The 72,089-nt window shown below is 38.9% G+C and overlaps 2 protein-coding genes across 2 annotated transcripts in view; both read left to right on the top strand.

Moving 5' to 3' along the window:
* Positions 1 to 9,834, top strand: part of LOC131833179 (nephrocan-like) — a 20,003-nt gene extending 10,169 nt beyond the window's left edge. Inside the window, exons 2-3 of the mRNA XM_059176355.1 lie at positions 1 to 43; positions 8,972 to 9,834. The exon at positions 1 to 43 is cut by the window's left edge and continues 859 nt beyond it. Coding sequence (XP_059032338.1) covers positions 1 to 43; positions 8,972 to 9,419 — 491 coding nt within the window. The 3' untranslated portion in view covers positions 9,420 to 9,834. The remainder of the gene's footprint in view (positions 44 to 8,971) is intronic.
* Positions 9,835 to 19,325: 9,491 nt separating this feature from the next.
* Positions 19,326 to 46,594, top strand: NUS1 (NUS1 dehydrodolichyl diphosphate synthase subunit). Its single transcript, XM_059177731.1, has 5 exons — positions 19,326 to 19,873; positions 34,271 to 34,396; positions 35,332 to 35,481; positions 39,966 to 40,065; positions 43,739 to 46,594. The coding sequence occupies exons 1-5, from the start codon at positions 19,459 to 19,461 to the stop codon at positions 43,827 to 43,829; spliced, it is 882 nt and encodes a 293-aa protein (XP_059033714.1). The 5' UTR covers positions 19,326 to 19,458; the 3' UTR covers positions 43,830 to 46,594.
* Positions 46,595 to 72,089: the final 25,495 nt, after the last annotated feature.

Genomic DNA, 72,089 nt, shown 5'->3' with positions numbered 1-72,089 from the left:
ACCTGGCCTTGGAGCAGAACCTGCTGTTGTCTATACCTCTGAGGTGAGTGGGAGTTATTATTTATGGTGACTACTTTAAATGTTTTCTGAAAATCGGGGCAATGGAGCACATTAGACAAGCAAGAAAAAAACGAGAACAAACATAAATGACTTGGTCAAGGGTGCCCGAGAGCTCAAAGGTAGAGACTGTAGACAGAGTTTTGGAATCTTCAGCTCTCTAACTAAATCCTGCACCCACTTAATTTATCTTGCCTGTTGGATAAGACACCAGCAAGTGAGCTCTATGTTGAAAATAGGCAATGCTGCTTTGGCGAAGTATGCTATTACACATAATATGGGGATCTTATAAAAGATCTTGGTTTTTAAATATGTGTTTTTAAGTATGTGGCCTGGGACCAGCAACAGGGTCACTGGGTGCTTAGCCACTAGCAAAACAAGGTTATGAGAAAGAAACGAAGGGGAAATGTAGTAAGATATTTACATTTTTAACAGCATTGAAATAGCAAATATGAAAAAAAAATCACAAGTGAATAATCTAATCTTGTATTTATTTTGAATTATATATTTGGAGGCCTCATATGCTTCTCAGCACTGAGATCTTTAAAGGACTTAAACGTGGCTCTGCTTATTTCTCTGTCTGCCTGTGGGTATGCAAGCCCATTTGTGTTGGTCTCACCTTGCGTTTTTGGTTGTCTCTCTCATAAACACATGTGCACATACACACCCTCATACTCTGACACTTAATTTCTCTTTCCAAATATCCCTCCCTCTGTGCCCAGCCTCCTGTCCTGTTTCCTCACCCAGTCATAACTGATAATTAATGTACATGTTGACATTAACTGATCCTTTTTTAGGTAAACTTTATTCCATGTTCTACATGTATGAAATAGGTAAATTAAAAAATGGTAGAAGGAGAAAGCCCTATTATTCTCCTAGAAAGAGAATATGGTTAATTATACATGCCTATCAGTGGATTCATTTTCCTTTGGGTGCTTTATAGGAAAAAAAAGTCCCCTTGCTCTGTTGATTATCATTATCGAATTGCTCATAAGTAACATACCAACTTTTGGCTTCTTTACAGTCCTGTGGCACTCGATTTACTTATTTTCATTTTGTTATCAATGAGAAAGGGAAAAATTATCTTTGCTATGCACAGATGTTCATTTTTTCTAGTTGAAAAAAAGATATTTTATTATACAGCATGGTAACTGTAACCCAATGCAAAACACCAGAAAGTAATTTTTATAATGGAAATTAGTATTTTAAAATATATATTGAGGGTTATTTGAAATTAATCAATTTTTTAATGCATAATCATGTGCATACAAATAATGTATTTTACCAGGCCCTTGGGATACATCAGTGCAGTAAAAAATAAAACTTCTTGTTCTATACAGCCTAAATTCCAGCAGGGAAGTAGTAATAAGAAACAGAATGTATAAGTATATAACACTGAGATGGTGTTTGGAGCTATAGTTAGCAACAACAAAAAAGGGCAGGCTTACAGGTTCAGGAGCGTGGGCATGGCTGGTTGCAATTTTAAATAGGGTAAGCATGGTAACTCTCATGAAAATGTAAACTTTGAGCAAAAACTGGAAGCAGGTGAGAGATTTAGCTGTGAAGCTGTTTGGCGGGGGAAGTGTTCTAGACAGAACAGCCAATACAAAGACCCTAAGGCAAAAAACATGCAGTGTATTAGGATTCTAATACTTGATATTTCAATAATTTCTCTACTATGTTTCAAGTCTTATTTTCTATCACTATATACCCCTACTCCAAGAAAAAAAAAATCATGTATAGAATAAAAACTCCTAAAACAGGTTGGGAAGTGACTGTTGTCATCAAGGATTCTCAGGGGGCTGTGAGAGCCTTGGCAAAATTGTGAAGGCAGGGGACTGCTCTATTCAGATGGCTTTTAGAAGCATTTGGTTGAGTAATCCTGCTAAGTTTAATGAGTGAAAAGTAGCTTAATTATTTACTCCTGCCAGGGCATTTGTGTGTTTTAATAAGTGACTACAGAAAGCACAATGCTTTTGCCCAATGGACTGTATAATAGAATTGCAAGCCTGAGCTAGCCATGATTCTCAAATCTGACTCCATGTTACAATTATCTGGAGAACTCTGAAAGGAGCATACTTATGCCCAGGCCTCACTTCAAACTAATTAAAGCAGACACTCCAGGATTTGTGCCCAGGCATCAGTATTTTTGAAAAGCTCCCGGATGAATTTAATGCGCAGCCGGTTTAGAGAAGTAATGAGCAAGAACAATGAGCGAGGGACATGAAATGAGTGTGGGCTTTTCCTATGAGGCTTAAATTAAGCAACACAACTGTCTGTTCAGTCAAAGAACTTGGCCAGCTATGAGAGCAATGTGTTCTTTGTAGAAAGTGATTTTTAAATTCCTCATCAACCCCCCCTCCCACGTCCCAGCTTTTCTTTGACTTGGAAAATGGGAATGGCCCAGAAAAGTTTTTCCTTGATTTTCCTCCCAAAGAGCATTAAAACTCAATACTGTTTTTAAATTTTTGATTGGTAGAACTTTTATTTATGAGCTTAAAACAATATACTCTTATTTGCATGGGTCTTATTCATGCACAAAATTGTACTTTAAAATTCAGATTCCTATTAAGAAACTATAAACACAGGCAACCTATCCATTGCCAGTTGCTTACCTAACTTGTTTCTAGTTGCTATCACTATATACCTCTACTCCAAGAAAAAATCCTACCACAAATTACAAATCCCTTCTTTTGCCTACCATCCTCCAGTTTAGATTTCACCAAGGAAATAATAGTAGATGGTTGTAGGTACACATACATTCAAATATCTACTATATTTGCCTCAATATACGAATTGAGATAGAAAATAATACCTAGTGTTAAGTACTGGCTAACCCAACAGTGAATTTATATCTCTGTGTTATTCCCCATTACTTCTTACAACAATCCTGTGAAAGTAGGTACACTTTTTAACTATTATTTTATGGACTAGAACATTTAAGTATCAAGGAGGTATCAAGATACTTCTCAAAATCAGACCATCAGTAAGTGGGAGAGTCTAGATTAAACTGCAGAGCCAGGGAATTTAAAAAAAATTAATTTCTTTTTTTATTAACATAGAATATATTATTTATTTCAAGGGTACAGGTCTGTGATTCATCGGTCTTACACAATTCACAGCACTCCCCATAGCACACACCTTCCCCAATGTCCACCCCATCCCTCCCACACCCATCCACTCCAGCAACACATATATTGTTAAAAGAAACTAATGGGCTGGAGGAGATTATGCTGAGTGAAATAAGTCAAGCAGAGAGAGTCAGTTATCATATGGTTTCACTTACTTGTGGAGCATAAGGAATAACATGGAGGATATTAGGAGAAGGAAAGGAGAAGTGAATTGGGGAAAATCAGAGGGGGAGACCAAGCATGAGAGACTGTGGACTCTGAGGATTTTGGAGGGGACGGAGGTGGGGTTTGGGTGAACCTGGTGGTGGGTATTAAGGAGGGCACATATTGCATGGAGCACTGGGTGTGGTGCCTAAACAATGAATCTTAGAACACTGAAAAAATTAAAAAAAAAAAAAAAAGAAGAAGAAACAAAACTAACAGAGCCAGGGAATTTTAGCCACCACATGATCACCTGCCCCTGAGATGTACTCTGCTATAAACAATACACTAGACCCACTTAAAAACTTAGAACACCCTAAGACCTGGGTCTCACTTTTGCAGTTTCATTCTTATTTTACCAATCTGCAATTCGAAGAACAACGATTAGTTACATCATCTTATCTTTATTCACAATTTGGATAATTCAAATCCAGAATAGCTTTCTACAACCTACCGCAGGCGTAACATTTTATCTTACTTACGCTCCCATGCCATCTACTGGTAACATGGGATACCTCTTTTTACACTAAAAAGCGACAGACTCAAAGAATAAATATCATTTTTAGAAGCTGGTTTGTCTTAAAATCAGGGATACCTTTCTCTATAAATCAGACTCAAAAGACAAATTATGTCAAAGCCATAAGTGACTGCCCTAATTTCACAAAACCAGGATATTAGTGATTTCGCTTACAGTGTCATTTTGGTTATAATGCTCATCAAAACACACACACAAAAAAGGAAGAACAGGTACACATTTTGGCTCTGCAGCCTAGAACTGATCATCATATTTGTTTAAAAGGAAACTTGGCTTTCTCATTTTCATTAGCTAATGTTTATTATGTGATTTCTGTGTACTGGGCACCTTCATCTATAAGGTGGACAATCAGAAGCTTTAAGCTAAATAACTTACCTGAAGTCGCGTGGCCAAAGTTAGATCTTGAGTCTTAATTAGTAGACGACTCTTGGTTTACTTTACCATATCTTTTCTCTGTTGTTCTCCCTTTACTTTCAAGGGTGATGGAAACTTGCTTCTCGCCACATCATCTGTAAACAGTCCATCTTTCCTTGAAAAAAAAAAAAGAAGCTATATGTAAGATTTTTCTGTATAACTTTTAGGGATTTACCTTATATCAGTTGGTATGTGCACAAAATTACATTTTCCTGGGGATTGACTTCAAAATAAATTTAGCAGATTATTAAAATGTATGAAGTGATTTGCCCTGGTAAATTAATCCACTTTTTAAAAAATATTTTTAAAGATTTTATTTATTTATTTATTTGACAGAGATCACAAGTAGGCAGAGAGGCAGGCAGAGAGAGTGAGAGGGAAGCAGGCTCCCTGCCGAGCAGAGAGCCCAATGTGGGACTCGATCCCAGGACCTCGAGATCATGACCTGAGCCGAAGGCAGCGGCTTAAACCACTGAGCCACCCAGGTGCCCCAATTAATCCACTTTTTAAGGTAAATTTTATTCCAACCAAGAAGAAGTCACTTTAAATAAATAAGACTAAAGAATACTCAAAAGCATAGGGGCAACTGGGTGACTCAGTGGGTTAAGCCTCTGCCTTCGGCTCAGGTCATGATCTCAGGGTCCTGGGACTGAGCCCTGCATTGGGCTCTCTGCTCATCAGGGAGCCTGCTTCCTCCTCTCTTTCCCTCTGCCTGCCCCTCTGCCTACTTGTGATCTCTGTCAAGTAAATAAATAAAATCTTTTAAAAAATACTCAAAAGCATAAATACATACATATGTATATGCGGTGTATAGCTTAGGATACACTGTAAAGTATGACTGGGACAACAACCATAAATTTCACTGATTGCCGAAAGGCATCAGTGGATTCACACTCTATGAAAAGAGAGGTTTTTTTTTTTTCCTATAAAACTTTTCCCCTTCTTATCTTCAGAAACAGAATGACCCTTAATATGGGGTTGTTGAGTAGTAGGAAAATGTTCAGGTTCACAATTGTGATTCTTTTTAAATTTTTATCAATAGGGATAAGCATGACATTTTTCAAATTGGTATCCATTTGAGTAGACTCAAAGAAATACATTATGGACTTATGACCTTTTGCTATAATTTGTTTTCATATTCTTGGGATCATTCAGTTTTGTTTTCTATGTTTTCTATTTAACACCATAGAGGATTGTTCTTTCCCTTTTCCACTTTTTCCGAGTATTACAATGGACCCAAGGGATCTTACTTTATTCACTGTGTTACAGTCACTTAGCGTTGCTAGTCTCTTCTATTCTCAAGTTGTTCCAAATTTGTCTAGTGAGATCCCTTCTAAGCTGGTCCCTCTGTTCATGAGACACAAATTTATTAGTTCTCTTTTTAAAAAATTGTCATAAAATATACATAAAATTTACTTAGCTGTTTTTAACTGTACAATGCCATATTGTTAAATCCCTTCATATTGTTGTGCAGTTGTTCTCTGGGACTTTTTTCATTTTGCAAAACTGAAACTCCACATTCATTAAACAACTCCTCATTTCCTCCTCTCACAGCCCCTGACAACCACTATTATACTTTCTGTTTCTATGAATTTGACTATTCTAGATATGTCATGTAAGTGGAATTATAGTAGTTGTCTTTTTTTGTGACGGCTTTTTTCACTTAGCACAATGTCTTCAAGGTTTATTCATGTTGTAGCATGTACCAGAATTTCCTTCCTTTTTAAAGCTAAATATTGCATGGTACATACATATTTTATCTTGCTTATCCATTCACCCATCAATGGACACTCAGATTGCTTCCACATTTCAGCTCTTGTGAATTCAATATGGGTATACAACATGTAAATATTGTATAATATTATTTAATACGTAAATAGCTCTTTGAGACCAATCATGCTTCCAGTTCTTCTATGTATATACTCAGAATGGAATCGCTAGATCATGTGGTAATTCTATATTTAATTTTGGGGGGAAGCACCTCATATTGTTTTCCATAGTGCTGGCGCCATTTTACATTCCCACTGACAGCACACCAGGCTTCCAATTTCTCCACATCATCCTCAACACTTTTTATTTTCTGGATTTTTAATAGCAGCTATCCATCCTGATGGATGTCCCATTAATCTTTGAACATGCTATTGCAGTCTGGTTCAGACGTTCTGGCTTACCTTGCCCCAGACATGGAAACAGTCATTTCTCTAAGAAGCCTTGCTTCTTTTAAGTGGGAACTGGAATTCTGAAATTAAGATCTGGGTGCTCAGTGTGCTTAGGCTATTGGAGTAGCATTGGTATCAGGGTGTAATATTACTTCGAGATCCTTCCAGTATGCACAACTAGAAAATATATTTTTAAAGTGATGAATTCACATTAATACCTCTAGTTCATATTTAACATTAGAGAGTTTTTCTTATTTTATATTTGTATCTTTTCTTTTACAATGAAATCTTGGTTTTTAATGATATGAATATATTTACTTACTTCATTAAAAAAAGGTTTCAAAACTTCATTACTAACAGCAGTATGAATAATAAACGTGGTAAGAGAAATTTCCTTGCAGATCCTTTCGTCCTTAATGTCTAAGGCTTAGATATATCCATGAAGGATATTCAGTCTGAGTACTTTTTCTTTTCTTTTATGTGGTTATATACCAACATCATCATTTGATTGATTAATTAGATATGCTTGTTTCTGTTTGTGTTCAATTTTAGGGCTTGATTCTGTTTTACCGTTTTCATTTTGTGAACATGTAAAACATTAACATGATTCAAAATTAAAACCATATGCATACACTTCCTATAAGTAACCATTTTTATTCACTTCTGGGTTATCGTTCTTTTTTTTAACCCAACATAAGCAAATATGTGTACATATATTCTCATTTCCCTCTTACACAAAAACTGATAGACTATACATCCTATTGCACTTCCTACTTTTTTCCCTTTAACAATACTTTCTGGAAATCATTTTATGATAATTCTTAGGGATGAGTCCCTTTTTTTTTTAGGACTGCATAGTAGTTTTTTAACTTTGTACTGGGTTGTTTCTAGTCTTTTGCTATTATAAATAATACCATAATAATTGCCCACATGCAGTTTTATATTTATTGAGTCATATCTTCAGAGTATAGTCTTCGAAGTGAAATGATTGGGTGGTAGGGTAAATGCACAAGTTATTTCATTAGGCTTTGCTAAATTCTCCTCCATAGGAGTTATGCCATTTTAGTGTCTGACCAAGTGATGTATGAGAATGTCTGTCTCTTCACAGCGTTGTCCACAGAATGTATTGCTAAGAATTTTTTTTTAATTTTTTTACAATTTTTCTTAACCAATCTGGTAGGTGAGAAATGGCATCTCTGTGTGGTTTTATTTTTTCATTTCTCTATTCTGAGTATGTTTGAAGACTTAAAAGCTTTGCTTTCCTGTTTATGTGGACTTCCATTCATGCCTTTTGCCCATTTTTAAGTCTCATTTTAAAACCTTTTCTTCTCACCTTTTTTTTTTAAAGATCTTATTTATTTATTTATTTATTTGAGAGAGAGAATGAGAGATAGAGCATGAGAAGGGGGAGGATCAGAGAGAGAAGCAGATTCCCCATGGAGTTGGGAGCCTGATGTAGGACTTGATTCAGGGACTCCGGGATCATGACCTGAGCTGAAGGCAGTCGCTCAACCAACTGAGCCACCCAGGTGCCCCTTCTTTTCATCTTTTAAGAATCCTTTACATATTAGGGAGATTAGCTTTTTGGGTTATAAGTTGCAGATATTTCCCCCAGTTTATCATTTATCTTTTGACTTTTCTTATGTCTTTTGCCATACACAATTTTTTGTGTGTGAAAAAAGATCATTGGATTCACTGATCTTTTATAGCTTCTGGATTTTCAAGTCATAGTTAGAAAAGCTTTCTCCTAGGATTAGGATTTAAAAATATTTTTAAATACATGATTTTTGTTGTCACATAATAATCTATTATCTCTTAATTTCCAAATTAGTGGGCATTAGTCTTTATCCTTTTTTCTAGTGTAAATATAATTAAATATGTGACAAACATATTTGTAAATAACTTTGTTTGCTTCTACTATTTCCTAGGTTGAAAGACATGATGTTATTTAAATTTGATATGTGTTACTAAATTATTTCCAAGGTGGTACCAAGTTACACTTCCACCAACAGAGTTTAAGTTCTTACCTCCAACACCTTCAGGAGCAATACATTTTAAAATTTAAAACCAAAACCATGTTCTAATTTCATACATAAAACATTGCATCATTTTTTTCGTTGCCTTTTATATTCATGAAGAACCACACCTTTTCATGTTTTTATTCCATACTTTTACTTCTCCTATACATTATGGACTCATGACCTTTGCCACATAAAAATTGGCAATGTTCTTTCTTATCGATTTACCTGATCCTGTTTGACAAGACAAGAAATGAGAGAGTCTTATGGCTAGGAACAAGAACACTCTGAGGGTTAGAAGACAAGACCTATGAGAAAGGTTAAAGGCCTATACAGAAGACTTAATTTTTCAAAACGTAGCTTGTTTTCTAGCTTCCACCAGGACACAACGGTACAGAAAAGGCTGGTGTTGCTTATTCTGAGTTCCTCTCCCCTCCTATTTCCATGCTTTTGCAGGCTTCCGGAGACCTTAGCCAGGCTGGACCTAAAAGGCAATGCCATCCAGGATATTGCTGAGAGGGAGCTCAAGGATCTGAAGAAACTTCAGGTTCTAAACCTTAGGAACAACAGGATTTCTGCCTTAGACCTCAAAGTCTTGGAGGGGTTGCCTCGCCTCAGACACCTGTATCTGGATGGAAATCCATGGAATTGCACCTGCAGTCTCGTAAGAGCGGGGGAGATCCTGAAGGCCAAGGGCACAGATGTGAGGGGAGGACAATGTGCTGCACCAGCTGAACGACAAGGGGAGAGCTGGATGTCCTCCAAGAAGATCATGAGACAGTGTGAGCATCACTTACATCTGACGGAGAAAAACAAAGAGACCAAAAAGAAACCAAAACCAGAAGAGCACTCCAGCATCAGAATCAACATTGATGATGATGATTATGATTATGAAATAGATTAAGTATGAGCTTTGTTTACAGTTTAGAAAAAGGTTTTCTTAAAATAGACTTCATTTTAGAGCAGTTTTAGGTTCACAGCAAAACTGCGAGCAAGATATAAAAATTTCCCATGTCTCCTACTTCCACACATGCATGACCTCCCTGATCTCTGCATTCCCCTTCAGAGCAGGACATTTATTACAATTGAAGAACCCGCATGGACACATCATCACCACCTAAAGTCCATAGTTTGCACCTGGGTTCGCTCTTGGTGGTGTGCATTCTGGGAATTTGGACAAATGTATGATGACATGTATCTATCACTGTATTAGCACACAAAGTAGTTTCACTGCTTTAAAAATGCTCTGCATTCCAGGAAAAGTTTTATAGTGTTCCATCTCTTAAGCAGAAATAGTCAATAAATTTAGATATGTAGGACTCTTTTTGTAAGTTGCTGTTTTGTTTTTTTCTAAAAATGAACTGAGAGTGGGGTGCCTGGGTGGCTCAGTGGGTTAAAGCCTCTGCCTTCAGCTCAGGTCGTGGTCCCAGGGTCCTGGGATCGAGCCCCACATCAGGCTCTCTGCTCAGTGGGGAGCCTGCTTCCTCCTCTCTCTCTCTGCCTGCCTCCCTGCCTACTTGTGATCTCTCTCTCTCTGTAAAATAAATAAATAAAATCTTTTAAAAAAAATGAACTGAGAGTTAAGGTAAGTTGAGGTGGGGGAGGAAAGGGAAAGGGACAGTGGTAAAAAGATGTGAGATTCCTTCCACTTAAAAAGTCATTTGTGTTCTATACTGAAATCTACACAAATAACGATGCCACATAAAATTGCCACCTGGTTAACTTCCTGCAAATAGAGTAGTTTGTTTTATCACGTAAGGTGATGACTTCTGGGTATGAAGCTGGTGCTTGCAGTCCAACACTACAGGCTTTTGACTAAGCAATAGAAACAGACTCCAGGTTAAGCAGGAAAGAAAGTGTTGGAAAGATTGGGTCTAGCTCCTAAAATCAAAGGAAAAGCTGAAGAATCTGGAGAGAATAGGGATAAGAACTGCTCCAGGGCCCTAAGCAGAAGGACATAATGGAGAAGCCCTCAGCTTCCTCCAGGTTCTCTGTGTAGAATGAAGAGGTCCCGCTATCATCAGTGTTGTCTTCTCCACATTCATATCTTCAGAAGGAGAGGCCAGTTGGCCTAACTCCGATCACATATTCACCCTTGGCTGGGAGAGTAGGTCTGGCCTGACAGTCTTAGCAAGACTTAGCAAGGGAAAACCAAAAAAAGGAATTGTAAACTTTCCCCTTATATAAGGTGGATGTTCCTATCTGAGTTACATTTGGGGTTCCCTGCGTGGACCACAATCCCGACACCCCCTTCCCTTTGATGAACTGCATTCTTTTGAGAGTTGCCTGCCTAGGGATAGAGGTGTGACTGTAGAAAATTTTTTTTCTATCCCTCAACTTATAAATATGATCTATTAGGGTATAAATCTAAAACCCCATCTAAATTGGCTCCTTTTCTAAATGGTAAGAGTCATCTGTTTATTTACTTATTTTTAAAGATTTTATTTATTTATTTGACAGACAGAGATCACAAGTAGACAGAGATGCAAGCAGAGAATTGGGGAAGCAGGCTTCCCACTGAGCAGAGCGCTCCATTCCAGGACCCCGGGATCATGACCTGAGATGAAGGCAGAGGCTTAACCCACTGAGCCACCCAGGTGCCCTGTTGTATTTATTTTTGAGAGTTTTTCCACCAAAATGCTCCTAAAGGCAGAGAAAGTACATAGTAGAGATTGAACGGATGAATAATAGGCCTACCAGAAACTTGAACTTTCTCTACAGTGTCATGTTTTCAAATTTTATGCAGAATTTGTATTATTGCTTTATGTCCACGTTTTCTTCTCCCAAAATCTTTATGAAATGGACATTCCTTGAAAAGGAGCTTGATTTTCACTGTGGCTGTTAGTATTCCTTGACACACTGACAGGTATCCCAACTACATAAAGCCCAGAAATACAGAAATAAAGGAACTCATAGATCACTTTTCATGTTATTGTATGGGTTTCAACTCTTGTAATGTGTCAGACCTACCATTCTGAGAAAAACCAATGATTTGTGATATATAATAATTTTTGCCCACTGCCATTGCCTGGGTATTAATAGTCAGAATTCCCAAGGTATGAGGGCCTTGAGAAAGAATCTAGTCTTTTACAGACGTGAGAATGCAGTCTCAGAGGGGTGAAGTCAAGGTCAAGTTCATAAACATAGAAAATGGCAGAACTAGTACTTGACTGCATCTGTTTTTTGTTTTTGTTTTTTTTTTTTTTATTTCATCCAGTACTCCTACTACAGAATTTGATGTTAAGATTCACTTAGGACACTCTCCTCACAAACAATGTCCAGAATACTAGACTGTTCCATTAGATACGTGAATTCATCTGCTTTGGTGACCATAACAAAATACCACAAGCTGGTATTTTCTCACAGTTCTAGAGGCTAGGAAGCCTAAGGTTAAGATGTCATCAGCGTTGGTTTCTGGTGAGGCCCCTCTTCTTGGCTTGTAGACCACTGCCTTCTTGCTCACAAGGTCTTTTCTCATGTGCGTGTGGGCATGTGCACACTGGGAAAAAGTGAGATCTATGGTGTCTCTTCTTCTTCTTTTTAAAGATCTTATTTATTTATTTGACAGACAGAGATCACAAGTAGGCAGAGAGGCAGGCAGAGAGAGAAGGAAGCAGACTCTCTGCTGAGCAGACAGCCCAATGTGGGGCTCAATCTCAGGACCCTGGAATCATGACTGGAGCCCAAGGCAGAGGCTTTAACCCACTGAGCCACCCAGGTGCCCCATTGTGTCTCTTCTTCTTATGAGGATACCAGTCCTATTGGATTAAGATCCCACCCTTATGACCTCATTTAATGTTAATTGCTTCCCTAAAAGTCTTATCTCCAAATACAATCACACTGGGGGTTAGGGCTTAACATAAGAAATGTGGGGGACACAATTCCGTCCATAACAGTATGTATATGTACATATAATGCATGTATGTATCTACCCACCTACTTACGCTATCTCAGTTTTGGGCTCTTGATTAAGTTGATTGATAAACTTACAAAAAAAGAAATAAGAAAAAGGTAAAGGCGGGGAGGACAAAGTAGAGAAGGATTAGGAAACTTTAAAGCCTCGCTATCACACATTTACACTTACCTAGAGTTTTTTAAAGATCAGGTATTTAGCTACTACTCTGAGAAGGCCGCTAGAGGGCAACATTGAGCTACAGGGCAGGTAAAACTCAGAGGAACGATGAACTATAGACTGAGATGGTGCTTCGTGATCCCAGAAGGCCGGTGTAGGTTGAGTGTCACCGGAGTAGGAGAAGGGGCCGTCATCTTGGGCACAAGGGTCCATTTAATGCCTGAAAAGGGGGATTCGTTGGTGGTAGATAAGAAAAAGAGGAGATAAACTTCCTGAGACTAGATTTTCCTGTGCTACCTTTTAGTGCCACTATGCCCTTAGTGGGGGACTGTAATACTAGTTCCTTGTGCCAATTCTTTCAAATTGAACCCATCTGAAAGAAAAACATTTTCTTAATTGCCCCCATAATTTGCAAATCTTCCTCCCTCTCCAAATGGAGACATTCATTGTTCTATACCCCAGATGCCAATCATGCAGTGGCGTATGTAAATGACGCTTCCTGGGATTACACAGTGGATAGCATGTGTCTCTTCTGAAAGTGTTTTTATTCTCTCACTGCTTTCCTTCTCTGGTTTCCAAGAATGTCTGCTTAGACCTGCCAAAAGTCAGAACCGAACCACTGCCTGGTCAAACCCTCCCAGTGGCTGCTCCCTTGGTGATACAAATCCTGGTTGAAGTCTTTAAACTGCCCACTGTAAGGGCTTGATTTTTCTTAGATGAAAGACTAGTCTTCCACTCTGCCTTGGGAAAGGGAGTGAGAATAGCCAAAATGAATGAGTAAATGAAACGAATGATCTGAATAGAAGGCACAGATGCTCCTTTCTGGCATACACAGGGTCAAACATAAAAGTACTACTTTTATCAGGGTGGAGAGTCTCATTCAGGAGAATTCTTAGTTTCTACTTGGAAATGCTCAGAATGTATATAAACTTTAAATAGAGTTTTTCCCTCACAGACTTTATAACTTTCTGTTATCCCTTTAAAAAAAAAAAAGATTTTATTTATTTATTTGACAGAGAGAGAGGGATCACAAGTAGACTGAGAGGCAGGCAGAGAGACAGAAGGGGAAGCAGGCTCCCTGCTGAGCAAAGAGCCCAATGCAGGGCTCAATCCCAGGACCCTGAGCCAAAGGCAGAGGCTTAACCCACTGAGCCACCCAGGAGCCCCACTTTCTGTTATCCAATATATGCAATAGCAGGAACTCTGGACTTGCCTTCTTGAGATGTGTAGGCTTTCTGCTAATGCCTTTGCAAAGGGGCTCACAAGTCTCAAATTCCCTGCTTTGTTGCATCTCTGAGTCTCCTCCCTGACTTCATGTGGTTCAAGGACACCCTGGTTTTAGATGGAAAAGTTGTCTCTAAGGCTAATGCTCAAGAACACTCCTTTCTCTAAAAAAGTCCTTAAAAAAAATTAGAAGAAGTCCTTTTTCTCCAGTTGATCATTATGTCCCCTCATCAAATAATGTGCTGGTATTGAGGCTGTAACCAAAAATGCTGGTCTCCTCATTATAAAACAGCCATGTTGGGGGAGGGGGAGGTCAGTTGATACTTAATGCTTTCATGCCTTTTAAATACAGGCTGTATGGGTTTCACCAGGCCTTAATATCATTATTCTTTTAAAGCCCTACTGTACCAGAGGTCACTGCTCAGTTCTATCACCATTATTTAGTCAATTAGATATTTTGCTCTTAGCCCAGAGTGCTTAAACAAATGTCGTCATAAATGAGAAACTACCATCTTTACAAGTCAACCAGAAATTCAATGGTTTTCCATCGTATAATGGTGTAGTGAATGTTAAAAATTTGATTCTTACCAGCTTATCAGTCTGTAACTTCAGGGAATGGTAAAAGTGTCCCAAAGCACCGTTTTTAAAGAATGAACTTTGTGGAACTGGTATCATTCTGGTAATAATAATGGATTATCTTAACAGTGTGATTTAGTAACATTACTAAGATTGTCTCTGAATTCTAAGATTGCCTTTATTCTATATGGTATCTGTTTTTGACAGGGAAAAGCTAGTATGATGGATTTCCCTATCTTTTTCTAAGGTAGAATATTGTTCTCATATTCCCATAGGCTTTCATAAAACACTGTTTTTAAGAATCCAATGCAGAGGATTTTATTTAATAGCCACTATTCAACTTTTAAAACAGTCACTGACAGTTGCCCCTAGAGTGTTCTTATTCTAATTTATCTTGGTTTTGGAAGGATACCTAGGATATAGTTATTCCTTCCCACTTACTCTCTTTCCACAACACAAACCACCCACAAACTGCTATCCTGTGGTGGGTCATTCTTATTGAGATTTACAGTACTCATTTCTGTTTTAGTATTAATTTACCAACCCCCCTTTCTAAAAAAGATTTCACAAATGCCACTGAAAACAACACTGTCTGATAGACAATAAATGTCCATGTATTATATGAAAAGTAGCTCATGATAATTGTTCACTTGGAAATGTAATGAAATTTCAAAATGGATCCCTGTGTTACAGGCTATGTGTATTAATTATAATCTATTCCACCAGATCATTTTACAAAGATTACCTCCTCCAAAGGTATCAAGTCAGCAGCAATGTTTGTAGAGACCCGTTTCTACATGGTCATCAGAATTTACCCTTGGTCTTTACTTTTTGCCAGTCTGGTGAGTGAAAAAACAGTATCTCGTTGTTTTGGTCTTCACTCTACAGACTACTTGGGAGGTCGAGCACGTTTTTATATGTTTGTTAGCCTTTGCGCTTCCTCTTCTGTTAATGACCTATTCATCCACTTTACCCATTTAAAAAAAAATTCAGGTCTTTGTCTTTTCAAAAAAGCAATTTGTAGGATTTCTTCATTTAGTAAGGGATATTACCTCTATTTTGCTGGTTATATTATTAACATTTTCTCCAGGATCATTGCTTTTGTTTTGACTTGCTTTATGATGTTTTTTGTCTTATAAAAAATTTAACCTTTAGATAGTCAAATCAGCTCATCTTCTTTTTTAAAAGATTTTATTTATTTGTTTATTTATTTGAGAGGGAGAGCGAGATTTCAGCTCAGGTTGCTCTGGAGAGCGAGAGCACAAGGGGGATGAGGGGCCGAGGGAGAAGCAGACTCCCTGCCAAGCAGGTGGGAGTTTGATCCTGAGATCATGACTTGAGCCAAAGGCACTATATATACATATATATATATACATATATATGTATATACACTAAGATACATTTTAGTGTATATATGTGTGTTTATATAATATCTGTATATGTGCATATATATAGCATACACATAAGATATGTATCTACTCTGTGGATAGTTATATAACCTGGTGACATATGTGACATATGTTTCAGTATTCTATGTTACTTAGAAGTTTTCTGTGTAACTCATAACAATTAATCAAGTAACCTGATCTAATATTATTTCCAACTGTAAAAGTTAACAAAGGATCTTGGAAATTCTGTTTAAAATGACATACTACAGATCATAGTTAGTGTTGACATACAAAGTTCATCAGAATTTATATAGTGCTAAATTGTTGAACATATAATTTTGCATTTTTCTTAATTTTAAACATTACGTAGGAGTAAATGTATCTGATCAATAACACAGAGCAAGAACTCAGCAAGTTCATGTTAACCAGCCTCTTTATGAGAAGACAAGTCTAGGGAATAATCTTACAGACTTTTTAAAAACCCGTACTATCAGACAAGTATGATTTACCTAAACATTTTGGGTACTTTTTTTGGATTTTGGACCTAGCAGTTTCTGTGAGAGAGGGATTTTTTTCCCTTTAAGAACCTAGTACATAGTGTTGTGTTTTGTTTGTTTTGTTTTGTTTTCTGGGAATTCAAGGAAGGTTAGACTTATGTATTTTATAGCCTCCAGAGACCAATCAGAATGAGGTTCCTTTTCTTTAAGTAATTTTGTAATCTAAGCCAAATCGGCTAATTTCTAATTTAAATGACCTAAGAGTACATATATGAGACGTCATGGGACTTAAATCTCTGTTGTAACTACTCAACTCTGCCATAGACAAGTCATAAAAAAAAAAAAGGGGGGGTATGGTTGTGTTCTAATAAAACGTTTTAAAACCTGCTAGCGGGTGTTTGGTTTATGACCCATCATGTAAGGAGCTTGGAAGTTGTCAGTCTGTTGTAACAGCAAATAAAAAACCTGAACAAACTAAAAAATCAACGTTTTCTGATCTGTAAGAGGAGTGAGGTCACAAGGCAGACTGCTGCTCCCCACATTAGAGAGACGGGTGAACGAGAGAATCGCAGTTCACTGGAGCCAAAAGTCTGGAGCAGACACCTCAGCAGGAGCCAGTGTTATGGCAGAAAAACCCACACTGTAATTGATAAATTGCTAGAGGCTCAAAATGGACAAGTCTGAGAATTAGAAACTCTGGAGAGTGGGGTTGAGAAGGGCAGGGACGGGAGGTCTCCCACACTTATGTACCTTTTACCTTCAGGAAGTCAAGTTTCAACAAGTCAACAAGGAAGGGACAAGGTTCTCAAGTAAATAGTAGAGGCAAAAATCACCTTGTGCTTCTGGCAACAGATGGCAGATAGGAACTTTTGAAATATGCCACAACATTTTGTTCTTCTTAACAAGGTGTGCTCCGAAGAGAAACTATTTCACCACAGTCTAAATTATTGGGATTTGTATCTGGTCTAGGGGAAGGGAAATACCCAACTCCAGCCCTGTCTAGCCATCCTGGCCCACAGAAGAGGGAGTGAGTTAGGGAACTGAAAACATTGGTGGGTTCACAGATGACAGACACAGCCTCACTAAGAGTTTGAGTCCTGATCATAGGATTACAGAACTCTTCCTGCTTCCCGTCCTCTGCAACTCATTCACCACATTACTAAAGGACCGTTCACAGAAGTTGCTTTTCCCCAGTATATCATGTCCTATCCTCAAATAAAAATTACAGTGCATTCTAAAAGGCAAAAACAATGAACAGAACAAAACAAAACCAGTTTGAAGACAGAGAGAGGAGGCATCAGAACCAGACTGATATACAAGGAATGTTGATAAATGACATATCAAGAATGTCATACACTTGGAATCACGCAGTATGTATGTCCCCATAATGTTGGGGACTTACTATCTTTCTGAGGCTGTGAAATTCTTCCAGCATTTTTCTGTCCCTGGTAGGACTTGGGGGTTGGGAATTATGCTTAAGAAGTCCAAAATGTGTATTATATTTATATAAACCCCTAACATTCCTAGAAGTTTCACATTTACTACTTTTTTGGAAAATGACAAAATAAGAAATTCTTTAGAAAAGAGAGAAGTGCATAAACTTTGGATTGAATGGATATTCAATACCTAACAGGATATTATGTTTTCCTGTTATCCCAGAATTGTGGCAGAAAACAAAAGGCATCAAACCTAACTCCTTTTTAAAAATTTTTATTTTATTTAAATTCAATTAATTAACATAGAGTGTATTATTAGTTTCAGAGATAGAGTTCAGGGATTCATCAGTTGCATATTACACCTAGTACTCATTACATCACATACTCTCCTTAATGTCCATCACCCAGTTACCCCAACCCCCACCAACCTCAGCTTGTTTCCTACAGTTAAATGTTCCTACTGTTATTTCATTTTTCTGGGCTGAATAATATTCCGTGGTATGTATATACCACATCTGCCTTATCCATTCGTCTGTCGGTACACATCTGGGCTCTTTCCATAGTTTGGCTATTGTGGACATCGCTGTTAGAAACATTGGGGTACAGGAAAACTACCTCCTTCTAAGCACAGAGAAGTAGCCAAAATTTGAGAACCACCACCAGACACTTCCATCCCCACCTCACTGAAAGATGCCAAAGAAGAAGAGTGGGAGCCCCCTCCCTACTCCCTTGTAGAGGATGAACATTTATTTATTTATTTGAGAGAGAGTATGGGGCTCAACGTGGGGCTCCATGCAGAGCTTGATTCCATGACCCTGAGATCATGACCTGAGCTGAAATCAAGAGTTTAACCAACTGAGCCACCCAAGCACCCGGGGAGGCTGGTCATTTTTAAGCCAGGAGACCTGTTAACCTACCTCTGGTTACTCTTGGAGGAAAAAAACCAAACACTTGAGGAGAGGAACCAGGATCTGCATGTTGGGGGCCGTGGTGGGTACTATCAGATAGAGATGGGGCCAGAACCCCTTTGCTTAAGTTTGCAACTCAAGGAAGTACAAAAGTTGTAGCCCACATATGCCTGCAGACCTGGGAGCTGGCCATGGGGAGATGAAATTGATGGCTTTAATCTTGTCTGAAGTGGCAAACACTAGGGCTAGAGTAAGTCAGAGAAATGTAGCAGTGATGACAGCGGGCTTCCTTCTATTCCTAGATTGTTTCTGGCGTTTGTAATTTCTAATCCCTGGGTCACTTCTACTCCTTAGAAACCGTTTCTGGCCGGGCCATGAAAGTAGGCAGTATAAGACTCCTAATTCCCCCAGACACGCTGAATCCCTGAAACCACCGGATCCAACCTCTAAGATGTGTACCTTTCTGGGATCCTGCCAGCAAGAGTTGGCGGCGTCTGCAGCTCGCCCTCCACACACTAGGGGGTGTGCTTTGGTCCGGAGCCACTTAGTTCGCAGGTGCTCGCCCTTCCTTGCCGCGCGGGGTTAGGCCACATCCTCGGACCCAGAGGCCGCGTCACAGTTTCGCACCAGCCAATCAGCACTGTCCATGTACTAGCGGGGGCGGGGCTGCCGAGGCAGGAGGAAGATGGCGGCGGGGGCGAGGTGAGGTGTTGGCAGCAGAAAGGGGTTCGGGCGTGGGGGGCGGGGGAACGTGGAGCGATGGCCCGCGCCGGCCGCAGGGCTGGATAAAAGCCGTCGCGCCGCGGGTGTAGGAGGGAGGGAGGTGAGGGCGCCACGAGAGTATGACGGGGCTGTACGAGTTGGTGTGGCGGGTGCTGCACGCTCTGCTCTGTCTGCACCGCACGCTCACCTCCTGGCTCCGCGTTCGGTTCGGCACCTGGAACTGGATCTGGCGGCGCTGCTGCCGCGCCGCCTCCGCCGCGGTCCTAGCGCCGCTCGGCTTCACGCTCCGCAAGCCCCCGGCTGCCGGCAGGAACCGCCGTCACCACCAGCACCCGCGCGGGAGGCCGGGCCTGACCGCCTCCCACCTCCGGCTCCGCTGGCGCGCGGACGGCCGTTCCCTGGAGAAGCTGCCAGTGCATATGGGCTTGGTGGTCACCGAAGAGGAGCAGGAGCCCAGCTTCTCGGACATCGCGAGCCTCGTGGTGTGGTGTATGGCTGTGGGCATCTCCTACATTAGCGTCTACGACCACCAAGGTGAGGTCCGGCGCGGGGAGGGGGACCGGGGCATCTTCGACCGCCGGGACCGCACATCCGGCAGATGTATCCGGGGCGTGCCGCTCACCGCGGTGTTCCAGGCTCCTCCACTTGCCAAGTCCCGAGGTCCTTGAGTGCCTATTAGGGTGCCAGCGCTTTCGAGGAAGGGAGAGAGGATTTACTAACACCTCCTAAGTCCCTCTATTCGATTCAGTCGTTTTCTATGCGTCTAAAAACATTTCTTGTTCTTTACAATGCCCCGGTAAGGTAGATGGTATCTGTATCCCCTTGTTTCACCAAAGAGGAGACCTGAGGATCGCCAGCATCTGTGCTTCTCCACGTACTTGCCCTTTTGTTGCACCGCAGTGTTTCTTCAGATTCCAGGAACCGCTCCTAAGTCAGTGTCAGGCTGTGAAGGGTAAGAGGCGTAAGGTGAGGGGTTGGGGCCAGGTAGCAGTTGAACTGGGCCTGCGAGAAGTCTGAGGCTGGATAGGCAAAAATGAAACTAACCACTTAGTCTTCAGAGTTCTGGGGTGGTGTGCAGATCCTTAGTGGTTAACTAAGTGGTTAACTTAGTGGTTGATCCTTAGTGGTTAACACCATCCTTGAGAGAATAGTTCCCTTCGTTAAGTTCTGATGAAGGGAATGCATTTCACGGTGGGGGATTTTGTTAAGTCCGAGAATTTAACACTTACTGGGTAGCGACAAACCTTCAGCACTGTGCTGAGCACATTCCTTGTGATTTTGCATTTGACTCCGTGGACTGTCAGGCTTATGGGGAGTAGACAAATACCTAAGTGACCGAGTTAATAACAAGAAGTGTTGAGAGTTAGTAAACACTGTGAGATTGGGGGAGAGAAATTTCGAATGGAGGAACTTGAGATGTTCAGGCAGAGGAAATGGGCTTTCAGTGGGACATTATGAGTTGGAGATAAGGTTGATGAAGGCTCTAAATGTCAGGCCTGAGTTCAGTTAGATCTTGAAAGCAGTGGAATATTTTTTTAGAGACACAGGTGTCGTAACAATGATTTAGATGTGCTGGTATGAAGGAAAGGAAACTAATATTTTATTCTCTGTTCAGTACTGTAGATTACTTGTATGCGCCATGGAAGCTACAGTTTGATTTTTTTCCTTAGAATCTTTCTCAGGTAGGTGGGTGTCATTTGTGGGGTTTTGTCAGAAAGATAGCGTGAGGTCAGACGTAACTCTTAGAGGGTATTAATCTTTAACCTGGCATCTTCCTTGCAGTCAGCAAGGAATAGAGTGACTCAGCCTGTCATCATCAAATGATTTAACCTGTAGGATAAAGTTTAATGGAGACTGACATTTTATGGAACTTCCCAAAGTAGTCAGCAGACCAATAGAAATCACAAGACTGTTAGGAAGGGACACCATCGTTGCTTAAACCAGGGCAACACAAATACTGCCTGGGGAAAGAAGTGAAGCAGAAATGGAAATTAGTTGAAGCCATTAAACAATGTGGTGAATTAACTTATAAGTGAATCCCATACGTACAGTTGATTCTTTTCAAGCAAGTACCTTTATATTCCAGAAGGGAAGGCAGATGTATAGCTAACAGCTTAACTTGGTTATTGTACCTACAAAGATTGTAATATTGCCACACTTCCTTGTTCCAGCAGTTCCTGTTAACGAATTGCTGATGTGGTTCAGAAATATCTTGTGTTACATTTGCTAAAAGAAAAATGATTGTTAATGAAAAGGAAGAAGTCAAGCTAACCAGGTATTGACAAAAAAAAAAACAGGAGGTTTGGTTTTTAGATTTTATTTGTATGAGAGAGAGAATGAGCCAGAGAGCATTGGCAGGGGGAGGAGCAGAGGGAGAAGGAAAGGCAGACTCCCCATTGAGCAGGGAGCTCAAGGAACAGGACCTGAGTAAAGAGATTTGTCTCCATGATTATAACTAAAGAAATGACCATAATTGGAGTGGCAAAAAAACTGGAGTTTAGGGGCTTTTGGGTGCTATGCTTGCCTGGGTCTCACTTGAAGTATGCTTAACTCCACGTTACCTGGGTATGTATTGTTATCTTCAGTGATGGGACCTGTTCTTACTGCCCAGCTCTATTGTTGCCATGCGGAGACCTTGCTGTAGGGCAGTATTTTTCAAAATGTGGCCAAGGGACCATCTGAGAATGAGTCATTGGGGATGCTTATAAGAAACAGAGATTCAGGGACCCCTGGGCGACTCATTTGGTTAAGTGGCTGCCTTCAGCTCAGGTCATGCTGGAATGGAGCCCCACATCAGGCTCCCTGTTCGGTGGGGAAGTCTGCTTCTTTCTCTCCCTCTGCCTGCCCTTCCCTCTATACTTGTGCTGTTTCTGTCAAATAAATAAAATCTTAAAAAATAGAGATTGAACAGTTAGATCAGACTGAATTAGGGGAGTGGGACCTGAGCATCTTTGTTTTTATCAGACTGTCTATACATTGCCTCTGTGCACTGAAATTTGAGGCTAGCACAAATTGAGGGATACTCTGCAACTTAACCTTACTTCAGATTATTCATTCTTCATGTTCCTTTCCATGAGGGAGGCAATCTGGGTGGGGGCTTAATATTAGCCCCTAAAATACTAGCATAAATTAGCCCCTAAACTATTAGCATAAATTGGAGTGTTCCAGAATTGTCTTCTCTGTGAAGATTCAGCAACAGGAGAACAGATTTCTTTTGTGTTGCTCTCTCTGGTGTTAACTTCCATAGTTGTAAAGTTGTAAATCTGGACTAGGTATCTTCTGAAATTGTTTTTGGGTACAGATTTCTCACACTGGCATTAAAAATGCCTGCCCAGTGTACTCCCAGCCTCCCCAACCTACTTCTCACTATCTTACATACCTTTTGCTGCATCCATGTTTAGGTTACTTGATGTTCCCTCTCACTGTCTATTGGCTGTCTACTAGTCAGAAGCTCTCATTTATCCTTGTAAATCCATCCTTACTCACTATGACCTCTTACGTAGCCTGTCTTGACTCTTCCATTCTTTTATCTTGCTTTATCCTTGGATATCTTCAGAACTTTGTACTTTTCTAAAGTAGTAGTCATGTCTGTGGGCCTGAATCATCTTACTAGATTGTAAGCTCCACAGATTTATCTATCCTTTTCATTTTTGCTTCTCCTACAATGTGTAGTTTGGTGTTGTTCATGTAATTTGTTTCCCAGCATGAATACCCAGGACCCCTAAAATAATGGAGGGAAATGAACATAGTTTGTCCGAGTTGTATTTGGCACAGTGACACAGATGCTGTTGGGTGGTATGGTTTTACTAAGTACTTCTTGTTCTCCTCATATTGAAATACAGAGTTGGAAGAAGTGGTGAAAATCCAGTTGTATTGTGATTATATCATGTTATAATGAGCAATACAAACTGGGGTGCTTGTCTTCCTTCATGGGGAAACTCATGTATGGGAGCATCTGTTCCCAGTCTTCACCTTTGTGTACTTTTTGTCCTGTACAGAATTTCACATGTACCTTAGCATCCTGGAATGTCCTCTCTGTGCCACAAAGTTAGGTACCCAGCAAAAGGTTACCATCAATCCTTATAACGTCCACTCTGTAACTTTTAGTTAAGGTCTTGGTTATTCAATCCCCAATTTTGCTGACTTTGAAAAGCCTTACTCTGCTTTTGTTAACTTTTGAAATGACCTCATTCTCTTGAGTACCCTTCTGTTTAGCCACAGTACTGCCCGTGTATGAAAATAAACTTTGGGGTGCCTGGGTGGCTCAGTGGGTTATAGCCTCTGCCTTTGGCTCAGGTCAGAGTCTCAGGGCCCTGGGATTGAGCCCTGCATTGAGCCTGCTTCCTCTCCTCTCACTGCCTGCCTTTCTACCTACTTGTGATCTCTGTCAAATAAATAAATAAATAAAATTTTAAAAAAATAAACCTTTACGTAATAGGAATAATTAGTCTCTGTTGAATTCTTACTATGTACTAGATACTATGCAAAGAAGTTAGCAGTAAATCCTTAGCAGTTTTACACATAAAGAAACTGACACTTAGAAAGCCAAGCACCCGTATCTAGTAAGGAGCAGCTCTAGAATTTGAACTAGATTTTCTTGTACGGGTTTTGTACTTAATTGTTTCGCTATACTGACCTCCACTGGTAAGAGAATAGGACTATAATATAGTCACTTTTAGTATTATTCCTAATTATGTTGGGTCATCTTAAAGCCTTGATTAAAGTGGTACTTATCTACAGGTAATAGAAATAATTTGTAACGTATTTGAAGGCAAATAGAATTTTTTTCATACCACTAATACAGAGGTTAATCCTATAAATTATAGGACATACTTTCTTAATCAACCAAATTTAATTTTATGGGACTTCTGCTCTGTGTTGAATTATGTCTTTGTCAGGTAAGCAGAGTATGTGAAGACATTCTTCTCATTTTTAAGATGTGCACCCAGAGGCTGAGAAATCCTGTGCGGTTTGTTAATCACGCACGTCTCTCCTGCTGAAGAGCTGGGTTGGGAAGCACAGCACTTGTCACATTTGCTGTGTCCCAGTCACAGGTCTCTTCCCTTGCTACAGTGTGCTCATTCCAATGAAGTATCCTGGGGCTCTCCCTTAAAGTAAAATTGTTTAATGGCATATAAGATTTATTTTGTTATGACTACTTTAGTCATGTAAAATTTTAATGGTAGTTTTTAAAAATTTTAAATAATTGCTTCATAAGTATATGTTTTTTTCTCTGAAGATTGCTTCTGATAGGGTAATTGGGTTGTTAGAGAAATTAAATGAGGGTAACCACTAGGTCACTTACGTGTCTAGTTTAAAAGGATAAAAGGCCACTTTGAAGGACGGACACTTATTAATTCCATAGCCGGTTATGCTTTATAATTAGGAGAGATTATTTTAGTGTTTATCCCACTTTTCTCTCTTCCCTTCCCTTGTCTTTTTTTTTTTTTTTTTTTAAGATTTTATTTATTGGGACGCCTGGGTGGCTCAGTTGGTTAAGCAGCTGCCTTCAGCTCAGGTCATGATCCCAGCGCCCTGGGATCGAGTCCCACATCAGGCTCCTTGCTCAGCAGGGAGCCTGCTTCTCCCTCTGCCTCTGCTTGCCATTCTGTCTGCCTGTGCTTGCTCTCTCCCCCTCTCTCTCTCTGATAAATAAATAGAATCTTTAAAAAAAAAAAAAAAAGATTTTATTTATTTATTTGACAGAGCACAAGCAGAGGGAGCCAAGCAGGGAGCCCCATGTGGGACTTGATCCCAGGACCCTGCCTTGTAAATACCTGCTGTAGATGTTTCTTGAAATCTGTTTCTATAGAAGGGAGGGGATAACCATGATAAAAATTTCTAATTTCAGATTTAAAAGAAGATACATTAAATAGGTGCTTTAAAAGTCTCATTTTATGGAATTGATTATTCATTTCATATAAATTTTAAAAAAGAAGCAGTGTTTAAGGAATACAGATAAGATTTGCTGAGTGAATACTTGTCTAATGAAATTCCTTCTTAGGGGCGCCTGGATGGCTCAGTGGGTTAAAGCCTCTGCCTTCAGCTCAGGTCATGATCCCAGGGATCTGGGATTGAGCCCCACATCGGGCTCTCTGCCCTGTGGAGAGCCTGCTTCCTCTTCTCTCTCTGCCTGCTTATCTGCCTACTTGTGATCTCTGTCTGTCAAATAAATAAATAAAATCTTAAAAAAAAAAACAAACCTCCTTTTTGGTTACCTTAATTTGAAAAAAAGTACGTATGTCATGGTTGTATTACCCAGTTAATGTATGCATGCTTGAGTGAAAGCGTAGACTAAACATTGAACTCTATAATTCTAAAATGTCATTTTAATTAATATAGTAGATATTTCAGGAAAGCTACAGGAAGGGTCCTGAATACAGTATATACTCTAATAGGTAGTTAAGAGCATGTAGAGCATACTTAATTCTACTCTCTTTGAAATATTTCTGTCTTGGCTTTGATGCTATCATATATGCTTAGATTTCTTCCTGTCTTGCTCTGTTCCTTCTGAGCCTTCTGGCTTCTCTTCATTTGTTCCACTTCTGAATGTTGGGGTATCCTAGAGTTTTGTGCTGCTTATATGTATATATGCCTTGTCTTTCTCTCATTCATGCCATCTTCTAGGTCAACCAGCTTTTTCTTGAAGGGTCAGCTAGTAAATATTTTAGGCTTAGTGGGTTAGAGGTCTCTGTTACAACTACTCAGTTCTGCAAGTGAGTCCAAAACTCAGTCATAAGTGAGTGGTGGAGGCTGTGTTCCCAATAGCAGTAGTTTGTTGACCCCTATACCAAATGATTTCTCCATTCTTATCACTTTAGATAGCCTTTAAATGCTCATACCCAGATTTGTATCTCCAGTCTTGATCTCTCCCATAATTCTAGCTCCTATATCCAACTCACTGCCTAACAGTTTCACTTTTATTTGACATCTCAGATACATAACATTTCCAAAACAGTACTCTTGAATTCACCCCCTACCCCAGACCTGTCTCTCTCACAGTTTTTCTTATCTTAAAAGATACTAGCACCTTCCAACTAATTGCTCAACTAAAAACTTAGATGTCTTCTGTGAATCTCTTACATTATATTCCACCTGTAATTCATCAACAGGCCTCCTTGGCCTTACTTCTAGAATATGTTTCAAATTGGACACTACTTTTGGTTGTCCATTACAGCCACCCACTTTGAGTTATTATTTTTCACCTGGATTATTGCTGTAGCCACCTGTTAGATCGTCATTGATATTCAGGCCCCTATATAATCCATTCTTCACTCACCAGCAAGGTGATCTTTTTTGTTAACATCATTCGAAACCTGAATAAAACCTTCCAGCAGTTTCCTTTTGTACCTGGAATGTTTTCTCAGCTCATTACTAAGGCCCACAGATCCTTTTGTATGACCCTTTTGCCTACATCTGTCTGACCTCATATAATTTTTTTTTTCCACTTAATTTCTATGTTCACCAGTTATAGTGGCATTTTTCTTTCCCTTGAATATGATGAAAACCTAAATGCTGGGAGAATATGCCGTAGCTATAATGGTAACGATCTCAGTTTTGAAAGTATTGATTTTTGTATTTTGAGAGCTGAATAAAATCAGCAAAGACTTTTTTGTTAAATAATGCAATTGTTACAATAATCACGAGATTAGCACCGAGGAAGAATACATGTTACACAAGTGAAAAAAAAATTGTATGATCCTATAAACCAGGATTACACATGCATGGGAACAAAGACTAAGAAATAGTAAAAACTGGAAGTGTTATGATGTGAGGTTGGGGGCATTCAGTTCAGGGTGGATGGTTAGGGGACATTACTTTACCTTGTTGTCTATACTTTGAGCATTGTAAGTAGATTTGAATACTAGAATTTAAAATAGATATTTCTTAAGACTAAAAAGTTTACATTTGGCCCCCAAAGTGCACAGCTAATGTTTATCAAGAAATACCAAAAACAGTGTAGCCTTTCTGAGGTCCAGTTTTCTTAGCATAATATTTTATTTCTTATTGAAATTATAAATGTTCATGGGTGTGTGTACATGTGAATCTGTGTATTTTTAAAAATAGTTCTTCCATATATCTTTTCTGTCTATTTACAGGTATTTTACACTTAGGAAGTTGAGAGTACATGAGATATACTTGTAGAGCAACAAAACATAATACAAAATTCTTTAAATAACTGTTAGCCCTGGCAAGCCTTCTTAAAAACCTTTTAAAAAGGAGCTCTAGTCCTAGTTTTTTTCAAAAGATGTGACTTATTTGTGAAAACGCTAATTGTATATATTTTAATAGAGTTCAACTTTGGGGGAGAGGAATTCAGAATGTAATGGGTCTTTAGTAAAGTGGGTTTAACATTGTGTGTTTATCAGTGTTAAAAATAGTTACTGAACTGAGTAAGTAGAATCTGAGAGACCTGGATTTCAGGCCATCGTTTTAAAGACTTAACCAACAAGGACAATTGCTTAACCTTTTTAGGTCTATTTCCTCATCTGTAAAAAGATGGGTGTGATTTTTCTCAAAAATGTATTTGCAGTTGTTTTTCCCTTAGGTAATCCCTTAGGTAAGTTATTTCTGAGTGATTATGGTCCCAACTTCCTTTTACATAAAATGACTTTTGTGATAGTTTCTTTTATTACATTTTTGCTTTCTTTTCTTTTCTTTTTTAAATTATGTTGTTAGTCACCATACAGTACATCAGTAGTTTTTGATGTAGTGTTCCATGATTCATTGTTTGCGTGTAATACCCAGCGCTCCATGCAATACATACCCTCTTAATACCCATCACGGGACCAACCCATCCTCCCACCCCCTTCTCCTCTAAAACCCTCAGTTTGATTATCAGAGTCCATGGTCTCTCATGGTTTCTCTCCCCCTCCAATTCCCCCCCTTCATTTTTCCCTTCCTTTTCCCAATGTCCTCCATGCTATATCCTATGTTCCACAAATAAGTGAAACCATATGATAAGTGACTTTCTCTGCTTGACTTATTTCACAACATTTTGGCTTCCATTGAGAGCCTATGAAGGCAAAAAAGATGAATTATGATATGAGAAAAAGAACTCTATAAGTATAAATACTTGCATAATATCATACTATGCTATTACCAGAGGAATTGCCTGTCTTAGTCAAAGGCAGTCTTAATCTTGTTGCATTTCTTGTGTATCATGTGAAATATGTGTGGGTACACATTGAATCCTGAAGTAAATTTTAAGTTGATAGTATTGCTTATAGGAAAGTGAGATGGGTGTGGTATATAATCAGGATTTCTGGAGGAGGCAAGCTATGAGGTATCAGGAATCATTTTGCTGATACTGTGCTTTGTCTGTATTTAGCACTTCTCAGAAGCAATACCTATATATTTAATTTCTCCATCCAAATCAGCCAAGACAAAGGTTGTGTTTAAAATAACTTTATGAGCATCCTTATAAAAGATACTTTGTAACTGTGCCTCTGTATTCTTCCCTTTTAACAGAATTTCTGCCTGTGTGCATTAAGGAAGTGCCTGCTTTTATTGTGAGAGGTTCCTGGAAACTTCTTAAAAATTCCATTCAGAGACCTGTCCAGTTAGGTTTTGTTGTTGGTGGCACTTTGTGCACTGATAATTCAGTTTTTTAAACAAACATTGAACTCCTGCTATGTGGAAGGTGCCTTGGGGAAAAGAGATGAAGTAAGACTGCAATTCAGTAGGGGGATTAAGCTATAATTAGAATAAAAAGTAGAATATTTTCTATTACGGAGTTTGAACAAAGTGTGTATTTGGTGAGGGTGAGTCCAAGGAGGAATGGGGCATATCTGGCTGGGGAGTTGGAAAGGGCTTCTTGAGGGTAAGTGATATTTTAGCTGGCTTATGTAGAGTTTTAGTAGGCGTGGGGCTGGGAAGGTCACAAAGGATGGACGTTGGACTTACATCATATGTTTGGGGGGGGCATAAGGCAATTCTAATTTGCTGGGAGTAGCATACTACAGAGAAATAGTCATTTGTTTCATAAACATTATTTCTCCCTACCATGTGTAGTAACATTGGCTGCAATCTTTTTTTTTTTTTTAAGATTTTATTTATTTGTCAGAGCGAGAGGGCAAGCACAATACCAGGGTGAGCAGCAGGCGGTAGGAGCAGCAGGCGGGCAAGGAGCCGGACGCAGGACTTGATCCCAGGACATCAGGATCATGACCTGAGCTGAAGGCAGATGCTTAACTGACTGAGCCACCCAGGCGTCCCTAGGCACAACTTAATGCTGATCTGAGCAGTATGTTCTTAATACATTAAGCATTTGGGGGGGCCTTCAGAGATAATAAAATTGGAATATGTCAGAGTTGAAGATGAATCCAACAATTAGTCTAGTTGCCAATCTAGTAATACATGTTAGAAGGGGCAGGAAAACCCATTGATTATAATATTTTAAAGAAGAGAATTGCTTGAAATAATTGGGGAAAAGGAACAAATGGAAATGGATATAGGAAATATTGCTGTAGGAGAGATAATGGGTTTAGCATATTAGTAGGGCATTGGAGGTGATAGTGAAAATACTAGAGAGTAGAGAAGATGCCTGGGTAACTGCGTAGGTAGTGATGCCTTTATTAGAAATAGACCAACAAAAAGGGCTATGGCTTTTTTTTTTTAATCTTAATTATATAAATAGTTTAACTACAGTGACAATTTTAAATCACCTGTTGTCCTATCATCCTTATACATTCTCTATTCTTACATTGCCTATTCCCTTCAGGCCGTGTCCTAAGTGCATGTAAGTTTTACATTTATGGTACTGTTCCATTAAAACAAAGAAACAAACAAACTTGATATACGTATTTGAGAACTAGCTTTAAAAGATAAGCTGCCAGGTTTTAGGTTTGTTCATTTTCAGATGTTTACAGGACTTCTAGATAGAATTAGATATTTGAAAGAACTGGAATTGTTAACCAAATGCTAATCCTGTTTTTACTTAAAATTTTAATGTTTTGTTCATCGTGGATGTTTTTGCATTAAGTTGTTAAAGATACTGCATTAAGTTATTATTTATCGTAATAACTGAATTTTTTGGTGCCCCCTTAAGTCTTGCCTCACTCATCTTACCCTTGTCCTGGTCCTGAGGGGTTGTAAAGTCCTGTGGGTGACTAGACTTAGAGAGCAAGAAGCACATGGACAGAAAGAGAAAGTGGAGATAGGAATTCTAGGAGTAATCTCCAGTTACAGGTGGGAAGAGGGAACGGATGCAGTGAAAAGGGAGAAGGTGCCATTCAAGAAACAGGTTGGGAGTAGAGCTAAGAAAGGGCATTCAGACAAGCTGGGGTAAGGATAGAATTTTGAGAAGGAAGCAGGGTAGTCATTAATGGTAACACTTTAGAAAGATTGAGAAGGAAAGGTATAGATTGAGAAGAGATGGTGATATTTTGGTAATAAAGAACATCACCCATTGATTTGGAGAGAGCAGGAGTTCCTGTAGCGTGTTACCACTCTCCTCTGGAAGCTAAGGAAATTGAATTGGATTGGCAAATTGAATTGGTGAGAACTGAAGCATAGATCTTCAGAGTATCAAAGGAAGGGACCAGCGTGGTGTAAATAGACAAAAGCAAGGGTTCCTAGTGGTAGGTTACTGTTGAAATGAATAATCTTAGCTCATGTGAGAAATAGATTTAACATTTTAATAAGTTCCATATGTCCTGGCAGGAGTGTTGTGGAGATTTTGAATTGTTTTTAACATTCATATGTCTTCCATAATTTATACCTATGATATAGACCAAAGTGTGGTCTAAATTATCTTTTATTTGCATAAATAATTGGAAATCTTATAACATTACTAAATCTGTATTATATAGTTGTTTTGAAGTATATGCCTTTGTGTCATACATGTGAATTATGTGATTTACTCAAAGATGTTCATATCCTGCACATCTCTGTTGTTGCAGAAGTAGTATAATACTAAACATTGTTTTTCAAATAGTTTCTGATATTAATCACCTGCCTTTAAAAATTTTGGTTGTACTTGGGACTATATTTTTTTGTTTACTTTCACTCTGGGTATGGGTACTACTACACAATGTTTGCATTTATATTTCTTGGCTTTTGATCTTGTGATTGTGGGCTTTCATAAAGGAGCCACAACCTTAGCCCCTGCTCTCCCCCATGTATGTTTCCTTACCTTTGGAAATCTTATTTCTCACTTCTTGTGTGTACCCCTGAAGAATTCTCCTAATTCTTCATGGGCCAGTTGAAACGTCATTTACCCTAAAGAGGTTTTTTGAAGTCCCCCGGCCAGTCTCTAACCTGTTGTCTTCTTTCAGCAGACGTTTATTTGTTGTCTTCTCAAGATCTAGATCTACCCACATGGTACTTAGAGGACCTGTTTTGAATGTCATTTCCTCATGTATCTTAATCACTTTTTTGGTATCCCCTGCCTAAATATTCGTCATCAGCTCTCTAAAACTAAGCTTATTCTCCTTCAAACCACTTTTCTGCTAGAATTTCTCCACTTTAAAAAAAAAGTTACTGGGCGCCTGGGTGGCTCAGTGGGTTAAGCCGCTGCCTTCGGCTCAGGTCATGATCTCAGGGTCCTGGGATCGAGTCCCGCATCAGGCTCTCTGCTCAGCAGGGAGCCTGCTTCCTCCTCTCTCTCTCTCTGCCTGCCTCTCTGCCTACTTGTAATCTCTCTTTGTCAAATAAATAAATAAATAAATCTTTTTAAAAAAAAGTTACTATTATCTGTTTGCTAGGATTAAAGTCATGGAATTTTCTGTGTTCACCTCTAATGAAGTCACGCTCTTCATTGTGTCAGTTCTTTTATAATGAACTCCTTCCATTGCTTCATCAGGTTATGAGTGGGCTATTACAGTACTCTCCTGCCTCCCTTTCTCTGTAGTGTTGTCAGGTTAATTTTCCTGAAGTTCTAAATTTCCACCATTACCACATTGCTTTGGAATTTAATTGTTGGTTACCTGTTCGGTAGACACCATGAAGTGAAAATTAGTTCTGTCTCCTTTTCTCAGATCCTTTGCTCCAGCAACATTTGTCTGTCTTTTGAATTCAGGCTTTGGGTTTTTTTTTTTTTTTTTCTCCTGAAAAACAGTATTCTCATTTTTTTAAGTTTCTCAAGTCAGCGTAGCTCAAGTCTTGCTTATTTTACAAACCCTTTCTTTTAAAATAAAGGAGACTGCTTTTTTATCTTTGAATTGCTGTAACACATACACCACCAAGTTGACATGTGTATACAGCAGATTCTGTGTAATTTTATTTATATTTACAGTGTTCTCTCTCCCAGTTAATCTTTGAAGTGCATTAAAGTCAAATCTGACTGAGAGTACAGAGTAGGAACACTTTAGATATAAAGTAAAAAACCCACTGGCCATTGGAGAAATGCCCCCTCTGAAAACAGCTAAAAACTTGTCACTTGTTTTTAGAGCTATCTTTATTAGTTTTATATTAAACATACGTCACATAGTTCTTCATCCCTTTCAATGACCTAATAGTAATTAAAAGTTTTAACTTTTCTGTGCATGGCTGAAGGATCAAACACACTTTTGTTTTTAAAAATTTTATTTATTTTTTTGTTGGAGAGAGATCACAAGTAGGCAGAGAGGCAGACAGAGAGAGAGGAGGAAACAGACTCCCTGCTCAGCAGAGAGCCCGATGGGGGACTTGATCCCAGGACCCTGGGATCATGACCTGAGCTGAAGGCAGAGGCTTTAACCCACTGAGCCACCCAGGTGCCTCAAACACAGTTTTATGTAGTACATTTTCCATGCTTTGTTTGAATTTACTAAATTCTGGTTCTGTTACTTTGTGTATTCTCTCTGCTTTTTACATAATTCATTCTAGTTCATCTTATCATTAAAAAAACAAATAAAGGGGTGCCTGTGTGGCTTAGTTGATTAAGCATCTGCCTTTGGCTCAGGTCATGATCTCAGGGTCCTGGAATCGAGCCCTGCATTGGGCTCTCTGCTCAGCAGGGATCCTGCTTCTCCCTCTCCCCCTGCCTGCCACTGTGCCTACTTGGATCTTTCTCTCTGTCAGATAAATAAATAAAATCTTTATTTAAAAAAAAAACAAAAAACAAAACGAATCAAGGGGCTCCTGGGTGGCGCAGTTGGTTGGGCGACTGACTCTTGGTTTCAGCTCAGTTTGCGGATCTCGGGTGTGGGATCAGGCCCACTGGAGCTCCATGCTCCGCCCAAAGCCTGCTTGAGACTCTTTTTCTTTCTTCTCCCTCTGCCCCTCCCCCTGAGTGGGCTCATGCTCTCTCTCTCAAATAAATAAATAAAAATCTTTTAAATTAAGGTAATAGTACTGAATGTACATAGTAAATCTGACTGGGAATCAGGAAGACAAGGGCTCTCTCCAGATCACTGCTATAGTTTTTAAATTCTAGGACAAGTCTCTAAAGGATTTTGTGCCTCAGTTTCTTAATCTGTAAGTAAAGGTTTCAAGTAAATGATCTCTTAAAATGTCTTTCTCGGGGGTGCCTGGGTGGCTCAGTGGGTTAAGTCTCTGCCTTTGGCTCAGGTCATGATCTCAGGGTCCTGCATTGGGCTCTCTGCTCAGCTGGGAACAGTCGGCTCAGTCAGCTTCCCCCTCCCCTCTCTGCTTGCTTCTCTGCCTACTTGTGATCTCTCTCTCTCTCTCTCTAATAAATAAATAAAAAATAAAATATTTTTTAAAAAAGTAAAATGCTTTTCTCAGTCTAATTTTATCATAGTCATACTGACTCTTAAGTAATCACCCTTTTTTTTTTTTTTTTTTTTGTAAATTAGCCTGACTCTAGACTCTTATATTAACAAAATCTTGTTGTGTTTTTCTTTTAGATTCTAGTTAGGTTCAGTCAGTCACTTGTTTCATTTGGGATTTGTCCAATTCTGGGAGCATGTTGTTTTCACAACAAACATCCATTAATTGTTGATAAATTAACCTAGTTGGGGTTTACTTGCTTTTTTTCTTTTTAAGGTATTTTCAAAAGAAATAATTCCAGATTGATGGATGAAATTTTAAAACAACAGCAGGAACTTCTGGGCTTAGATTGTTCAAAATACTCACCAGAGTTTGCAAATAGTAATGACAAAGATGATCAAGGTAAGCATGAGTATAAAATTGAGTATCTAATTTACGCAGATATGTTTTGTGTTTCAAGGTAAATTCTGTCACTTTATTGTCACCATCTTTAATCATCAGATTTAGACTTTTCTTTCTTCACCTTGTTCAAAGATAATTTTCAGAAAAGGATAAAATTATGATTTTCGTAGATACTAAAAAATAAATACATGTTAAAGATTTCATTTAATTCATAGACCAGGAACCAGGCAGATTTTGTAACCAGTTCAAAAGAGAGTCCAGAGAATGGACACACAGGTCAGAAATACTGAAATGAATATGTAAATGGAGGCAAAACTGGTTTGTTTGTTGGGTTACAGAGAAGATAATTGATCCTCTACTGGACAAGAAAGAATTTGCATGTCAATAGATAAGAATTTGGCATTGCTAGACTTTACTGGATAAAAAAGAATTTTGCATATCAGAAAGAATTACATATCAATAGATAAGATAGAATCCTATCAATTATAAAATAGGTCCAATAGAATCAGAGTCTGATAAAGTAGACAATACCTATTCCATTGAAACACATTTTTTTCCTTACAGTCTTCATTTTGATCTTCTCTCATGTTTATTGCTAACTGTACTGTGATTGTAGATGACATTTTAGGTGAATGAAGATTGTAAGCTAGCCTATAATTCCTGTTTTCTAGAGGACTCATTCAGAGATACAAGGTCTCTGAGCACTCTAAAAGGAAGGCGATATATAAATACATACACAAAAATGTGATGTGTGAGTCTTTTTAGAGGAGAGTAAATAGGTATGTTTTGATATTGAATTTGAAGGACCTAAATGATTCTTGTTTACTAGAACAACTGTACTTTTATTTTAGTCTGAACTTAATATTTCTTGAAACAGATTTTGAAATATGTCTAGAACAGGATGTTTTATTTAATAACTTTGGTTTTTCCTCCAGTTTTAAATTGCCGATCAGCAGTGAAGGTGCTCTCCCCAGAAGATGGAAAAGCAGATATTGTGAGAGCTGCTCAGGACTTTTGCCAATTAGTAGCCCAGCAGCAAAAGAGATCCACAGATTTGGATGTAGACATGTTCGACCGTTTACTTAGTAAGTCATACATATATATATATATACACATATATATATGTTTATTTTTAGTTTTGTCCCACAAGTGTACAGTATGAAGGAGAACATCTAGGTTCCACTTGCATGATAACGCCTGATTTTGTTGTTTTTACACTTGCAATGTTTCTGAAATTTTAAAGACCCACATGTGAAAATGGTTTTGAGATATGAAATTTGTAGTCAACTCACTTGCATGAGGACTAACTGGTAAGGAGAGGATATGAGAGGATTTTGGGGGGCAGTAATGAATATTCTTGAATACGTTGTCACCAGCCTTCTTCTGGGATATTTTCCCATACCGACAGTGAGTTCTCCAGTTCTTCAGACACCACAGGAGTGTCTAGCAATTCAGTTCACTTCTGATGCTAACCACCTGTAGTCAGTGTTTGATTCTCCAGGTTTAAAGGCTCAGTCACACAAGACTGTCCCCACTTCAGATGCCAGTTGCAGTTCTCAGCCACCTGGACTGGCTACCTGATCAACTGCTTATAAATGGAAGCAAACCTTCTGAATACGGTCACCCCCAAAAGTTCTCTTGTGACTGCAGTTAATCACCGTTCCTACTCCCACACAAGGCAACTGCATATCTGCTTTTTGACTATACTTTTGTCTTTTCTATAAGTTATATATAAATGGAATCATTTATATATAACTTTAATGTCTTGCTTTGTTTCCTCGGCATATTATTAAGGTTCATCCATGTTGCATATATTAATACCTCATTACTTTTTGTTGAACAGTATTCAGTTGTATGGATGTATATTTTGTTGATTCATTCATCAGTTGATGAGCATTAGGTTTGTTTGCATGCTGCTGCGGTGACCATTCACATACAGTCTCTGTGCAGACATGTTGTCCTTTCCTTGGTACATAGCTAATAGTGGAATTGCCAGATTGCGTGGTGAGTGAATGTTTAAGAAACTGCCAAACTATTTTCCAAAGAGGCTATACTGATTTTTATATTCCACCAGCAATGTAGAGGAGTCTAGATTCTTCACAGCCTTGCCAAGGCTTAGTATTGTGTGTGTGTGTGTGTGTGTGTGTGTGTGTGTGTTTAATTTTCGCTGTTCTGGTGGGTGTGTAGTATCTTATTATGGTTTTAGTTCACATTTTCCTAATGACTACTGACTTGAGCTTTTTTCATGTGCTTATTTGTCATCTGTATCTTCTTGGTGAAGAATCTAGTCAAAACATTCTGCCTGTCTTTAATGGGTAGTTTGTCTTGTTACTTTCAGAAGTCTGTATTTTGGGTGTACATCTTTTTTCAGTAGTAAGGTATGATTTATGAATGAATACTTTCTCACAATCCATGGCTTTTTTTTTCTTAACAGTTTCTTTTAAAGTGTTTACTCTTTAAGAAGTACAGTTAATCATTTTTTTCCTTCTGTGGATCACACATTTGGTGTCATATTTGAGAAATCTTTGCCTCTTAATCTTAGGAAGCAAACTGAGGGTTGCTGGAGTGGAGGAGGGTGGGAAGGATGGGGATGGACATTGGGGAGGGTATGTGTTGTGGTGAGCACCGTGTATTGTGTAAGACTGATGAATCACAGACCTGTACCCCTGAAACAAATAATACATTATATGTTAATAATAATAAAAAATTTTTAAAAAGAGAAATCTTGGGCGCCTGGGTGGCTCAGCGGTTAAGTGACTGCCTTCAGCTCAGGTCATGATCCTGGAGTCCTGGGATCGAGTCCCACATCCGGCTCCCTGCTCCATGGAGAGTCTGCTTCTCCCTCTGACCCTCCCACCTCTTGTGCTCTCTCTCATTCTCTCTCTTTCTAATAAATAAAATCTTTTAAAAATAATAAATAAATAAATAAATAATAAAAAGAGAAATCTTTGCCTAACCCAGAGTCACAGTTCTTGTTTTCTAGATTTTTATCACTCTGGCTATTACATTTAAATCTGTAATCCATTTCGACCTAATTTTTGTGAATAATGTGGGATAAACAAAATCAGTTGTTCTTTTACCACCATTTTACCGCCATTTTTTTCTCCTTGAATTACTGTGACTCCTCTGTTGAAACTCTGTTTACCATAAATCCTTGAATTTATTTCTGTACTTCTTATTCTGTTCCATTGTTCTATATTGTCTGTCCTTCAAATACCACACTGTCTTGATTACGTCAGCATCTGCTGTGGTAAACTGTGAAATCATGTAGGGTATGTCTTTCAACTTTGATTTTCTTTTTCAAAGTTAAACAACTTTGGCTACACTCAGGGCCCTTTCATTTTCATGTAAGTTTTAGAATAGGTTTGTCAGTTTCACAGAGACACCCTGTTTTGATAGGGATTGAGTTGAATCTTGCTCAGTTAGGGGAAAATTGCCATCTTAACAATATTGAACGTTCCAATCCATGAACATGGCATATCTCTCCACTTATTTGGGTCCTAATTTTTCTTTTAACAATGTTTTTTAATTTCGGGATTTGGGTTTGTACTTTGTTAATTTTATTCCCAAGTATTTTATTCTTTTGGTTGCCATTATTAATGGGATTGTTTTCTCGATTTGTTTTTGGATTGTTTGTTGGTAATATGCGGAAATATAGTTGCTTTTTAAATATTGATTTTATATCTTGCCACCTTACTAAAATTCATTTAATAGTTCTGGTAGTTCATTTTTCAGAGTCTTAAGATTTTTTAAGCACAAGATGATGTTGTGTATATATAAAGATGCCAACTGCTATCTGTGCTCAAATTTTCTATTTTTTATTTTATTTTTTAGTCTGACTGCCTGTGTCTGTCTAGTTTTATGTGTCAGACTATGATATGCACAATGGTTGTGCTCAAACACCTTAAGTTTGTAAGGCTTCCCCGATCTCTGTGTGATGTAAGAGTGCATTCAGAGTTGCCACAGTTCTCAAGTCTTCTTGGCTGTTTGTTTTCACTGGCTCTCTTGATGCCCTCTTCCCCTGCCCTCTTTCCTCCTTTGCATGTATGCAGTTTCCTGGTCAGCTGTGGGTGTGTGGAGAGCTTATCTGAGCCCTTGTTTTGGGGATCTTCCTGGTAAATTTCTGACCATTATACTGCTTGCCCCCATTGGGGCTACAACATCAGGCCAGCAGGCTGTGGCTTTTCCTCATTTGTTCACTTCTGAGTTTTCCACTTATAGCTGGCAAAACCCTAGGTTTTCATCATCATCATCCCCCCTCCCCCGCCAATCTCCAGTTCCGAACTGAGTGTATACCTTTTGTCTACAAGCACCAAATCTGCTAGTTTTACTCTGAGCCCCATGCTGGTAAAAATGGGGTGCTCACCATTTGACTGAGGGTAGAGGCATGGGGAGTTAGGACCATTTCCAGGCAGGAGACAAAGACCCTTACCACTGCTCTTACCTGACGCTCTGGCTAGTGTTTTGTTCTGTTTCGTTTTCTTGTTATTAAAAGAATAATTGTCTGCTTCTGGACAGTGCCTAGTCCCCTTAAATGTTTGGCTTTGTCCAGTTTTATATGTGTTTTTTATGGGGGAGGATTCATCACCTTTACACTACCATTCGTGAGAAGTTCCTTCTTGCCATTTTTTATTTAATTTGGTTTTTTTTTTAAACTAAAGAGAATTTGCTTTTTACCAGGTCGAGGAATAGATATTCTTCTTAGTCCACTTACTTTACTAATATGGACTTTAAAGAAACTTCCTTACGGAAATAATTCTTTATTTACTGCCGGATGAGCCTGTTTCATCTAGTCTTCTCACTTAACAGATGAAACAGCTAAGCTCTGGGGTGGTTATGGGACCAAAAGTTAGTGGCAAAACTGAAGCTATTCGAAACTGTTAGAGCCTGGGTCTCTTGGATTATAGCATCTTTTCTGTTCTACCAGTGACTACTTTAAATTTTTGCCTTGTGCTATCCTTATCCCCTCTTTTTCTCAAACCGGGTCTTATATGGAAACCGGGTTGTGAGACCAAGTGGCCATGCCTTTGTTGAGGCAGGTGTATAGTGTTTTCCCGCCCCAGGGCAGGGGCTCTGGAAAGAACATTTATGCTGGATATCTGGGAGCTGATCTTTGTGGGTCCTTAGCTATAAAATGGGTATTGGGGAAGGAAGGATAGTAGTTACTTTTATAGTTCCTTTTCATATCTGAAGTTATATGAGGCTATGAACTTACATGATTCTATAAGCATTTGTGCCCCCAAAGCAGTGTGGTTCCCAGAATGCCCAGAGAACTCTTATGTTGAAAGATGGATGGGATTTGGGGGATACCTGTAGGGTTTAGAATGGGAGTGGGGTTACCCCTTCTTATCAGGTAATCAGTTCAGTTAAATGGTCTTTAGAGAAAACTTTGACATATGAAAAAAGCATAGATATTAAAGTAAATGTTGGGCAGTGTGGTGGGGATTGGATAAAACCTCTAAAGGAAACACCCTCAGAGCATAAAAAGCCAAATTGATTAACAGATTTTGCCTTCGGTCATTTTATTTGTAAGCAATGCATGTTAAATTCCTGTTTATTTCTTTTTAAGGTTCAACTGGCTTTCCTGATCCTGATTTAGTATTGAAGTTTGGTCCTGTGGACAGCACGTTAGGCTTTCTTCCCTGGCACATCAGATTGACTGAGATTATGTAAGTAATTAAAATGTGCTGACTTTGGTTCAATCCAGCAAGTGTTTCTTGAGCCTAGCACTGTACTAGGTATCTTGATGATTCCCAGAGACAGTACTGTTCCTTTCCCTCAGGTATCTCACAGTATCAGTGGTAAGATAAAGACATATGTAGAGGACTCAGACACAAGAGAGTATGTTTGTGCAAGTATTTGGTTCTGATACACATTGTCATAAGAGACCAGGAGGGAGAGATACCTCTGTGGGCCAGAGTTGTTGGTTTTACAAAAAAAAAGATGTAACTTGCTCTGGGGTATGTATGTAAAATGGATAGCATTTCTATAATTAGAAAAAAAGGTGAGAAGTGTAGCGGATGATGGTAGGAAAAGGTAGAAAAACCTGGGAGGTGAGCAATGAACATCTCATTTTCAAGAAGTAGGGAACTGGCTGTACCAGAATGGAGACTTAGCACTATAGCATTAGATGGTAGAATAATTGATCCTTGAACAATGTGAGTGTTATGGGGGCCCCCGTATGCAGTCAAAAATCTGCATGTAACTTGACCCCCTAAAAACTTAACTATTAATAGCCTACTTTTGACTGGAAGCCCAACTGAATAACACCAATTAACACAATTATTATATTCTTACAATAAAGTTAGCTAGAGAAAAGAAAATGTTTTTTAAATTATAGGGAAGAGAAAATAAATTAATAGTACTGTACTGCATTTATCAAAAAATACCTTTGTGTAATTGGACTTGTGCAGTTTAAACCCATGTTGGTCAGGGGTCACCTCTGTAAGGTGTAAACGCATAATTTGGGTATCGATGCTAGGAAGGCTTTAAATACCAGCACAAAGAATATGTATAACAGTTTTGACAGGAAGTAGGAAGCCACTGAACCTGCGGATAGCATAAAGTGTCTGATTTTAAAAGATTTGTTTGGCGCTGTGTACTAGAGTAGATTCAATCTGGGAAAGGATGAGGTAGAGAAATGAGTGGAAGTCCATAACTATGATTTAGGAGATCATACAGTGATGAGTATGAAATTGCCTGTTTAGAAGAGAGTTGGCCAAACTTTCTGTATAAAGGACTAGGTGGAAAATATTTCAGGTAAGTATGTGGGCCATACAGTCTCGAGCTATTCCTCTCTGTTGCAGCTGCTCAACATTCGTAGTATAGCTAAGCAGCCATGGATAGTACATAAACAAATATGTGTGACTCTCGAAGCAAAACAGTATTCACAAAAACAGGTGGCAGGCTCTTGGGCTGCATTTGCTCACCCCTGATTTGATTTATTTTGTTTTAAAGATTTTATTTATTTATTTGACAGAGAATGCCAGTGCACAACAGAGGGAGCAGCACAGGGAGAGGGAGAAGCAGACTCCCCACTTATAGACTAGAAAGTCAAGGGAACATTGATTTTTGAAGAGAAAATGTTGAATTCAAGGATAAGTTGATTTTGAGGCCATAGACTATTTAGTGGAAACACTTAGGAGAGCATATGAAGATGTAGAATTGGTCCATGGATGAGAACTCAAGGCAAAAAAAAGGGTATTTGAAGACTGACAGTACCTAGGAAGTAGTAGTAGTTGAACCAGTGAGAATAAAGGAACTTTCTCAGGTGTATATAGAAGAGCACAGTACGGAGGGATCTTTTGGTCTTTTAAGAAGTGCTTCAAGTTCAGGGGCAGGACAGGGAAATGGTTTGTGGAATCAGAAGGCAGAAAAGAACGCATAGCATGCCAGGCAGAAAGATCTATAGACCATGTGGTCCTACCTCCTTATTTTATAGGTGAGGAGAAGGGGGAAGAGACATTGCTCTTATTATTGCTTGTAATAAAGTGAAATTAGAACCTACATCTCCAAACTCTGGGTTTTCTTGTGATAGGTGTCTATTTCTCATTTCTTTTTCTGAGTTTGGGTTTTCTGAGTTTGATTTCAGGTTCCTTTGGGTTGGGCTCCAAGAAAGCTAGCAGTGATTTCTTGTGAAGTTGAGCATGGTTTGGAGGGAAGCGTGTGTTGTAGAACAGATGTATCTCCTTTCTAATCTTAGCAATGCAATTCAGTAACATGACTTTGGATAGTTGTGTAAGCTTCTCTGTATTTGTCAAATGGGTATGTTAATAAGAAGTTGAGGATTTAAGTCTGATAATGGATATCAGATACCTAACACGTAACAAACTTTCTCATGGATTTTTGTACATATTTCTGTCCTAGCTCTGTGTCACATTATATTGAAGTCTGCTGCCCATCCGACTGGAAGCACGGTTAGGTCTTAATGTCTTAATTATAATATGGAGAAGGAGATGGAAGAGAATGGCAAGACCACTTCGGAGGCACTGAGGAGTAGTGGCGCTGAGAGCTTTTTGAGGAATGAAAGGAGAGGAAGCCATTGATAGGATAAAAGAGAAAGACTGAGGAAAGTGGGTTGTTTAAAGAGGATGTCTGAAGGATGCTTCAGCAAGAGGAGGGTCGCTGACTTTGTCCTTTGAGGAAATCTTGTGAGCTTATTTCTGAAGTACAGTGAATGAGATAAAAGTTTGAGGGCAGAGATTATTAAGAGATAAGGAAATGGAGGGAAAGGAGACATCTCTCAGAATTTTGGGCAGTTAAAGGAAGGGACAAGATTGTAAGTGAATTGTATTTCAGTAAAGCTAGGGAAGGGAAAAGGAAGGATGAAGAAGGCATAGCTATGAGCACCACACGGTCAGGCCAGCAGTTCGTTCATGGTAGTTTGCCCAGTGGTGCATGTGACTGGAACTCTGTGGCTTGTACTCTGACCTGGTGTTTGGCTCTGGTACAGTTTGGAATTTCCAAAGCCTCACAATAAAGCTGTATAAATTAGAGAATTGTTTATGTTAATTATTGAAAATTATATTAAGTATTTAAAATACTTAAAGGGGAACCCTCTGGCTGTATGTTCAGTCTGCCTTTAAAGTGTTTGCCTTTTCAGTACACTCTAATTGCCTCCTTGAGCAATTAGAAATGGTAGAGATAAAAACTTACTGGTTGCTCACCGCATGGTTTTAACATACAGTCATAGAAGGATCTGTGCTATTCTGCCAGGGTTAATCCTGGCTTTCATAAACTTTTCAAGTAGTACTGGCTATACTCTTAACAGAAAGGAGTTCTTTTTCTTTTTTTTTTTTTTTTTTTTTTAAGATTTTATTTATATATTTGTTTATTTGAGAGAGAGAAAGAGCGCGTGCAAGTTCACATGAGCACGGGGAGGGGCAGAGAGAGAAGCAGACTCCCTGCTGAGCTCAGTGTGGGGCTCAGTGCTGGGCTCAGTGCGAGGCTCAGTGTGGGGCTTGATCCCAGTACCCCAGGATCATGACTGAGCCACTACCCTGGTTGCTTCAGGAAGGAGTTCTTAAAGTGAATTTGAATGAGATTCTTTATAAATAGGTCTCCAGTTTTACATTAATTTAGACTTAGGCTTTACTATATGTTCTGAATCACTATCTCAAAATACAAGTTCCTCTTCTTATGGAAAGAAGGAGAGAAAGTTTTTTACTTGGACTGTTTCACAGTGAGTTTAGCAGTCATTTAGTAGAAAAGGTTTGACATACCCTACACTTAGAATTTACTTTCTTCTGTCCTTAACTTCCTTTGGGTCATTATCCTTCTGGATCCCCCTTCAAATTACAGTGTATCATTTAATTGCTTTTTTTCCCTGTGCTTTCTTTTCAGCTCTTTGCCTTCCCATCTGAACATCAGTTATGAGGACTTTTTCTCTGCCCTTCGTCAATATGCAGCCTGTGAACAGCGTCTGGGAAAGTAGTGATCCCTGGCTGCGTAATTTGATTTCAGGCTTTTAGAGAAAAGGACCCAAGTGACTCTGATGTTTACAAAGCACCTATGAAACCCTGTACACACCTAGTTCATAATCCTCATAATTTATCAACAAACACAAAAAAGTGTCTTACTTGAGAGTAAGAGTATGTGTGTGAGTGTGAGTGCGTGTGCGTGTGTGTGTGTGTGTGTAAATAAATTTATAAATGGGGAAGTATTGGAGAAGGAAGACGTAGACCTGCAGTTTGAGCAAATAGCCTCAGTGTTTTAGGAGCTGGAATTTCAGATTTAAAGGTTTCAACCTCCACTACTTCCCCATTTTTGTGGGGAGCAGAGGGGGTGACTAAAGCTATTTGGTTGTTGTGTTGAGGGGAGGGGAATAATTTTTGTTCAGTCTTTCCTAGTGACCAAACTTAATTTTTAAGAATAATATATTGACTTATTAAATGGAACTGTTTTGAGCTTGAGGAATCTCCAGAAGAGTGGAGTTCTGTGTTGGTCACATGTTAAAAGCGCTTGCTCAGCTTTGGAGCAGAGGGCATACGTACTTCAGATATCCGTCCATTTTCATCTCATTGTAGTTGAACAGTGTGACTTCTGAGGGTTGCTCTGGTGTCTGTGTTCTGGGTTGTGAAGATCATCTGAAAAAGAACCCTCACTACATTGAAATGCAAAATTTTAAAAATCTATATACTGTATTAGAAAGTAAAAAATTGAAAAAGTTATAATCTTAAAAGTAAAGTTGGAAAATTTCCTAAAATAGGGAAGAAAGTAATTTCCTTTTTCATTTGGTGGGCAGTGTGTGCCCAAAGTTGGTTTAAAAAATATTTCCATTAACTATTTTTATTTAAAATAAGCATTTGAAGGTGCTCGCTTCGGCAGCACATATACTAAAATAAGCATTTGAGGGAAGTTATCAGGGCAGCTCTTTTCTTTAAAAGTAGTAACCTGTTCCTCTTTGGAATAGCACATTTCGGGCTGTGTTAGTACCCAGGATTTTTACTCATTTTACTCTAAATCCTGATGGTGACTTTGCCTAAAAGAACTTTAAGTAAGATTGAGGTCTGTGTGGGTAATAAAAGATTACCAAAGTCCACAAAAGTAATTTAAATTAATTTTACATGTTCTCTTTCATGACAGAGAATAGCACTGATTCTGTTATTTTTTAAATGAATAAGTGATTTTTTGATAGGTGTTTAATATTTCTTCCCTCACTACTGATCCTTGGATAGAAACCAGTCTTTATATTTGATGGACTGCTTTCAGTAAAATCTTAAGTGTACAATAGTTGTCTAAAACTGTACATTTGGAATGGAGCAGCTTAAATACTAGGTCTCAGAAGTCTGAAAAATAGCAAAGAAGACTGGGTTTGGAAAGCAAGATCTGAAGTTGCTTGTCATATTCTGAAGCTATGAAGAATAATTGTTTCCACTTTGGATTACAAAACCCCATTTATGATTTTAAAAATTACACTTGAAATAAAATGATTAAACTAAATTTTGGTCCAGTGACATTACTTTGCACTTCATAGTCCTTTGTACATTTTAAGACTTTTTTTTTAAGTCTTAATTTATTGCTGAAAGTTTTTATGTGAAACTGTAGCCTATCTCTGAACTTTACTAGACAATATCTGATTTCTGTCCCACTGTACTGTGATCCATGTTCTATTGAGGCTTTTTTGCCTTAGTTTGAGACTGAATTTATGTCCTTTATAAACACGATATGTGTCTTTTGTAAACATTCTGGAAAATGTATGGCTTTAATGGATTAAATTTAATGGGCCTGATTGAAGGGAAGAGATTTATTTGTTAAAATGAAGTTAGTTAAAAAAAAAAAAAAAAAAAAAATTACCCACTGGGATATAGCCAAAGCTGCTAAAAGTTTAATGGTTGAGTCTTTGTACTTTCCTCTTTCCATTTCATAACAGTGTAGTATTTAGTATTACACATCACAATAAACCTATAACCTGTTACCTGAGTCTATTCTAGTCCTAGGAAGAGACCCTTAAAATAAGTTGCTAAAGATTCTGAATTCAGATAACAGGCATTCCAGATCCTTCTCCTCAGGAGTTTAATATTCCACAACTTGAATGGCATTGGTCATTCTGTAATTCCTGCCAAGATCATCACAAGTTATGTATCATCAGGGCTCCCTTTCCGCTCCCAAGAAGAATTGATAACCTTAAAGAAAACTGTTGTTTGTCTTTGTGTGTACTCAAGGTTTTTGTCTTTACATTGTTTCTTCTTGACACTCCCCACAATGGAAAAATCACATTAAACCGACTTTAAGGATGGCAGCTTAGAGCATAGCAAAAACTTGGAGTGTTTGAATTCCATTCCCAATTCTGGTTGTATTTTGTTTCTTAAACCTGATTACTGTTATAACAAAGTTTGAAAGCTGCTTTTGATGTGAATAGCAAAATTCTGGCATATTGGGGCTAAGGCTTAAGAATACCTATCTCTGAGAGGAAGGTGTTACAATGTTAATGAACAGTGCCAAATACACTGTGCGTATCTACAATTTAATCTTTGAATGTATGTTACTTGATTAGCTCCCTCCTCCTGTGTGATGGTACCATGCATAGAGTCAAATCCTTGTGGTGTTTTGTATGACTGTAGACTTCGGCAACATGTAAATAATGTGTAAAGCAAGTTTTTATGATCGAGGAATCAAATTTATTGAATTTTATTATTGAAAGTTGAAACTTAACATGTATGAACAAAAACAATAAAAGAATATACTCTTTTCATGGACTATAGTAGTATGTGAATGCTACATTTATTCTAAACATTTAGGGCCTGCAGAAATTTACTGAGAAACTCATGACTAGATAGCAATACCTTTTTTTTTTTTGGATGGTCAGTTCTTGATTGAAATGTATTCTCAGGTTAAACATTTTTTACCAGATTAAACATTTGCAGCCTTAATGGTATTTGCTTCTTGCTAGATAACAGCAAGATAAAATTCGCTTTGCCATTGTTAGAGTTCTCAAAATTCCAGAATAATTAAAATCTAAATTGATTTTTATTGAGTAGGGAATGCCAAATTAAAAACATATATGTGTATTCTTTTAAGAAATTTGACAGTCCTTGTTAAGCTAGAAAATAGAACGGTAAGAACTCTGATTTGTCTTGCTTTGCATAGAATATTCACTTGACTTCTAATGCATAATTTTTATCTGAAATCAGGATTTTCAAAGGGTACATTTTAACTTTGGTTAATAGGAAATGCATTTAACAAAAATTAGGAGGTCAGTATAGTTTGAAATAAAACCCAGGAAACAAGATTAATGTCCAGTTGTCCAAGAATCCTACTCAATAGGCCATAAACTGGTAAAATTGATGAGAAAAGGGAGTACAAAAAGAATTTTCATACGGTTTTAGAAATACACATTAATTGTAGAAAAATAGAAAATTCAGAAAAGCAAAAATAAAGGAAAATAATCTCTAGTGCCATCACTCATTGGTTACATTTTTGGTGACAATCCTAGAAATTTTTTGTACTTACATTTGAAAAAAAATGAATTCTACTCTAAGAGGCTTAATAAAGAGATTCTTTTTAAGCCACAAACTATAAACTGAGAGTCTTGCCTTCTGTTTTGTATTTCATTATTGTGTCTGGAAATAAACAGTCACATGAGCACATGAAAAATGTTTGGAAGAAATTAAAGTCCATGTTCAGTTACCCTTAATTAGTATTTAGCCTTGGTCTAAGTTCTTGTTAACACTACTCTTTTTTATCCTCCATTTGTCTTCTAGAGATTCGGGACCTAAAAATAAATTTTAGCATCCAGATTCATACATCCTGATGAATGCAAAAAATAAAAATGAGATATACTCCCAGATCAGACTATTTGGGTTATCTGCCACTGACCATGTTTATACTTTCCCATCAGTAATAGTAACAATTTAAGTTGATTTACTGAGGACAAGGAAAAAAAGACATTTGGCTCAAAGAATTTGGAAAGCCTGAGCTAATGAAGAGATCTGAATGTAGGTTAGTCATTAACAACATAGTTACACTTGTATAGAGTATCTGATATTTCCATTTTGAAGTTAACTTCAACTGCTACATCCTATGGATTTGGATTGATGACCCCCCTCCTTTTTTAATGGGTATTTTGCAGTATCATTCCTCAGTAACTGTTACGCATAACTGCCTTAGATTTCTTATTTTTACAAAATGAAGTGGAGAAATAAATAGGGGTAATAGTAATCAACTGTTTTCACCAGAGAGGGACCAATATTTTAATTAGATTTCAGATAATTAGAAAATGGGATGTAAGAAAAACCTGGAAGTTACCTAACTGGAGATTTTTGACAGCATTGTCTAGTGCTGAGTTCTCAACTGGAGTGATTACACCCCCCCCCCCCCCCCCCGGGAAACATCTGACAACACCTGGAGATATTTTTGTTTGTCACAAGTCAGGGAATACTACTGGTATCAAGTGGAAGGAGGCCAAGCTAGGGGTGGTGATGGATGGTGTCCAAAATATGCCATAGCACAATTTTAAATAATTTGAGTTTGTTTAGATTTGAATATATAGATGAAATAAATGCTCACTTTTATATACATAGTTTCATTATGTGAAATATATAAACTTTTTTCTACTCAATGAGTTCTAGTCATTATTTTCACATTTTCCCTTGACGTTTTGAGACACCAGTTTTCTAAAGCATGTCAGCTTGTTGTCTAAGCTTAATTGAAAGAAAGCAGTGTTTTCTGAAAATGTTAAAAGTTTTACCCACATATGATGTTCTAAGAAATCCCATGCTTCAGATCACCCACTGTATAAACAGCAAGGTAGCAATTTCTTCCCTTCATTCTGCAGGTAGTTGATTTCCACATTACAACCACTTATACTGTTCCAAAAAATGCTTGTACTATATCCTATGCTTGTTTTTGAGGTCACATTTCCAAGAATAATGACTAAACATTGTTAATTTTTTTAAAATTTTTCACCCTTTTAAGTATTCTGAAAGTAATAGTGAAGTGGCTTCAGTCTAATGTGATTTTCTTAAATATTACCTGTGATTCAAATACATAATTAGAGTGCTTCTCACAAAGAGATTTTGGTTGGCCTGGAGAAAGATGTCTTTTCTGAGGGTTAATTACAGAGAAATAAACCTGCTGACATGGGATAGATATGTGTCTGTGAAACAGTCCTGACAAGTCTGTCACTTACTTCGGAGTTTGAGATGCAACACCAAATATAAAGCATTCAGGAGAGTAACAGGAATGCACAAAACATCCCCAGGCAAATGATTTCATTAAATATTAATTTATGAGTTCCTTGGAAGCAGAAACTCATCTATCCATAAATATGCAGAATATCTAATTGCTTGCAAAATCAGACCCTATCAGCTGTACTCTGAGGTCCTCAGCTTATCAGATGGGTAAGGCCAGCCACGATGCTCACAGCATATCAACTGGTGATGCTTCTAATTAATTTAAAAGAAAATCCTGACTTTTCTGATGCTACTCCTGGGAACCCAGGAAAAGAAAAGCGCAGTTAACCAAAGGAGCATGTGTGTTTTGGAATGTGAGTTTTGTCACTAGAAGAAGAAACAGGTAACGCACATAAACTGGCACTACTACTCGATTTCCGAGCTGATGATTATATCCAAGAATTCTCTGTATTTTTGTGACCTAGAAGGTTGTCACAAAAGATGGACCTAAAATTTTGTAGGTAGGCCTAGCATGGGGAGGGCTTCTGCAATCTAGGTGTCAACATCACTCCTTTTTCCCTCAAAATCTCCTTCTTCACCCCATGTGAAGAAAAGACATTTCTTGTCAAGTTCACAACTAATACCCACGCTGTGTCTCTGATACCATCTCTTCCTCTCTTTGGGACTGTTACTTTTCCTTCTCATTTCCAGTCTGCTAAACACAGGGAATTCTCATCCTGAGTTCCAAATGCGCTGAGCTTTTCCAATCCTTCAAGTTATGGCCACTCTCCAACCTCTACTGCTTACCCTCTTGAAAGCCGGTAACTGCGCATCTCCTTATTTCCTTGGAATTCCTCATCCCTTTACCCCACTCACATTCCACTTAAGAGCATCCGACTCACTTTATGATTTACTTAACGTTTATTTTTCGTAGACTGCCTCCCTGGAGAGTGTAAATTCAATCCAGGCAGGAATTTTTGTTAGATTTTTATTCACGTACCAAGTGCTCAACAAATATTTATTGAATGAATGAATACCTACTTTTTAAAATATTAACATATAATGTATTATTTTCCCCCGGGGGTACAGGTCTGTGAATCATCAGGTTTATACATTTCACAGCACTCACCATAACACATACCCTCCCCAGTGTCCATAACCCAGCCACCCTATCCCTCCCCCACTCCCCTCCAGCAACCCTCAGTTTGTTTCATGAGATTAAGTCTCTTACGGTTTGTCTCCTACCCTGGTCCCATTCTTGTTTCATTTCTCCCTCCCTTCCCCCTATAAACCCTTTGTCCTGCCTCTCAAATTCCCCATATCAGAGAGATCATACGATAATTGTCTTTCTCTGGTTGACTTATTTCACTTAGCACAATACACTCTAGTTCCATCCACATCGTTGCAAGCTGCAATATTTTGGGATTTGGATGGCTGCATAGTATTTCATTGTATATATATATACTACATCTTCTTTATCCATTCATCGTTGATGGACATCTGGACTTTTTCCATAGTTTGGCTATTGTGGACATTGCTGCTATAAACATTTGGGTGCATGTGCCCCTTCGGATCGCTACATTTGTATCTTTAGGGCAATGCAATTGCTGGATTGTAGGGTAGCTCTATTTTCAACTTTTTGAGGAACCTCCACACTGTTTTCCAGAGTGGTTGCCCCAGTCTGCATTCCCACCAACAGTGTAGGAGGCTTCCCCTTTCTCCAAATCCTTGTCAACATCCGTCGTTTCCTGATTTGTTAATTTTAGCCATTCTGATTCATGTGAGGTATATCTCACTTTGGTTTTGATTTGTATTTCCCTGATGCCGAGTGATATTGAGCACTTTTCATGTGTCTATTGGCCATCTGGATGTCTACTTTACAGACATGTCTGTTCATGTTTTCTGTCCATTTCTTGATTGGATTATTTGTTCTTTGGGTGTTGAGTTTGATAAGTTCCTTATAGATTTTGGATACTAGCCTTTTTTCTGATATGTCGTTTGTGAATATCCTCTCCCATTCTGTCAGTTGTCTTTGGTTTTGTTGACTGTTTCCTTTGCTGTGCAAAAGCTTTTGATCCTGATGAAATTCCAATAGTTCATTTTTTCCTTTGCTTCCCTTGCCTTTGGTGATGTTTCTAGGAAGAACTTGCGGCAGCTGAGATTGAAGAGGTTGCTGCCTGTGTTCTCCTCAAGGATTGGATGGATTCCTGTCTCACACTGATGTCTTTCATCCATTTTGAGTCTATTTTTGTGTGTGGTATAAGGAAATGGTCTCATTTCATTCTTCTGCATGTGACTGTCCAATTTTCCCAACACCATTTGTTGAAGAGACTGTCTTTTCTTCATTGGATATTCTTTCCTGCTTTGTAGAAGATTAGTTGACCATAGAGTTGAGCATCCATTTCTGGGTTCTCTATTCTGTTCCATTGATCTATGTGTCTGTTTTTGTTCCTGTACCATACTGTCTTTATGATTACAGCTTTGTGATAGAGCTTGAAGTCTAGAATTGTGATGCCACCAACTTCTTTTTCAACATTCCTCTGGCTCTTTGAGGTCTTTTCTGGTTCCATATAAATTTTAGGATTATTTGTTCCTTTTCTTTGAAAAAGATTGATGGTACTTTGATAAGGATTGCATTATATCTATGGATTGCTTTTAGGTAGCAAATACATTTTCACAATATTTGTTCTTCCAGTCCATGAGCATGGAACATTTGTCCATTCCTTTGTGTCCTCTTCAATTTCTTTCACAAGTACTTTATAGTTTTCTGAGTACAGATTATTCACCTCTTTGGTTAGGTTTATTCCTAGGTATCTTACAGTTTTGGGTGCAATTGTAAATCGAATTGACTCCTTAATTTCTCTTTCTTCTGTCTTGCTGTTGGTATTTAGAAATGCAACTTATTTCTGTACATTGATTTTATATCCTGACACTTTACTGAAATCCTGGATGAGTTCTAGCAGTTTTAGAGTGGAGGCTTTTGGGCTTTCCACATAAAGTATCAAATCATCTGCAAAGAGTGAGAGTTTAACTTCTTTGCCGATTCAGATGCCTTTTATTTCTTTTTGTTGTCTGTTTGCTGAGGCTAGGACTTCTAGTACTATGTTTTTGTTGTTGTTGTTGTTGCTGTTGTTTTTTAAGATTTTATTTATTTATTTGACAGAGATCACAAGTAGGCAGAGAGGCAGGCAGAGTGGGAGGGAAGCAGGCTCCCTGCTGAGCAGATCTAATCAGGGCTCTATCTCAAGACACTGAGATCATGACCTGAGCCGAAGGCAGAGGCTTAACCCACTGAGCCACCCAGGTACCCCTTCTAGTACTACGTTGAATAACAGTGGTGATAGTGGATATCCCTGTTGTGTTCCCGACCTTAGAGGGAAAACTCTCAGCTTTTCTTTTCTTTCTTTCTTTCTTTCTTTGTTTCTTTCTTTCTTTCTTTCTTTCTTTTTCTTTCTTTCTTTCTTTCTTTCTTTCTTTCTTTCTTTCTTTCTTTCTTTGAGAATGATATTCACTGTGAATTTTTCATAGATGGCTTTGATAACATTGAGGTATGTACCCTCTATCCCTACACTTTGAAGAGTTTTGGTGGATAAAGATGCTGTACTTTGTCAAATGCTTTTTCAGCATCTATTGAGAGTATCATATGGTTCTTGTTCTTTCTTTTATTAATGTATTGTATAATATTGATTGACTTGCGGATGTTGAACCGACCTTGCAGTCCAGGAATAAATGCCACTTGGTAGTGGTGGATAATCTTTTTAATGTACTGTTGGATCATATTGGCTAGTATTTTGGTGAGAATTTTTGCATCCATGTTCATCAAGGATATTCATCTGTAATTCTTCTTTTTGATGGGTCTTTATCTTGTTTTAGGATCAAGGAAATGTTGGCCTCATATAATGCGTTTGGAAGTTTTCCTTCCATTTCTATTTTTTGGAACAGTTTGAAGAGAATAGGTATTAATTCTTCTTTAAATGCTTGGTAGAATTCCCCTGGGAAGCCATTTGGTCATGGACTCTTGTTTGCTGGGAGATTTTTGATGACTGCTTCAGTTTCCTTACTGGTTTTGGGTCTGTTCAGGTTTTCTATTTCTTTTGGTTCAGTTTTGGTAGTTTATACGTCTCTAGGAATGCATCCATTTCTTCCAGATTATCAAATTTGCTGGCATATAGTTGCTCATAATTGTTTGTATTTCTTTGGTGTTGGTAGTGATCCCTCCTCTTTCATTCTTGTTTTTATTAATTTGGGTCCTTTCTCTTTTCTTTTTGATAAGTCCAGTCAGGGGTTTATCAATCTTATTAATTCTTTCAAAGAACTGGCTCCTAGTTTCATTGATTTGTTCTACTGTTGTTTTGGTTTCTATTTCATTGATTTCTGCTCTGATCTTTATTATTTTTCTTCTGCTGGGTTTAGACTTTCTTTGCTATTCTTTCTTCAGGTCCTTTAGGTGTACGGTTACATTGTATATTTAAGACCTTTCTTGTTTCTTGAGAAAGGCTTTTATTGCTATATACTTTCCTCTCAGGACCACCTTTTCTGTGTCCCAAAGATTTTGAATAGTTGTGTTTTCATTTTCATTTGTTTCCATGAATTTTTAAAATTATTCTTTAATTTTCTGGTTGACCCATTCGTTCTTTAGTAGGATGCTCTTTACCTTCATGTATTTGAGTTCTTTCCAACTTTCCTCTTGTGATTGTGTTCTAGTTTCAAAGCACTGTTTTCTGAAAATATGCAGGAAATTATCCCTATCTTTTGGTACCAGTTGAGACCTGATTTGTGACCCAGGATGTGATCTATTCTGCAGAATGTCCCATGTGGACTAGAGAAGAATGTGTATTCTGTTGTTTTGGGATGGAATCTTCTGAATATATCTGTGATGTCCACCTGTTCCAGTGTGTCATTTAAGGCCTTTATTTTCTTGTTGATCTTTTGCTTGGATGATCTGTCCATTTCAGTGAGGGGGTTGTTAAAGTCCCCTACTATTATTATATTGCCGATGTGTTTCTTTGGTTTTGTTATTAATTGGTTTCTATAATTGGCGGCTCCCATGTTAGGGACATAAATATTTTAAAATGTTAGATCTTGTTGGACAGACCCTATAAGTATGATATGGTGTCCTTCCTCACCTCTTATTAGAATCTTTGGCTTAAAATCTAATTTATCTGATATAAGGATTGCCACCCCAGCTTTCTTTTGATGTCCATTAGCATGGTAAATGGTTTTCCACCCCCTCACTTTAAATCTGGAGGTGTCTTTGAGTCTAAAATGAGTTTCTTGTAGACAGCGTATCAATGGGTCTTGTTTTTTTTTAATCCATTCTGATACCCTGTGTCTTTTGATTGAGTCATTTAGCCCATTTACATTCAGGGTAACTATTGAAAGATAGGAATTTAGTGCCATTGTATTGCCTGTAAGGTGACTATTATTGTATATTGTCTCTGTTCCTTTCTGGTCTGTTACTTTTAGACTCTCTCTTTGCTTAAAGGACCTTTTCAATATTTCCTGCAGGGCTGGTTTGGTGTTTGCAAATTCTTTAAGTTTTGTTTGTCCTGGAAGTTTTTTTTTAAATCTTTCCTCCTATTTTCAATGACAGCCTAGCTGAATATAGTATTCTTGGCTGCATATTTTTCTTGTTTAGTGCTCTGAATATATCATACCAGTCCTTTCTGGCCTGCCAGGTCTCTGTGGATAGGTCTGTTGCCAATCTAATATTTCTACTGTTATAGGTTACAGAACTCTTGTCCCAAAGTGTTTTCAGGATTTTCTCTTTGTCACTGAGACTCGTAAGATTTACTATTAGATGGGAAGGTGTGGACCTATTTTTATTGATTTTGAGGGGTATGCTGAACCTCCTGGCTTTTGATGGTTATTCCCTTTGCCAAATTAGGGACATTCTCTGCTATAATTTACTCCAATACAACTTCTGCCTCTTTCTCTCTTTCTTCTTTTTCTGGGATCCCAATTATTCTAATATTGTTTGTCTTATGGTATCACTTATCTCTCAAATTCTCCTTTTGCGGTCCAGTAGTTGTTTGCCTCTCTTTTTCTAAGCTCCTTTAGTCTTCATCATTTGGTCTTCTATATCACTAGTTTTCTCTTCTGCCTCATTTATCCTAGAAGTAAGAGCCTCCATTTTTTTATTGCACCTCATTAGTAGCTCTTTTGATTTCAACTTGGTTAGATTTTAGTTCTTTTATTTCTCTAGAAAGAGATTTTATTTCTCCAAAATGGTATTCTCTAACATCTCCCATGCTTTTTTTGAGCCCAGCTAGCATGTTTATAATCAAGTTCCGAACTCTAGTTCTGACATATGATTAATGTCCATATTGATTAGGTCCCTAGCCATTGATACTGCCACTTGTTCTTTTTATTGTGTTGAGTTTTTCCACCTTGTTATTTTATTCAGATAAGAATAGATGAATGAGAGAACAAAATTCTAAAAGGGTAGCAAAATCAGAAGAAACCCCAAACCTGGGGGAGATGAAAGGGGAAAAGAAGAAAGAAAAAATAAATATGTATATATATTAGACTGGTGAATTGAAGAGAGCCACACACTTGATTTTGTGTGTATTTTGTTCTGTTAGAGGAAACTACCTCACAAAATTTTAAAGAAAGAAAACCATATATATATATATATATATATATATATATATATATATATATGTAAACACGATGAAGGGATGGAATATGACTGTAAAGATGAAAATTAAGAAACATGCTAAAAAAGGAATTGATAAAATAACTTGGTTAAATTAAGAAGAGGAAAGAATGTGATCAGGCTGAAGACTAGAACAAAGGCATGTACTAGATTTAGGGTATATTTTGATCTATTAGAAATTGTATCACAAAATTTTAAAGAAAAAAGAAACCATATATATATATACATATATATATATATATATACACACATGTATGTATATATATGTGTATATATATGTGTGTATATATGTATAAATATATATAGGTTATATATAAATATATATATATAGGTTAAATACATGAAGGGATAAAATATGACTATAACAATGAAAATTTAAAAAGATTTTTTAAAGGTATTAATAAGCTAAAGTAGTTTTAAAAAGTTAAAATAAGAAAGAGGAAATTTTTTTTTTAAATAGAATAAGAAAAAAAAATTAAATTTAACTTTGAAAGAATAAAGGATCATGGGGAAAAAGCCATGAATTCTATGTGTTGCTTTCCCCTAGCTCTGGAGTTCTGCCATTTTCATTAATTAGTGCATTTGGTCTTGGCTCGATGTTCTTGCTGATCTTCTGGGAGAGGGGCCTGTTGCACTGATTCTCAAATCCATTTGCCCAAGGTGGACTTGCACCACCCTTGCCAGGGGCTGGGCTAAGTAATTTGCTTGGATTTGCTCTTAGGCGCTATTGTTCCCTGGCCACTTTCTGTAGAGCTTTGGAGGATGAAAATAAAAATGGTGGCCTCCCAGTCTCTGGCCTGGAGGAGGCAAGAGCTCAGGGCCCACTTCTCAGTGTGCCCTCAGAGAAAATCAGTCAATCCCTCCCATCTCTCTGGTCTCCGGCTGCACTCTGTGCTTACCCAGCTTGTGACTGAGTCTTTCTATCTCTGGTGCCTGATCCCACTGGAGTCTCCAAACCCAGCTGATTCCCGCAGTGTGCTCCTGCACCACTCCTCTTGGAGGAGGAAGGATCTGCCACTTTTTGGGTCCCTGCCTGAAGAGCAGTGGTCCAACTGTACCTTGGATCACAGTTTAAGGTAACCTCGAGCTGAGAGCCCAGTCCACAGCTCTGTCTCTGTAGCTGGCTTCCCTGCTCTGATACCTAGAAGGTCTGCCACACTCAAACACCCCTGGTCTTTCTGTGACCCTGTGGGTCCTGACATCACACTGTCCCCATGAGGGCTTCACCTCCACCACTCTTCACCCCCCTTTCCCCACTTAGCCTCTGGAGTGACATCCCTCAGTGGAGCAGACTTCTAAAACTTCTGATTCTGTGCTCTGCTGCTCTCTCACTTGCTGGGAGCTGGCCTGTCCCCCCTGCAGTCTATCTTCCCATCGCTTTGGATCCACTTCTCCACATGTCCTACCTTCCAGAAAGTGGTCAATTTTCTGTTCCTAGAATTGCTGCTCTTCTTCTCTTTTTCCTCCTGCTGAGTTTGTAGCTGTTCAGAATAGTTTGATAACCATCCAGCTGAACTCCTGGAACCTGATGATATTTAGGCCTCCTACTCCTCCACCATCATGCTCCTTTCCTCATGAATATCTACTTAAAAAAAAAAAAATGTTTTAAGTAGGCTCCCCACCCAGCAAGGGGCTTGAACACATGACACTAAGATTAAGAGTCACTTGCTATACTGACTTAGCCTCTCTTCTATTTTTTAAATCTAACTTTTGCCAACCTGTTCTGTTAAACCAATTATCCTGAAAGGTAACTAATGCCAAATCTTATAACTTACTGTTGTATTTTATAATTTTACATTTAGGCTTTTTTGTTTTGTTTTTTTTTTTGTTCTTTACATTTCTAGTTTCTAAGATTCTGTATTCTCCCACTTACTTGGGGCTTACTTGTTGAATGAATACCACTTTAAGATTCATTTGTTTAACTAAGTTTTGTGCGGTGGCAAGAATGTGGTCAGTAAGGTTTATCCAAGGCACAATTATTAAATGAAAACTTCTCATTTTTTTTCTTAAAAAGGAATCCTAGAAAGATTTAGTATTACTTCCTCAACCTGTTTCTGCTGTTCAGTTAAAAAATCTGCAAACCATCATGGCCATCTCTTCTATTCCGGGCACTATGCTAGATAACTGGGGTGTCAGGATGAACAACAAAAGGCCCCACCTTAACACATACAATGTGAGATTAGTCTTGACAAGGAGAACATTTTTATCCCAGAGACAGGTCAAGATATGCTGAGGTTTAGGTAAATGGATACCTAGATGGATCATCAGGCTGCAGTGTGATAAGCAAAATCATGGTTGCTGGGGCGCCTGGGTGGCTCAGTGGGTTAAGCCGCTGCCTTCGGCTCAGGTCATGATCTCAGGGTTCTGGGATCGAGTCCCACATCAGGCTCTCTGCTCAGCAGGGAGCCTGCTTCCTCCTCTCTCTCTCTCTGCCTGCCTCTCTGCCTACTTGTGATCTCTCTCTGTCAAATAAATAAATAAAATCGTTTAAAAAAAAATCACGGTTGCTGTACTATTTTGGAGTAAGGCTACCTACTCCAGTGGGTGGTTGGAAGGACAGGAAAGGATTCCAAAAGGTGGTGTCTGAGTTGCATTAAGAATTCCTTATTGAAGATGAAGGCAGCTGGGGCAAGTACAATGTCTCAAGAAGAACAAAAAGAAGTAAGCATGGGAACTTACAGTTGATACTGGAATAGAAAGCATGAGGTAGAAGGTAATAATAGGAAGGCTCCAGATGGACCCAATCCTGAATGCCGAGTTTCAAAGCTTGAACCTCACCTTTCATAGGTGATAGGTTAGGGAGTGAAATGGTCAGAATCGCACCTTGTATCATTCAGGCATTTGTGGGATGGAGAGACCTAGGAGGGACCATACAGAGAGACAGCACACTCTGGGGCAAGGAAACTAATCTTTGAGCCCCCCTCATGTCTCTATGTGTTTTTTGGACCATCTCACCCATTCTCATGGCTTCCACTACCACTTTAAATAAATGATTCAGTCTGTATTTCTACCCACAGTATCTACTGAGTCCCAGGTGCCTAATTCAACCACATTTTGAACATCTCCATATGAGGTTTTCCAGACACCTTACCCATCTCACCCAGTCATCACTTATATACCCCTTACCCTGCACACTCTGATGTCTGTCCCCCACAGTTCATATTAAATCCATCCAGTCGTCCCCTGTTCAACATCTCAGAGTCACATTTCTAATAACTATTCTTTTTTTTTTTTAAGACTTTATTTGGGAGAGAGAGAATGAGTGGGGAGAGGGAGAGAGAGAAGCAAACTCCCCACTGAGCAGGGAACCCAGTGAGGGACTTGATTCCAGGACCTAGGATCATGATCTGAGGCAAAGGCAGACACTTGACCAACTGAGCCACCCTGGCACCCCTGTGATAACTATTTCTTTGTCTCCAAATTCACTTAATTTTGATCAATTCTTCATTTCCCAAACTTCTGCTTTTCAGTTTCCATGCTCAAGACTTTTGCTAAATCATTATGTCTTTTTACTAAACCATTGCACTTAACTCCCAATAATTATCCAGCCTTACAGCTCCCTTCCTATGTTTTCTACAGACTAGTATCAGAAGAATTTCCTAAATCATCATTTTGCTTTCTTTGTTCCCTAACTTAAGGCCTCCTATTTTCTACTCAGTAAGTTCATCTGCTATACCACCATTTGAGATTCCTTCATGTGACTCCTAGAGGAATTTAGGCGTGTGTCTAGCTATATTCCCTTATTTTCTTTAAAAATACCCAATAGTCCCACCATGAGGTACCTCTTTCTATCTCCTAACGACCTTTAATGACTCCTACTTTCTTGCATTTGCTCAAATTGTTTCTTTTAATTGGAATGCTCCCCTTCTGTTTCTGCCTATCACAGTTTTTTCTCTTTCAAAACCCATCTCACCAGTGCTACTTCCTCCATGATGTCTTGTCCACTTCAAACTAGGTACAATCTTGTCCTCATCTGATTACCCCCCCCAGAACATTTTGTCCCTTTTTCCTGAAACTTACTTTACAATGATAAAATAACTTAATCTTTATCCCATATAAATAAAAGCTTCACGAGAGCTGGAACATTATCTTGCTTAACCTCATATCTGGCACATACTGGGTTCTCAATAAATATTTCTAATGAATTATAAGTGTTTTGCGAACAGAGATTTAATGTTATTTTTCTATTTCCTGCCATATATAACATGGTGCTGGGCATACAGTAAGAGATCAGTAAACTTTAAAATAACTTGATGCTGGGGCGCCTGGGTGGCTCAGTGTGTTAAAGCCTCTGCTTCAGCTCGGGTCATGGTCTCAGGATCCTGGGATCGAGCCCCGCATCGGGCTCTCTGCTCAACAGGGAGCTTGCTTCCTCCTCTCTCTCTGCCTGCCTCTCTGCCTACTTGGGATCTCTGTCTATCAAATACATAAATAAAATCTTAAAAAAAATAACTTGATGCCTTGGGATCTCCTATGTATATAGTGCCATATTCATCTTTATAAAATGTTCTTTTCATATCACCTTCCTACCCAAAGTCCTTCCTCTAATCTACAACATAAAGGCAAGCTCCTAAAACAGGTATTCAAAATTCTGGATACCTAAGTCCAAGTTCTCTAACTCTTCTGAAAGTTAATGAATTCATTGATGACACCATCACTGCCTATTGTTTCTTGTTACCTTGCTACCTGAGTAAGTTATGGCCAACTTCATGACTGGGATGTCACAACATCTTCTATGCCCGTACCTTTTCAAATTCTATTCATCTCCAAAGTTGGGTCCAGTTCAACCTTTATCTCAGTTACATTGTCTTGCCTGACCATTTTAGACCACTTTTTCTCCTCCTCAGCATGGTCTAATAGAAATAGCAGGGACTCTGGACCCTGTTAAAGCAAAGTTTAAAAACCAACTTTACTGTATGCTTGTGGGCAAGTTACCCAGTCTCTATGAGACTCTCTTTTCTTATCTGTACAGTAACAATGTAGTGGTCACAAAGCATGGCTATGGGTTTAAGTGAAACTGTATACCTGATTCATCTAGGTACTTAATACATGCTGGTTTATCCCCCTTCTTTTTCCAATCTTTCTTGAGAATGGACATTATTGCACTATCAATCATCTTTCTTTCTTTCCTTTTTTTTTTGAGAGCAAAAACTTTTCCCCAAATACTTTCAATAAAAATTTTCAAATTTTAAAAACATTGAAAGAATGGTACAATGACCAGCTGTATATTCTCCATTTAGATCCAAAAATTTTTAAATACTTTCCATTATATGATTTATCTATGTATCCATCCTGTGTGTAGATAAATAGATGTATGTATACATGCCAACACTGTGTGTGTGTGTATGTGTGTGTGTGTGTCCACTTCCATGTGTATGTATATGGTAGTAAGTCCCCCTTATCTGTGGAGGATACACTCTAAAACTCCCAGCAGATCACTGAAACTATGAATACAACTGAACCCTTATATATACTATGTGTTTTTCTATACATACAAACCCATGATAAAGTTTAATTATAAATTGACACAGAGATTAACAATAGTAACTAATAATAAAATAGAACAATTATGACAATAATCTGTAATAAGTTATGTGAATGTGGTCTCTCTCTCAAAATACCTTTAGATCGACCTTCTTCTTGTGATGATGTAAGATGATAAAATGCCTATGTGATGAGATGAAGTGAGGTGAATGACATAGGCATTGTAATGTAGTGTTAGGCTATGACTAAGTAGTACAACTATTAAGTAGTACTAAGTTCTTTGTGACCATATGTCAGAATGATTACCAGCTTCCAGACCACGGTTAACTGCCAGTAACTGAAACTGTGATAAAATATCACCACAGATAAAAAGGGACTACTGTACTTCCTTTTGCTGAATAATTTGAGAGGAACGTGCAGACATAAGACACTATACACAAAAATTCTTCAGCAAGGATCTCCTAAAAGTAGAAGCATTCTCCACAGAACTATAATATTATTCTTATGATTCCCTCACCCAGACCCAGAATGCCCTTTTAGTGGACCTGGTATTTAAAAACCAAGAAACAGACAAGAGATATGCTTATTATTGCTGTCATTACTTCTAGGTCCTTTCAATAAACAGAGCAAGGAAAGAAGTTTGCTTTTTTGTTGTTGTTTAAATACCAGACAAAATTGATATTTCCAATATCAGTGGAATTTTTTCTGCACCTTGTTCTTTTGACTTCAGGAAATATTTCTTTGCTATTACATAGAAATCTTCCTAATTATGGCTAAATGGCTTTGTGTGGTTTGGATATTCCAGAGTTTATTCCAGTGGCCCCCAGTGATAGATATTTGGGTTGTCTAGTTCTTTGCTTTACAAATAATACCACCTACATTCTTGGGTGCATATTCTACTCATGGAGGTAGAAGTAGGGTTGTGATTGCTGTGTCAAAGTGTAATGATTGCCAAATTCCTCTTCTTGGGACCTTTCACCTGAAATATATAGGAGTGCCTATTTCTTCAAAGACAGTTGCCAACTTGTAGATTTTTGCCAATTTGATGAGTGGGAATTCTTTTTGTAGTTTTAATTTCCATTAAATGGTAAATTGTATTTCCAAGGATGGTTGTAATAATAGTTCCTGCCTACATGCTTTTTTTTTTTTAATAATGTTCTCCTGCCAATTTTCCATAAGGTAGTAGAGCCTGTTTCCCCTTTCCTTGAAACAGGGCTGACCCTATGACTGACTCTTATGAATCAGCAGTATGCCGGAAGTGACGCCATGCAACTTGTAAGACTGCGCTTTAAAGATCTTCCTTCCTTTTCCTTGGTCTTGGAGTCCTGAGCTATCACATACTGAGATCTATCCTCCTGGAGAGGGCACAGGAGGGAGAGGGAAGAGAATAGAGCATAACAACAAAATAAGTATTAATACCAATTAATGAATTAAAAAATAAAAACTTGCAGCAAGGGGTACCTGGGTGCCTCAGTGGGTTAAGCCTCTGCCTTCGGCTCAGGTCATAATCTCAGGATTCTGGAATCAAGCCCCGCATCGGGCTCTCTGATCAGCAGGGACCCTGCTTCCCCCTGCCCCTCTGCCTGCCTCTTTGCCTACTTGTGATCTCTTTCTCTCCATCAAATAAATAAATAAAATCTTAAGGAAAAAAAATGAACTTGCAGCAAACAGGAATAGAAGGTGCTCTCTTAATCTGATAAACAGCCAGCATCATACTCCATGGTGAAATATTGCAATATTTCCATTAAGACTGGAGAATAAAAGGATGTGAGCTCTGTCTAACATGGTGCTGGAAGCCCTAGCTAGTTTGGTAAAGCAAGCAAAAGAAATAAGAAGCACAAATATGGGAGAGAAAGAAGTAAAACTATCCTTAATCACAAGTGGCATAATTGTGTATAAAGAAAACACAACAGCATCTATAAAACAATTAGTAAACTAATAAGTGAACTTAGCAAAATCACAGGATATCAAAAAAACATCAATTATCTAGAAATAAACCTATTAGATGTACAAACATATACACTTAAACAAAACTAGGCAGACAGAAATTACTGAAAATCTGCATAAATAGATATCCCATGTACATAGATTGGTTGTCTCCCAAACTTTAAGATTTGAACTCTTCCCAAATTGATCTGTAGATTCAATGAAATTCCAATCACAATTCGAGGACACTTTTTTTTTTAGATTTTTAAAATGTATTTGACAGAGAGAGAGCCAGCAAGAGAGGGAACAAAAGCATGGGGAATGGGAGAGGAAGAAGCAGGCTTTCTGCTGAGCAGGGAGCCCAATATGGGGTTTGATCCCAGGACCCTGGGATCATAACCTGAGCCAAAGGCAGAAGCTTAAGGACTGAGCTACACAGGTAACCCTCCAGGAAACTTTTTTTTAGAAATTAAAGAACTAATTCTAAACTTTATATGAAAAAGAAAAAGGTCTAGAATGGCCAAAACAAACTTGAACAAAGTTGGGGGAATTACACTTTTTGCTATTAAACTTAATATAAAGTACATTTATCATTACAGTGCAACACTGGAATAAGCATAAATATATCAGTGACACCGAACAATGAAACTGGAAAACAATCCACCTATGTATAGCCAATAATTCTGATCAAAGTGCCAAGGTAAATCAATGGGGGAAGTATAACAGTCTTTTTTAAAAACATGCCTGGGGCAAGTGGGATATTCATATGTTAAAAAATGGACCTCAGCCCTTATCTCACACAATATTATTTCAAAATGGAAGAACAAAAATTAGTCCAAATGGAAATTGACCTATATAAAAGCTTAAAGCATAGAGTATCTACCCAAAAGCTTGGAAAAATACCTTTCGTGACCTCAGACTATTGAAATATTTTAGACAAGATAGAAAAACACTAACCATAAAATCAAAAATTTATACTTAGATTAACCAAATTGAACATTTTTTATCATCCAAAGATATCATTAACGAAAGCATAGGCATGTCAAACTGGGGATAGAAATAATTTTAACACATAGAGCTTGTAACAGAATATATAAAGAGATATAAAAATGGGAAAACACCTTAAAAATACTTGACAAAAGAAAGGATACAAATGACCAATAATTACATAAAATGGTGTCTGACATATTTAGTCATAAGAAAATCCAAAAATAAAATTAATGTTAAAATGACTGAAAACACCAAATGTTGGTGATAATATGAAGGAATTAAAAATGACTCTCGTCATTGCTGTTGGGATTATGCCATCACTTTGCACAACTCCCGGCAGTTGATTGTAAATTAACATACATTTACTCCTGGACTCAGCAAGTGGGTGTGAGTGTGTAAGAGAAAGGGAGGGGAGGGGCAAAGGTACAAGAATGCGTGTAGCTTCCTTATTTACAGTAGTCAGAACTGGAAACAACAAAAATGTCTATCAGTTCAATAGCAGCATGGACAAACAAAATGTGACATCTTCATGAATGGAAACGTACTCATTAATAAAGGAACAAATAATAAAGGAACCAAATACTCAGACACCAACGAAACAGAGGCATTTCGAAACATCCGAGAGTAAACTCTAATCACAAAAGGTGGCAAAATCTATGCCATTTACATGAAATCCAGGCACCAGAGAAACTAACGTCCCGTAATAAAACTGAGAACAATTGCTACTTTTGTGCAACAGTGGCTCACTGGAAAGGGGCATGAGAATACGTTCTGTGGTGACAGAAATGATTTATGTCTTGTCTTACGTTAGTGTTTACATATGTGGACGAAACTGTCAAAACTCAGGATCTTTGTATCGTGTTTATGTTAATTCCACCTTAAATTATGTTACATAAACCGTACTTTAAGAATGATGGCTTAATAACGTTGGATCCGGAGGACTTACTTATTCATTTTCTTTGAAATTTATTCTCACTTTGTTCTGGTCTGTCTTTTAGTTTAAAGATAAAGCACAGCTCGTTGTCCTAAATTCTGCCTTGACCTCTGACCAACGTTATGACAAATTGGACCTAGGCCAAAGAAAGAATAATAGCATGATACAAATGGCATATGAAGTACTTATTTTTGCATCTGTGCAGAGATCATGAAATACGGATCTCAACTTTTGTCAAATGTTCGGATGTAGGCGCACATAATGGCTGGACCCAAAGGCAGCTGAAATGCTCCCATTACACCACTGGTGCACTTTGGGGCGTTTCCTTTGGTGACTGCCAAAGGAGTCCTTGTGTAATCTCCTTCTTTTGAATCTGAGCCAAGCCAGGGACCTGCTTTCACCAAAAGGGCAGCAGCCCTAGTGGCTATTGATTTCATAGCCCGGGGAGCCCTGAGCTGCCATGTAAGAAGTCTGGCTACCCTTGCTGGAGAAATCTCGTAGACTGACCCTATGGAGACACCATTTGGAGAGGAAAGGTCGTGAGATTACATGGAGAAGAACTGGGAGCACAGCCAGCAAGAAGCACAAGGCACTAAACATGACCCCAGCAGAGTCATGCAGGGCCTCACCATTGACGACTTCCAGGGAGAGGCGTGAGACATGCCAAGTCAGGAAACCACTGGCACATTGAAGCTCCAGGAGGTTAGTCCTCTCTGCTTTCCCTGTCTGAATTCCTGCTCCGCAGAATGATGAGAGATAATCAAACGGTTCTCGCTTTCTACCAGTAAATTTGGGGGTACCTCACTATGTAACACACCTCGTGGGATAAGCTGTAGAGGGAAAGCTGGGGCCAGGAGGAGAAGGAGGTAAGAGACTATTGGAGAATAAATAGAAAGTGAAAGGACAAAGAAACCGAAGCAAATGGATGACCCTGAGGGAGCAGGAGGTGCCGGGATCATAGCCTGATGTTTCACACAATCCACCCTACCGATGTGAGAAGCCTCGAGCCCCCCACAATAACGAGGTGAAGGATCGTTGGGCCAAAGTATGGGACAAGGACAGAACAGCCTAAAAAGCCCACCGTGTCTACCAGTTTGACCGTGGAACGTGAGCCAGGCTGTCTAAAAATTAGTGGTAGTCTGCACCTCTGTACCGAGTTCTCCATACAGTTTCAGCGGAGCTACAAAGTGGAGATTGCCTTAAGCAATCCCAAAGGATTTTCTAGACGAAGAAGGTGTTTCTTAAAAAGAAAACACGATACATTAAGATAACACACTACGATTCCTTCTAAATAACCGTTAATAGCTGTAGCAAGTTAGACTACAGATTCCTTTCATTGAAATTCTTCTGATGACTTCAGTTCACATCCGCTAGGCCGGCCATACCGTCTCTGTGTGCTGCTGTTCTGAGAGCACTTGAACGGTGGATAAAGGACACATCAAGTCTTGCAGTGCCCGAATTGTCCAGACCCTTTGCATCCTGAGAAGTCAGAAAGTCTTCCAGAACTGACCTAGGAAACTGGTCAAAGCTGTGAGTGCTGGGGAATAACAGAACTGTTGAAGGCCCTCCTCACCGCCCCCTCCCCCATTCGCTCTTTCCCCAGTGTCTCTCTATTCCCTTGGAGAATCGGAATTTTAAGGGTACCTCCCTCCTAAGATTACTCAATAAGGTCATATGTTTATACTCCTTCAGATAATGACTGGTACGAAGTATGCATTATTTGTCAACAAATTTAGTCCATTATAGTGTTTTGTTAATCAACAAAAACACCTCATCACCACCCTCTTATGCTGATTATGTGTCAGGTAGAATTCTAATTATCCCGAGGGGTAATAAGGATACTAAAGCCCTTGCTAGCTTGTCACAAAGACCTGTGTAGATATTTCCATGACCTTATTCACTTCGGTATATCTTGAAAGGATAATCAACATTTATCCTTTGAAGGCTGCATGTGTGCTGTCTCCGAGTTGGGAATCCCACTGGATTAAGGAAGTCTCCCTGCTAAAAAAATACCGGGATACGAAGAGAGATACGAAAATACTAAGACCATTACATCTGTTAGGAACCCCCAAAGTGGAAATAACAGAACTGACAGCAGTTGTGTCGAGTAAAAAGGGAATTGATCAGGAGGATACTGGGAGTTCATGTCATTAGTAGGATTCTGGAAGACCGAACTGGGAATCTGGGTGGACACCAGTGCAGCGATGAAGGGCAGAAACCGGAAGCTTTGGGCAGAGGTAGCTGTCCCTGCGGCTCTGAATCATGCCTCAGCGTCCCTGTGCAGGACCTTCAGTCAGAGTCCTGGTGGGAGTGTTTGACTAACTAAGCCTGGGTAATATGACCACATCCTATCTCCTGGGGAAAGAGGAGAATCAGGCCATTTTTGGTTCCTATAACGGAGGTAGGACCCTGTGTTCCTTCGAGACCGTTGGTGAGTTATCCCAAACAGGAGCGGACGTTTGGAAGGGGAGCAGCCATGGAAATGCTGACTATTTGCAATGCCTTTGAATTGTGAGACAGAGCCACATGAGCCTGGCATCCACGTCAAGACTAGTTGCTCGAAGGTAATTTTCTCAAGCTGCTTGTCAATGACCTTTGACAGCAAGCCATGCGTATCGAACCGACAAAGCCACAGTCTCCATGGAATCTCAAGACCTTTAGAATGCCAGAATCCAAGAGAATGCTAAAACGACTGACAACACCAAATGTTGGTGATACCATAAAGTAACTAACAATGCCTCTCATCATTACTGTTGGGATTATGCCATCACTTTGCACAACTCCCGGCAGTTGATTGTAAATTAACATACATTTACTCCTGGACTCAGCAAGTGGGTGTGAGTGTGTAAGAGAAAGGGAGGGGAGGGGCAAAGGTACAAGAATGCGTGTAGCTTCCTTATTTACAGTAGTCAGAACTGGAAACAACAAAAATGTCTATCAGTTCAATAGCAGCATGGACAAACAAAATGTGACATCTTCATGAATGGAAACGTACTCATTAATAAAGGAACAAATAATAAAGGAACCAAATACTCAGACACCAACGAAACAGAGGCATTTCGAAACATCCGAGAGTAAACTCTAATCACAAAAGGTGGCAAAATCTATGCCATTTACATGAAATCCAGGCACCAGAGAAACTAACGTCCCGTAATAAAACTGAGAACAATTGCTACTTTTGTGCAACAGTGGCTCACTGGAAAGGGGCATGAGAATACGTTCTGTGGTGACAGAAATGATTTATGTCTTGTCTTACGTTAGTGTTTACATATGTGGACGAAACTGTCAAAACTCAGGATCTTTGTATCGTGTTTATGTTAATTCCACCTTAAATTATGTTACATAAACCGTACTTTAAGAATGATGGCTTAATAACGTTGGATCCGGAGGACTTACTTATTCATTTTCTTTGAAATTTATTCTCACTTTGTTCTGGTCTGTCTTTTAGTTTAAAGATAAAGCACAGCTCGTTGTCCTAAATTCTGCCTTGACCTCTGACCAACGTTATGACAAATTGGACCTAGGCCAAAGAAAGAATAATAGCATGATACAAATGGCATATGAAGTACTTATTTTTGCATCTGTGCAGAGATCATGAAATACGGATCTCAACTTTTGTCAAATGTTCGGATGTAGGCGCACATAATGGCTGGACCCAAAGGCAGCTGAAATGCTCCCATTACACCACTGGTGCACTTTGGGGCGTTTCCTTTGGTGACTGCCAAAGGAGTCCTTGTGTAATCTCCTTCTTTTGAATCTGAGCCAAGCCAGGGACCTGCTTTCACCAAAAGGGCAGCAGCCCTAGTGGCTATTGATTTCATAGCCCGGGGAGCCCTGAGCTGCCATGTAAGAAGTCTGGCTACCCTTGCTGGAGAAATCTCGTAGACTGACCCTATGGAGACACCATTTGGAGAGGAAAGGTCGTGAGATTACATGGAGAAGAACTGGGAGCACAGCCAGCAAGAAGCACAAGGCACTAAACATGACCCCAGCAGAGTCATGCAGGGCCTCACCATTGACGACTTCCAGGGAGAGGCGTGAGACATGCCAAGTCAGGAAACCACTGGCACATTGAAGCTCCAGGAGGTTAGTCCTCTCTGCTTTCCCTGTCTGAATTCCTGCTCCGCAGAATGATGAGAGATAATCAAACGGTTCTCGCTTTCTACCAGTAAATTTGGGGGTACCTCACTATGTAACACACCTCGTGGGATAAGCTGTAGAGGGAAAGCTGGGGCCAGGAGGAGAAGGAGGTAAGAGACTATTGGAGAATAAATAGAAAGTGAAAGGACAAAGAAACCGAAGCAAATGGATGACCCTGAGGGAGCAGGAGGTGCCGGGATCATAGCCTGATGTTTCACACAATCCACCCTACCGATGTGAGAAGCCTCGAGCCCCCCACAATAACGAGGTGAAGGATCGTTGGGCCAAAGTATGGGACAAGGACAGAACAGCCTAAAAAGCCCACCGTGTCTACCAGTTTGACCGTGGAACGTGAGCCAGGCTGTCTAAAAATTAGTGGTAGTCTGCACCTCTGTACCGAGTTCTCCATACAGTTTCAGCGGAGCTACAAAGTGGAGATTGCCTTAAGCAATCCCAAAGGATTTTCTAGACGAAGAAGGTGTTTCTTAAAAAGAAAACACGATACATTAAGATAACACACTACGATTCCTTCTAAATAACCGTTAATAGCTGTAGCAAGTTAGACTACAGATTCCTTTCATTGAAATTCTTCTGATGACTTCAGTTCACATCCGCTAGGCCGGCCATACCGTCTCTGTGTGCTGCTGTTCTGAGAGCACTTGAACGGTGGATAAAGGACACATCAAGTCTTGCAGTGCCCGAATTGTCCAGACCCTTTGCATCCTGAGAAGTCAGAAAGTCTTCCAGAACTGACCTAGGAAACTGGTCAAAGCTGTGAGTGCTGGGGAATAACAGAACTGTTGAAGGCCCTCCTCACCGCCCCCTCCCCCATTCGCTCTTTCCCCAGTGTCTCTCTATTCCCTTGGAGAATCGGAATTTTAAGGGTACCTCCCTCCTAAGATTACTCAATAAGGTCATATGTTTATACTCCTTCAGATAATGACTGGTACGAAGTATGCATTATTTGTCAACAAATTTAGTCCATTATAGTGTTTTGTTAATCAACAAAAACACCTCATCACCACCCTCTTATGCTGATTATGTGTCAGGTAGAATTCTAATTATCCCGAGGGGTAATAAGGATACTAAAGCCCTTGCTAGCTTGTCACAAAGACCTGTGTAGATATTTCCATGACCTTATTCACTTCGGTATATCTTGAAAGGATAATCAACATTTATCCTTTGAAGGCTGCATGTGTGCTGTCTCCGAGTTGGGAATCCCACTGGATTAAGGAAGTCTCCCTGCTAAAAAAATACCGGGATACGAAGAGAGATACGAAAATACTAAGACCATTACATCTGTTAGGAACCCCCAAAGTGGAAATAACAGAACTGACAGCAGTTGTGTCGAGTAAAAAGGGAATTGATCAGGAGGATACTGGGAGTTCATGTCATTAGTAGGATTCTGGAAGACCGAACTGGGAATCTGGGTGGACACCAGTGCAGCGATGAAGGGCAGAAACCGGAAGCTTTGGGCAGAGGTAGCTGTCCCTGCGGCTCTGAATCATGCCTCAGCGTCCCTGTGCAGGACCTTCAGTCAGAGTCCTGGTGGGAGTGTTTGACTAACTAAGCCTGGGTAATATGACCACATCCTATCTCCTGGGGAAAGAGGAGAATCAGGCCATTTTTGGTTCCTATAACGGAGGTAGGACCCTGTGTTCCTTCGAGACCGTTGGTGAGTTATCCCAAACAGGAGCGGACGTTTGGAAGGGGAGCAGCCATGGAAATGCTGACTATTTGCAATGCCTTTGAATTGTGAGACAGAGCCACATGAGCCTGGCATCCACGTCAAGACTAGTTGCTCGAAGGTAATTTTCTCAAGCTGCTTGTCAATGACCTTTGACAGCAAGCCATGCGTATCGAACCGACAAAGCCACAGTCTCCATGGAATCTCAAGACCTTTAGAATGCCAGAATCCAAGAGAATGCTAAAACGACTGACAACACCAAATGTTGGTGATACCATAAAGTAACTAACAATGCCTCTCATCATTACTGTTGGGATTATGCCATCACTTTGCACAACTCCCGGCAGTTGATTGTAAATTAACATACATTTACTCCTGGACTCAGCAAGTGGGTGTGAGTGTGTAAGAGAAAGGGAGGGGAGGGGCAAAGGTACAAGAATGCGTGTAGCTTCCTTATTTACAGTAGTCAGAACTGGAAACAACAAAAATGTCTATCAGTTCAATAGCAGCATGGACAAACAAAATGTGACATCTTCATGAATGGAAACGTACTCATTAATAAAGGAACAAATAATAAAGGAACCAAATACTCAGACACCAACGAAACAGAGGCATTTCGAAACATCCGAGAGTAAACTCTAATCACAAAAGGTGGCAAAATCTATGCCATTTACATGAAATCCAGGCACCAGAGAAACTAACGTCCCGTAATAAAACTGAGAACAATTGCTACTTTTGTGCAACAGTGGCTCACTGGAAAGGGGCATGAGAATACGTTCTGTGGTGACAGAAATGATTTATGTCTTGTCTTACGTTAGTGTTTACATATGTGGACGAAACTGTCAAAACTCAGGATCTTTGTATCGTGTTTATGTTAATTCCACCTTAAATTATGTTACATAAACCGTACTTTAAGAATGATGGCTTAATAACGTTGGATCCGGAGGACTTACTTATTCATTTTCTTTGAAATTTATTCTCACTTTGTTCTGGTCTGTCTTTTAGTTTAAAGATAAAGCACAGCTCGTTGTCCTAAATTCTGCCTTGACCTCTGACCAACGTTATGACAAATTGGACCTAGGCCAAAGAAAGAATAATAGCATGATACAAATGGCATATGAAGTACTTATTTTTGCATCTGTGCAGAGATCATGAAATACGGATCTCAACTTTTGTCAAATGTTCGGATGTAGGCGCACATAATGGCTGGACCCAAAGGCAGCTGAAATGCTCCCATTACACCACTGGTGCACTTTGGGGCG

Source organism: Mustela lutreola, chromosome 6, assembly GCF_030435805.1.
Source record: "Mustela lutreola isolate mMusLut2 chromosome 6, mMusLut2.pri, whole genome shotgun sequence".
Classification (NCBI taxonomy): Eukaryota; Metazoa; Chordata; class Mammalia; order Carnivora; family Mustelidae; genus Mustela; species Mustela lutreola.
Note: the sequence above shows the minus strand (reverse complement) of the source record. Positions and strands in the feature narration are given on the sequence as shown.

What these genes read in the sequence shown, in the direction of transcription:
- NUS1 (XM_059177731.1), top strand. Translation starts at nt 19,459, where the DNA reads ATGACGGGGCTGTACGAGTTGGTGTGGCGGGTGCTGCACGCTCTGCTC. An exon ending in CATGTTCGACCGTTTACTTA is followed by an intron (nt 35,482 to 39,965) that starts GTAAGTCATACA and finishes TTTCTTTTTAAG; the next exon opens with GTTCAACTGGCTTTCCTGAT. An exon ending in ATCAGATTGACTGAGATTAT is followed by an intron (nt 40,066 to 43,738) that starts GTAAGTAATTAA and finishes CTTTCTTTTCAG; the next exon opens with CTCTTTGCCTTCCCATCTGA.